At 34.6% G+C, this 72,089-nt stretch overlaps 5 protein-coding genes and 2 long non-coding RNA genes across 7 annotated transcripts in view; 4 read left to right on the forward strand and 3 right to left on the reverse strand.

The window, feature by feature from the left end:
• Positions 1-1,870, forward strand: part of LOC132030188 (transcription factor bHLH71-like) — a 2,903-nt gene extending 1,033 nt beyond the window's left edge. Inside the window, exons 2-3 of the mRNA XM_059419713.1 lie at positions 411-869; positions 1,547-1,870. Coding sequence (XP_059275696.1) covers positions 411-869; positions 1,547-1,654 — 567 coding nt within the window. The 3' untranslated portion in view covers positions 1,655-1,870. The remainder of the gene's footprint in view (positions 1-410; positions 870-1,546) is intronic.
• Positions 1,871-15,025: 13,155 nt separating this feature from the next.
• On the reverse strand, positions 15,026-17,816 carry LOC132030189 (RING-H2 finger protein ATL52-like). The gene has a single exon (XM_059419715.1). It carries the CDS (start codon positions 16,329-16,331, stop codon positions 15,321-15,323), a length of 1,011 nt encoding a protein of 336 aa, XP_059275698.1. The 5' UTR covers positions 16,332-17,816; the 3' UTR covers positions 15,026-15,320.
• A 127-nt stretch (positions 17,817-17,943) lies between these two features.
• Positions 17,944-25,545, reverse strand: LOC132030190 (28 kDa ribonucleoprotein, chloroplastic). The gene is made up of 4 exons (XM_059419716.1): positions 25,172-25,545; positions 24,529-24,627; positions 23,101-23,394; positions 17,944-18,259 (listed from the first exon to the last, which is right to left on the reverse strand). Exons 1-4 carry the CDS (start codon positions 25,517-25,519, stop codon positions 18,155-18,157), a joined length of 846 nt encoding a protein of 281 aa, XP_059275699.1. The 5' UTR covers positions 25,520-25,545; the 3' UTR covers positions 17,944-18,154.
• A 3,166-nt stretch (positions 25,546-28,711) lies between these two features.
• On the reverse strand, positions 28,712-36,852 carry LOC132030191 (uncharacterized). The gene is made up of 2 exons (XR_009408001.1): positions 36,542-36,852; positions 28,712-29,329 (listed from the first exon to the last, which is right to left on the reverse strand). It is a non-coding gene; the product is annotated as an uncharacterized LOC132030191 (long non-coding RNA).
• Positions 36,853-45,825: 8,973 nt separating this feature from the next.
• On the forward strand, positions 45,826-47,917 carry LOC132030192 (protein TORNADO 2). The gene is made up of 2 exons (XM_059419717.1): positions 45,826-46,516; positions 47,369-47,917. The coding sequence occupies exons 1-2, from the start codon at positions 46,019-46,021 to the stop codon at positions 47,687-47,689; spliced, it is 819 nt and encodes a 272-aa protein (XP_059275700.1). The 5' UTR covers positions 45,826-46,018; the 3' UTR covers positions 47,690-47,917.
• Positions 47,918-53,168: 5,251 nt separating this feature from the next.
• Positions 53,169-58,913, forward strand: LOC132030193 (protein ABCI7, chloroplastic-like). The gene is made up of 3 exons (XM_059419718.1): positions 53,169-54,196; positions 55,901-56,160; positions 58,411-58,913. Exons 1-3 carry the CDS (start codon positions 53,288-53,290, stop codon positions 58,718-58,720), a joined length of 1,479 nt encoding a protein of 492 aa, XP_059275701.1. The 5' UTR covers positions 53,169-53,287; the 3' UTR covers positions 58,721-58,913.
• A 6,983-nt stretch (positions 58,914-65,896) lies between these two features.
• Positions 65,897-66,717, forward strand: LOC132069371 (uncharacterized). Its single transcript, XR_009417764.1, has 3 exons — positions 65,897-66,170; positions 66,274-66,372; positions 66,499-66,717. It is a non-coding gene; the product is annotated as an uncharacterized LOC132069371 (long non-coding RNA).
• Positions 66,718-72,089: the final 5,372 nt, after the last annotated feature.

Raw genomic sequence — 72,089 nt, forward strand, 5'->3', positions numbered from 1 at the left:
AGTTTTGTCGAGGATTCGACGAAAAAGAGGTTGAAAATAATTGAATAACAGAAAATAACGCTTTGCATTCAATTTTTCTAAACACCCTACGTGCATTTGTCAATTAATAACTTGAAATTCAATCATTTTGTGTATTTATTAAAGTAGCAGAAGCAACATTTCCATCACCTTTAATTATTAAGAATATTCAATGTAAGAATGTCCTATAGACATAAATTAGTTTTGGAAAATGACTCTTTAATTTATCTTTCTTACCTCAATCCTGACATCATGATTTAATTTTTCTGTTAAAAAAGAATTATTTTGCAAATTTAAATAAAGCGATATGAACAGTAAAAATGCACAATTTACTTAAAATTGAGACATAATTACTATTGTGGTATGTATGTAACGAATATTTTGTGGTTCAGGGTGACCAGGCCTCAATAGTAGGTGGTGCTATTGAATTCGTAAAGGAGTTAGAGCACGTTTTACAGTCCTTTGAAGCTCAAAAGTTCGTATTATTACAGCAAGGTGATGGTGGCGGTGGTGGTGGCAATGGTGAAGTACCAAACACAAGCACGGGCGATATTTCAGCCTCCCCAGCCGCCGCCACGGAGTATTTTCCGACCCCATTTGCTCAATTTTTCTCGTACCCACAGTACACATGTTGTCAATTACCAAACAAATACACATCAAAGAGCAAGGCAGCAATAGCAGATATTGAAGTGACTCTCATCGAAACTCATGCAAACGTTAGAATCCTATCAAGAAGAAGATTTCGTCAGCTATCAAAATTGGTAGCTTCGTTTCAGTCATTGTACCTTAATGTACTTCACCTCAATGTCACCACCTTAGATCCATTGGTTCTCTATTCTATAAGTGCTAAGGTACGTTCTACATGTACAACTCATTAAACTATTTTTTTTTTTTTTTACTTTTCTTTCATATGAATTTTTTCTGAAAGAAAATGACTAGAGATTGCAAGAATCTATATACTTTACACTATAGCACAGGTACTTTTCATCACATGAAAATATGAGCCATTGTTTTGTTGCTATAACCTATGTACATATCAACTCCTCTTTTTTTCTTTTCTTTAAAGCACAAAAAACAGTTGTTAGGGTATTTTGGGAATTTAAAAAGGTCTACTACTTTTTACTAATTTCAGAAGGCAATGATGAGTCAGAAAGGGTGTTTCTTTACAATTCTTGTATGGCGTTTCTTAGTAAAGTCATACTTGTCTTTTATAGATACTTTTGATTAGGAAATATTTTGCAAATGAAGATTTTTTTTTTTTGGAGTGGTTGTGTTAAATTGTGCAATAGATCACATTTTCTTGTTTATGGACCCAAACACGTAAAAAAGAAAATTGATGGTAATAGATGGCGGTGAAGACTCGAACCAAGAATTTCTGCCCCTTCTGATATCATGTTAAATTATATGATGATCTCATTTATATAGTATATTTTTATTTTCTTAATTTTATCTTTAACATATTGTAATTTATACAAACGAAAGAAGCTCCCATTTTTTTTAAAATCTTTTTTACCCAAAAAAATGGCAGGTGGAAGAAGGTTGCCAACTAAACTCAGCAGATGACATAGCAGGTGCAGTCCACCACATGCTAAGAATAATTGAGGAGGAAGCAACTACCCTTTCTTGCCAAGCCTAGGGAACAGACCCTATTATCTTTATCATGTTTTTTTTTCTAGTTTGAATCCGCTGGACAAAACGAGAAAACAAGGAAAAAATGAAAAAGAAAGAAAGAGCTTGTTTAATGTTCATATTAGTAGTAGGTCTTTCTTGTCCTTGCATTGTAAGTACAACAAGAGCTGTGGTTCTGTTTATAATGTGTGGCTAGAGTACAATTATTAGGGCTTTACCACTATTTTCTCTTGTTGCTGATATATAATTGTCCGATTTTTTATGACATTAAGAATTTTTATTCATGAATTTAACTAAAATATAGATACATGTAATTGTCCATAGTACATGGAGTTAATAATCTGAAAAATACTATATAAATAACTTGATATAACAAATTAATTGAACTAATTATAATGTTAACATTTTTTGCATTGTCAATTAAGTTAAATCCATAATATTCTAACTCAATGTATAACGAACAAATTAGGTGGGATGACCAGTTTTTGAGCGGACAATCAAAGTTTAGCCACTTTATGGCTGCATGCTTTTAAGGTGAAAGTAACAATTGGATAAAAACAACCCTTGTTAAAACACAAAAAGTTCCAACACCATGCTTTGACAAGGGAAACTCAAAAACTTCTAGAGTTACCAATGCAGTTCAAACTCCAACATTTCTTCCTAGAGTTTAAATTGACATTTCTCAATTACATTTCGAACTCCTATAGGAATTTTTGGTGAAGTTTGAGATTATATAAAGATTCAAACTCAAGGGAATATTTATGGAGTGAAATAGGTATTATGAGTGATTATTTAACTCATGGTACGTACCTCTTGATAAAGTTTTAAAATAGGTATCATATCTGAAATAATGATAAAATATAGTGTACCTTTTAAAATAGATATTGTGAGTGAACTAGGTATGTGAAAATGATTTTTCATTCATGTTACCTCTTTTAAAAGCCACGACAATGTCCTGAAATTTCATCTTTCATAAGTTAAGACCCCATGATTATTTCCTAATGTTTGAACAAGCCTTGTTATGAAACTGCATGATTATGTTCTAGAGCTTGAATTACATATTTCAATGAACTATGTTAGTTGTAACTGTAGGAGCATTTCTTTGAGTATCTGTATATATATTAAGATGTGCTAAAATTTTAAAAGTTTATGATCATTAATTCAATTGATATGTCTCTATAAAAAAGTGGTTAAAGTTTAATTAAATTAGAGATATTGGCACACTATTTGCCCATTTGTCCCATGTATAACATGTCACCTAAATGGACTCCTCGATCTCGGCCCTTTAGTTTCAAAGAAACCAATAAAAATCATAGCTTAATAAAATCAAATTAGTCCTGATAGTCTTTGTTAATAGAAGGGATACAGGGAACCAATTGCCAGACCAATAAAGATTTCCTTTTATCACTATTGTCATTCTGATGAAGACATGTCCAACTTTCTCATCGTGTATACCATGGTCCATGGATTCCCTCCAATTTAGGGCAAGTCTAAGTTTGTCTTGTAATGAACGTACATTTTTATTCTTTTGTTCTGAATCCGACCTTCTCACATGCAATTTACATCACTGAATCTTAATCGAAGCTTCATACACTATACCTTACTCCACATGCAAAATATTTGTCAACGAGAAGATATATTATATGCTCTCTCTCTTTCTTTCTCTCTTTTTGTTGGTAAGTTAGTTTTAAAAATAAATTGTTAAATTTAGTTCATGATGTTTAGATTAATTGTAGTTTGATTGTTTCACGGAGCAACCAATATATTAATTGGAAGCCAAAGTAGGAATCAAAGTCGAGCACCTTACGAGGAAATGAGTTCATTCTCATGAGTGAAGTTGCATGTCTACCACAACAATATTCAATATATATGATTAACTAATCTTTGCTTTGTTTGAGCTTAATAATTAATTAGCCTTTTAATATCGGTATCTCTTTTATCTTAGGTTGACATTTGGATGAATGACATATATGGAGGGAGCTAATAACAAAACGAATTTGAAGCTATACCTAATTACATATTGTATTTTTGTTAGTGCTGTTTCTTTTTATCTTTTCATTTGCAAATGACCTTACAGCTCCTCTTCAACCTTCGAAAACAACGAGAAATGCATCTTGTTTTTAGGATTTAATTTAAATACACCAATAACAGTATAAAGAAAGTTTACTCTTGTGGCGTATTTGTATAGCTAACTTGTTTTATTTATTATGCTACCAATCTCATTTTTAATAGATGTTTAGAGATGGATCTCGAATGTTAAGTTTATAAGTTATTGATCACAATCCTTTTTGTTTACTAGGTTCTAACTATATAAGTGATTTTTCTTAATATAAATATCACGCCTTGGACAAAGTTACTCAGGTTTGCCGAAACGTTAACTTCAATTGTACATCCGACCTCTGAACAACTAACGATAGTTATCTTTTAAGTTACCTGATAGTAAAAATTCTTTTACATTGTTACCGCAAAGAAGTTAAATTTGTTAAAGGACAATGACAAGGTAATACCGCCCATACAAACTAGAGGTAAAATTCTAAAGAAGGGTATGTGGTCCATCTTTACAATTATCCAGGACAAAATTCATTAAACATTCTGGACTCTTTTCCCTGATCATATCTATAAAGTGAGAAAGAGAGGATATATGAAGGTCGAAAAATACAGCAGTATTTGCTTATGGGTTGCTGAAATTACCGACATTTGTAGGAAAAATGAACATTTTAAGAAAATTGATGTATGTATATATTACTAGTATTAGCTTTTGCTTTCTTCTATTTCCCAAGAAAAGAAGCAAATAAAATCAAAAGGTACAGGGTTTTCGTGTGTTCGATGCAATGGAAAATTACCATATAAAGTTCATTCCTAGCCTTCAGATTTGTTTTTCTTTTTTGTGTGGGGATCACTCTGCAACTCTCATTAAAACTCATGGCTTCTAGCGCTACCATTTGATAGAGACATTTAAACGTTACAAAAACAATAATACACCCTTTTAATAAACGTACATTGTTTTTATAAAAAATAAATAAAATGTACACAATTCAAGAACATTGTAATCATCTAATTCCCAAAAATCCAAGAACGATTTTCAGATTCTGTATAATGTACAAAAGTTCTATCAGTTGATAATGGCTAAAAAACATGTGGCTACACATGCAAGTGCATGCTCATATTTGAAACTCTTATAACATTTCAGAATAAAGTGATTTTCCTTCCGTATAGAAACAAAGCCAGTCTTTGGTTTTCACACAGTTCAAGATATATGAGAGTCTTATGTATATGTGTCCAAAACTGTAACTTTGTTAGTAATAGTAACTAAAATGATTTTGTTTGCAATTTTTCCAATACTTCTGTGGGTATAATGTATGGTTAATGTCACTATACAGTACTTCATAAAAAATATCTCTAAGGCCGGTACGTTTTCCAAAAACAAAAATGTAAATTAAAAGAAGATGGTTATTTTCATTTTTCCTTTAGTGGATAAATATAGAGGATACCTAAGTCAAACAAATAATTCACTCAACTAAAGAGACGTTTATGGTCTTCTTTCGTATCCTCCTTACTCTTACTAATTCCATGAATTTGTATATCGTATATGACTTTAAGTTATATACGTTTAGAGTACTGTAATTTTTTTATAGGATTTAAATGTACAGACAATGTAAGAATTTTTTACACTATAAAGAAATTAACCTGAAATAACAAGTTAGATACCAATTTTAGCAGGATCTAATTAATGTCAGTTAAGAAATTGCACTACTTTACTAAATAAATTACTTTCAAAAGTAAATTTGAAATTGTACGAATGTTTAGTCAAGTTGAACCTTTACTAAATAAATTACTTTCAAAAGTGAATGATATTTTCATTGAGAGTTTTACGTCTATGTCCATTCGGGTATTAATAGATCAAGAATTAGCCTATTTCTTCCTTCCTTACCCAATATAACCCTATTCATATACACTTTGTTAAGTCAGGTTGCCACAATTGTTGAAAATTTTATTTCATATCCTTAAAAATGAATCTGAAAATTGTGAGTCTTCTATTGATTGTGAGTTGACAAACTCGATTTGTTATTGTGTTTGGTGCTCAAATCGTGGTTAGAGTGCTGATTTTATAAGATTTATTAGATGGTGAAACCATATTAAAAAGCTAATTCACTATCGTTGAACAAGCTTGAAAAACAAGCTTGAAAAGTGGTTGAATTTCGAATCATTTTTAGTGAGAAATTGGGAGCGGCCGTTGTTTAAAGTTGTTGGAAATAATCTGCGGAGGTGTTCTACAAACTTGAAATCATCACTTGGTGAGATTTGTACTTGTTTTGAACAAGAATGCAACTGAAAATCATAGAAAAATTCACGATGTAGTAAGCGACGTATTATATACTTTTTACCCTATTATAAAGTTTTATACACGGAAGATACATTGTATATACATGTATATAAATAATATATAAGGGTGCACATTAACACTGTTGCAAAAAAAAAAAAAAAAAAAAAACTACTTAGCTATACGGATGTAGACTAAAAATATGGCTACGTGAATGCAAGTGTTGTGTTGGGCTGTATAATTTTTTATTAAAAAATCTGCTTTTAATTTCCTCTTCCAAAGAAAAAAAATAGAATGTTACATTACATCAAAGCAAGCGAGGTTGATCTTTCCCTTACATGTTCATCCAACGCTTTACTTGATTGAGTGTACAATTGTACATTTATATTTGAGAGTGTGAGAGGTCATGGGAAAGAAAATTATTAGTTGTGTAATAGTTCTACTTTAGTATTAAAAAAGAAATTACGTTACGTTTCAAAGGAGCTTGATTTGGTGATTGAACAGGCTTGTCTCTAGCCATGTCTAATTGTTCAAGGACGGTCCTTAATAAGGACCAAAAATCTTTTCCCTTTTATGAAAAATATCCAAAACTATAATCTATTGAAAACGATTTAAAGCAGGTTATTATTAAAGTGTTTGTACTACCATTAGCTTAAATGAATAATAGTGACTGCACATGCTTGGTTTCAGCTTTCTTTAACTAATTTTTCTTTTGGGATTGGAGGATTTAGTGAGTTTAATTATTGTATCCCTACAGGTCTATCTAATTCTAGCACATACATGTGCTACAATGTTGCCACTAATATATGTTAAACGCAACCACAGTCTCGAGCTTTTCCTGGGAGTATGGCATGGGTTACTTCACACAGTAGCGCCCCCAGATTCGAACATTGGCTCGAGGATTTTCTCTACCCCTTCTTACCCCGAAAAGTGTGACACCTACGTTCTTGAACCGATAACCATCTTTCGGCTAACCTAGCCTCCTCCGTCCCTCGGGACCAACAAGGGGCAGTACAGGAATATTCACCTGTTGTCCATCGACTACGCCTTTCGGCCTGATCTTAGGAACATTGTAGCACATATATGTTGCCACTAATATGAAAATCGTTACGGGTGAAAATCATTTATACCCCTAACTATGCTTTAAAAATCAAACTCCCCCCTTAACTTTGAACAATAGACATCTCCCCCTTTTATCCTAATTGACTTTTTAAAATGCCTATTTTACCCTTACATTATCAACTTTTGTCTTCATTTTTTAAATTTATGTACCAAATTTCTTATAAAAAAATAAATATTAAAAATATTAGAAATATTATTTTTTCTAGGCAAAGAAAAAAGTGAGAAATACTCTAAGTTAATGATGTTCTATAATAAAATAAATTAGCAGAATAAACAAAAAGTTAATTTTATTAAAAATAATTAAAACTTTAATATTTATTTATACAATTGAAAAAAAACAGGTCATAATAACTTTATAAATATATTTATATGCAGGTAATGCAAAAACAATTATAAAATAGAGGAAATTTTTTTTAAATGATTTATTTATACTGTAAATGAATTTTATTATAATTTAAGAAATACTCCATTAGTGACAACCAAAACTTGTTTATTTATATAAACAAGAGAGAATAAAAGAGAAGTGAAACTTAAATATACACAGATGCATGTATATACATATATACATACTTACTACATAGAATATTAAAATAACAATCATAAAAAATAGCATTAGATTTTGTTACAAATTCATAAAAGTATTATTCTACTTATAATGTTAATGAACTTAAATAAAAATCTATAAATACCTATAATTAAAAAATAATTATTATAATATAAAAATGTATTACATAAATTGAGGATTGAAAAAAAAGGGTGAAATAGTCATTGCATAGAATAAAGGAGGGAAAATGTCTATTGTTAAAAGTTAAGGGGGGAGTTTGATTTTTAAAGCAGAGTTGGAAGGTGAAAATGATTTTCACCTAATCGTTATCCTTTGTTTAGTTGATAAATGAGCGGGAAATATAATTTATATTAATTTTCAAATTCTGTAACTCTACAAAATTGAAAGATTTGTGGGGTCGTGTATTTATTAAAATTAGAAGGTCGACAACTTTGAAATTCTTTGACACTATAGCACTACTAGATTGTACGACATTTCCATTATGTGTCAATAATAGTTAATAACATAGGTCTGTGTCATGTCATTTTCAAAGTTGAGTAATTTATTGACAACTTAATAATAGTTGATCGGGTAAAAATAGTGTTGTCGTTTTTTTTTTTTTTGTTTTTTAATCTTTAACACTCAAATAAAAGTATTGTTATTAACCAACCTTTAATACATATATGTTTTCTAGAAAGTATTTCAATAACGAACCAAACTCCGAGACATATTTTCACAAGGAAAATATTTTTTCTAGGAAAATTATAAATTTTATAAAAAAATAAAAAGAAGGAAGGAAGAAAGATCAATGGGTAATGTTGTTGATGCTGCTTTCAAACTTTAAATTTTTGCCTACATCTTATCATTCTTGACATTCATGTTGTTAAATTAATGGATCGTCGATTGCTTCCTCTTACGCTTGAGAGTGGGCCTCCAAAAATATAAAGTATCCAAACATATCGAATTGCCCTTCTTTTGGGGTGGTCGTTAGCTTTCTTTTTCATATTTGAAATCTTTAAATTTTGTAGCCTAAATTTCCATGAGTTCGGGTTGATCTATCGCACAGTAAAATTTTAAAAAATTCACAAGGCGTATTTAAGTTTTATGCTGCGTATACTTGTGAAGGAATTCTCAAAGTTATGCCTAATCTTATCTTATGTGTGAACTTGGCATAAGTATGCCTAGTCCGCATAAACAGTAATTCCTTCACAAGTTTATCGGTCCGGCATAAAAGTTTGCCCATTAAAAGTATGCCCCAACCGCATAAACTTGTTAAGAATTCACCAAAGTTATCTGCAGGACTCGCATACTTATGCCAGAAATCGCCCATAAGGCATGAGTATGCCTGGGTCCAAAGATAAATTTGGTAATTCCTTAACAAGAGTATGTCAATCCCGTGATACATGCGACCCAAACCTTGCCTTGCAATTTTTTTAATTTATCTTGGCTGGGGTTCGAACCGAACCTCATGATTTCTCAACGCGTCGAGCATTTCAATTGCAATTTTAAGGCAAAAAATAAAAAGACAGAAATATGAGGCATAATTTAAAGACCACAAATGAAAAAAGGCAAAATTTTAAGACCACCCCAAGAGAAGGGCAATCCGCGCAAAAAAATGAACATATTGAAACTACTAAAAAATAAACTTGGGCCTCACCTAATCATGTAACGAATTGTTGCCGTTTAGGATAATAGAAGGAAAGTCCATTTTCATACCCTTGAAGGAGAAGTTCACCATAATGCAAGAGCTTGTTAGCTTGTAAAAACTTCCTGCAAATAGTTGGCAAGTTGCAAAGGTTCATTAATCATTCCCAACTGTCTTGTTTCATAATCCATACGTGCATGCAATTCTTTACTTATGATTTTCCCTCCATATAAACTAAGGCAACCTTCCAAGTTAGTCGAACCAAAGAACTCATCGTCACCTACAAAATCTAAATTTGGTGTTGGAAGGTTTTTCACTTCATCTAAAGTCACGTCAATGTATAAGATTGTAGAAGTTGTACGTATGAATCCGTTGATTGTTTCATTCAGAGACCAAAATAAACAGTCTTGAGTGCTAATTCCCTGTGAATACCAATACTTACATGGTAGGACTGGATAAGCGTAACTTGTTTTATCGGTTCAAGAATTGTTAGACAAAGAGTATACAACATAAAATAAGTTATACATCAATATAGCCTTGTAATCATCGACCCTAGAATCATAGCACAAACCACAACTTGGAAGTTCGTCTCTGTATTTGTATTTCACATAAGGACATTCAAGAATTCGACATTCTCTGGTGGATGGATTCCACAATACATAAGTTTTATAGGCCATACGGTTCTTTAAAAGCACCAAGCCATCACAGGAGCCAACAACTATAACAACTAAAGGAATCTTTTTATAGGAAACAATTGCTTCTCATCCATCATAACTAACTGGGGGACTTTCCAGGTCTCTAAACACGAAATCACAAGGTAATCTTTGTCGCAGCAGCAGCTTTCCACGGCCCAATGCTCTGGATTGATCACGGTGGGCCTTTTTAAATTCTTTGTTGGATATTATAGCTTTCCATGACTTAGAAACTAACTGAAAACGAAACAAAGATTTAACTGCAAGCCTAATAAAAATGGAAGATAGAATATCAGATGGAAGAATATAATAGACGTATCATATTCAATGTCCTTTTGTAATTTCCTCTTTGGCATTTTCTTTGCTGATATGTTGTTTGCTGCCGTTTGGAGAAAAGTGGCAGCTTTTTGTTAGGGTTTATAGTATAGATGATTTTGTATGTAAAATTAGTGTTTACATTCAATCAGGTCACTTTAAATTAAAGGTAATTGCAGGTTAATTTATATAACATGTGTTGATTATAACCTAGAATAAATAGTAAGTAACCCAACTTACTATAAGAGATTATATTACATTGATGATGTAAAATTCTTTTTTACACTATCAAACATGTATAAAACTTAAAGTCCGGACTAAATATCATATACATATATAAAAGCAAGCAAAGGGCCCGCTTACGTGGCATTTTCCTGGGCCAGGATTCCTATTTATCTAATTTCCTAGATTTTTGCTAATATTTCCCTTAATTTTCACCTAATATGACTATTAGTATTGTTCTACTTCCTCATTAATAGGTACCACTTATAACTGAAACGCCTTCATTCTATCTCCGAAACGCTCCGTTTCCTTTTTCTTTTTAATTTCGTACCGTTTCTCTTCTTCTCACGTTCGCTTCATTCCAACATATGCATCACCCGAAATTGAAGTAGGCTCTCTTTCTTTCTTTCTGTTAAAAGGGCCATTGGTTTGTTAAAAATGGAGAATCATAGGCAAAAGTGCATTTTTAGTTTTTGATCGATTTTTAGAAAAAAAGTGACAAAGTTAGGAGGCCTTTTTAAATCTTGTGCTGCAATTTTGACACTGGGCTTGATGGTTCAAAAGAAAAGGGTCCGAAGGTAGGAACACATGAAAGGAAAGAGAAGCAAGTTTTATTTTACATAGAAGAGAGAGAACAGAGTTCAGTGTTCAATGAAGAAAGAAGAAACCGTTTGGTACAAACTGATGGGTTACGAATTATGATTATAAAGACTCAAATAAATAAGCCAGGGATTCTTTTCTGTATGTTTATACAGTTAACCTCAAAAATTGGAGAAGCAGAGAACAAGAGTACAATAACTGTTAATGGCACGAGGAGCAACTACATTTCGGTAAACTTTTAGAGAGACAGTAGAATTTTATAGTAAATGGGACACCTTTTTTTTTTTTTTTTTTTTTTAACAATCAGGCAAAGGAGACAAGAAACCGCCATGGCTGCGGACACATATTGATCTTTTGTGAGTCTCAAGTCGAGTGATGTAATTCATATATAATCCGCTATATTTGGGCTTCACCCTATATTTGGCTTACTCTTTACGTACTCTCTGGCTCTCAAAAACGATTTCCTCCTTACCTAAAACCTTCTTCTCATCGAATTATTGGGAATTTTCAAGTTCCACTATACCTGCAAATCGTAGAGCCAAAGTTGTGTACTAGAGTTTGGCTCTGGGTGCAAGAAGGTAAATCGTTTCTATGCATATTATAGCTTTATTATGTTGTAATGGTGTTCAAATTAAAAAAAAAATTGGTACTTTTTTGTTTTATTTTCGTAAGACTGCAGTGAATCAAAGTCCGATGACAATGAAATTACCGTAGACCTTCAGCCATATCTTAATAGAATTGGTTCGTATTGATCGCATGGATAGGTAAACTTGTGTAGTAACAATTGTGACTAGCTTATCCAATGCATTGGTGCACTCTGTCTATTTTTAAAATTCTAGGGGGTGTTTAGTAACTGAATTGGTTCTTGTTTTTTTTATTTATAGTGGTGGAAAAGATGTGTGTGTTTGGACTTGTGTTGTTTTGTGTATAAGTATTGCTAAACATTTCAATTCGTAACAGACGAGAGCCAAAAGTTGATGTGCTTCAAGGATCTGAAAATCAAGTTCCAGGGCGTAACCATTTTAGAGATAGTTATTTGCCAAATACAACATTTGGATTTGATACAAGACTAATGATAATTTTGTTCCCTTTACGCACCTAAGTGTGTACATTGTCTATGAGAACGCAATATTACAAGGTCTTGGAATACTTTGGGTATAAGAACTCTGCTAGGATTAGGCATATTCCTAACAAATTGTTATTATTGATATGGCAATTCTCATTCAGGGATATGACTCCATCTGCAATATTATTGGATGGTCCATTATCAATCTCATTTTGCTTCAGTGGATATTTCATGCAAGTTGAAATGTTATTTATTTTTATTTTTTTGCAACTAGGTTCCGTTGTCTGTTGCATTGATACTTTAGAAAAAACTGCAAGCAAAAGTCATAAAAACATTCTACCTTTAATGCTAATGCTTAATACTCCAAGTAACACACTACAAGAAATAAAGCTCCTCTCTTGTGGCCATATAAAATGGATAAAATGGGTCAAACACGTATTTGACCCAAGCAAATCGCCCATTTACCACAACTACAAGAAGCATTTGTATACTATCACGAACGTTTGGTTGATGAACAAATTATACCAGAATTATAATGACAAGATTGTAACACAAAAGGTAGTAACATTTTCTTTTTGCTTTTAGTAATGCAGAAGTAACAGAATAATTTTGTTGAACAAAGTATTGATGATGCTTCAATGAAGAAGTACAATAACACACAGTGGATATCCAAATTTATATGGTGATTTATAGATTAGTTAATCTACAGAAGGAAAAAAGCTTCATAAGTGGTTGTATATATAAAAGTTTTATTTATATATTGTGTTAGTCTTAAATTGCTATTTTTAGTAACAAATATATGTTCACTTCATGCACAAATATCCTTTCTATTTTTACTCTTAAAGTCTTATATTGGGTCTTTGGTAGTATATAATTAATATTATGTAGAAGTATATACTCAAACTAAATTTTAATTTATAAACTAACAGATGATTAATCCAAATGTGCATGGTTTATAAACATCATTTTATAATAAAAAAGAGGAATTGAATCTAAATTCCTTATCGTTTTGTTAGTTGTCTTTATAAATTTGCCATGAATTTTATGATCGCGCGAAGAGCGAGTAACTTTACTAGTAGTAGACTACGACCGACTCAAACTTATACATTCCTCTATTATAATCATTAATTCTATAGAAAAGGAAAAACATATACAGTATAAGTTTTGCTTTTGTATATGTGCTCTTTATCATGAAACAATTGTTAGAGATTAGTAGAAATCAGAGACCAAAAGAACAAATAAATAAAATGGTAAAACTTTGCTATATTACGAAATTATTAAAGTCCATTGCTGCTTGGAAACCATCATTAGTATTATCTCTCTATTGGCACGACTTCTTTGTTATTGTTCCCTGATCATTAATTAACTATTGCACTTTTTTAAGTATAAGAAATAATTATTAAAGAATATGAGAAATAGTCTATACCACCAGTTTTCTAAACCAGTAACAAATTAAAATATAGGACACTCTTATATTTCAGAGAGTTCATAGGAGATGAAGTAAAATGAATTCTTATAATTCTTAGAACCCAAAAAAAAAAAAAGAACTCTTATAATTCAAATTGTGACATCCTTGACATTTGTTTCCCTCGCATGAATACTCTTGACCTATTATTTTGGACAGAGATAGTAGACCTCTTTCAGGACACTGCATAACTAAAGAAATTGACAAATAGTAAATTTTTAATATTGCTAATTAAACTTCGGTCAACGTTTCAAATCTATCAACCTTTAGTCACTTTTAATAAGGAAATAAAATTTGGATGCTAAATAAAGCACGGAAACACTCTTAACAATATGTGCTGGAGTTCGGAACTTCTACAAGTGAGACTCTAGCACATTGTATTGGAGTTCGAAAATCCCTACATGTGAAACTCCAGCATATTGTGTTGGAGTTCAAAGATTGAGTTTCGACCTTATACGTGTGATATTTCAATCATGGCTAAACGTTAATAACATTGCCCAAAAATTGGACGGACCACGCCATTTCTATCAAAAACTATTTCAGGCCATATTTTGGAATTGGTAGCCTGTAAGGCCTGAAGAATTTTGTGAGCTATGGGCCCAAGTCAGATACGGTGACGACGATAAGAAGAAATTGCACGAATTTCTTTTAAGTGCAAAAATCATGCGGGGGCATAACTTGTGGTACATTATAATGCCAAAATATAAACTTATGCCCCACGAAAAAGTTGTTTGTTATGACTCATGAAAGGCAAAAGTTAAAAACCAACACAAAACAGGGCCAAAAGTTCAAATGACCCCGACTATAATCATCACTTATTTTTACTGTAATAGATAGAAATCTCGAGGATTTGGATGAACATATTTATAAAAGGTACTCTCCAAGAGGGTATGCACGATCCCCCTTTATGCCGCATTTTATGAATGTTTGATTATACACGAAATTGAAGAAAGAAGAAAAAAACTTGCGAGTTTAAACATGTCATGAGATTTCTGTAGCTATAAAGTATGTTATTAAGAATAAAATAAGAATTTAAAATTTATTTGTTCCTAAATATAAAAAAGGTATTATTTTGATTTAGAAAAGACTAATAATGAAATAATGCAACATAAAATGGAACGAACGGGAACGTAATGAAATATATGTAACGTTCCTAACCAACTCGGCTTTCCTTCAAGTTTAATAGAATCTAATGACTCTCGAGAGACACCCTCTTCTTCTGTAGATGTTACACGTGCTTTAATAGGATGAACAACTTTTTTTAAAGTATTAATCATTTGGAATAATAGAATATTTTACAATAATTTATATTTTCCCCAGTAAAATGACGAAACAAATGTAAAGTAGAAGAAATATGAACTAGCTTAGGAGGGAGAATCACTTGGATTTACGTAATCCAATCCAACAGTTAAATCTTATCATAGTAAAGTGATACATAATATTTGAACTTGTTTTTGCTTTAACATGGTGAGCACAAAATGATACTCCATCAAACAAAGAAAAAATATAGGTAGTGAAGACAAGAAGAAAAAGGAAGAACAAAATTAGAAGATTGAGCTTACAACACGCACAAAACCTCAACTACTTAAAGCAAAAACCTATTCAAACTCTCTTTCTTTATATGAACTCTTTACCTAAGTGCATAAATGCACAAAATCCTCCTAATCTTGGCATAATTTTTTCAAGAATCTCTCAATGGGATGATCATGTTTTGTCCTCTTCCACGTTTAGGGAACATGAATCTCCCACTGGAAAAAGATCTCTTCATCCCCATAGGACTTGAGACACAATGTGGTAATGTGCTTCCTTCTGCTTCCCCTACTTCTTGTTTTGATGTTCCAATATCTTCGTCGGGATCAATCTTTAGTATATCAGCTATAGATAAAACGCCTCGTGATACTTGGTCCATCGATACTGATCTTCTAATTTGTAGATTCATATTTTCTGTTACTAGCCTCTTGGGGGGGACTCTACTTTCTGCAACTTCTTCTTCATGTTCCTCTCTGACCCCCATTTCTATATCGTTTTCAGGTTGGTTTTCGGAGGTTCTTTCGTTCATCAGAGGAGCTTCGATAACTTCAATAACTTGATGAGGCAATGGAGGTGGTGAGGCATTTACAAACACTATATTAGCGCGACATAAAGGGCAATTGGAGTGAGATTTAAGCCACGTATCGATGCACATAACATGAAAAGCATGGCTGCATTTTGGTAAAAGTCTCAGGCTTTCATCTTCTTGAAATTCACTCAGACAAACAGAACAATCCGTTCCCTCGGCTAATCCACTTCCTTTCTTGTACTTAAACACCCTAATCGACTTGATAAGAGACTCGTCTAAACCTGTAGTGTGCACATGCCATGCCTCATGATTTGAAGGGTCATTATCTTCTAGTTCCAAATTATTAAGATGATTATCCCTTCTTCTCAAAGCAATCCTGTGGCCACAACACTTCGACATTATGACATAGTAGCTAACTAGAAGGAAAGCACTGACAAGAATTCCTATGATGCCGATAACTAGAGGAGATAAATTTGGACCAGAATCATCATCATCAGCTGGGAAGTCGAATGGAGGTGGAGGTGGGAAAATTATATAACACCATTGTGGGCAGTATAAACTGCAGAAACCTTGAGAACAATCCCTTGTGCTCATATGTGGTGCCCAAGTTATTGAACTATTTACAGGCACCATTTATTAAACTCAAGAAAAATAGACGAGAAAAAGGAACTTACCATCACACTTTCAAGGACAGTAATCTTGACAGACTAATCAAACCAAATTAGAGAAATGAGAAGGAAGTGAAGAGCAATGGAAGAATGAAACAGAGAGAAAATATGAGTGTTGCTTTGAGGTGAAGGTGAAAGAGGGTGGCACAGATAAAGTAGTTAAGTGGAAAGCAAAGAGAATAATAAGCCAGGGAGGAAGAATGCTTTGTGATAGGTATTTACCTTTAGTTTTCTTTTCTTCCTTTTTTCCTCCTCCTTATTTGGTTTTGTTTCTCTTTCCTTTGTTCTTCTTTTTTCTCAATCCCTTCTTTAACTTGCTTTGTTGTTGATAGTGGTTTATTTACTAATATGGTCATGTTTGTAGGGAACTCATCAAAGTAATCAGTGCTTTAATTATGGTTTAAGCCACTTGAATTAACACAAAACACTATAAAGTAATATATATTGCCTGAGATTCTGTGATTTTTATATTAAGTAAACTAGTTCACAAAGTTGACCTTCCCAGTATCTTCATCCTTAAGCAGATCTACTCAATCACTTCCACCAAGAAAGTAAAGAAACCTTGTTATACTAACCACTATGTAAGATTTGTTAGTTTTTAATTATTTCATTAACTTGTTGAGTACCCAAAGTAAGAACCATTAGAGTAGACCATACTTATAAAATCAACCAAAAGTATTCTTCATTATCTTTCTGACTTTGACATGGGAAATGGGAATCTTGGCTATATAGCCACTTGAGAGAAGAAGTATATATTCTCATTTTGGTTCTTGATAATATTTTGTCCAACAAACACTACTTTTTAAAAGTTTGATGTTTTTTTGGCGTTTTCAGTGTCTGGCTCTAAATATTGATCTAAATTCTAGGAATGGACAGGGAAAATGTAATGGAGTAAATGAAATGAGAAACTAAAGGAGTGAAGAGAATGTAATTGAACTGAACTTTACCAGTCATGAGGTATCTTTCCTGGATTATGTGGGTGAAAGATATGGTCAATTATGTAACATTTCCAAATTGTAATATCCAAGAAATACCTTCCTCTCACACTCCTCTTTTTGTTCCTTGTTAGATCCATTTAGGTATATCTAAATCTCTACTTAAGATGTTGTATCAATAATTGCTTTTCTTTTTCCTTTTATTCTCCCAAATAGCTTCCTCAGCAGGAGGATCAATAATTAGTATTCCTTTCGTTTCTCATTTTTCTTTTAGCTTTTTCTTTCCAAGCACCATTGAAGTTTGCAAAAGAAGGAGATGATACTAGTTTAACAAACTCAACCAATGCCTTTGAAGAATCTCTTTGACCCTAAGAAAAGTCAGATTTCCACTGAAATTTATGCTTCAGAAAATGTGATGATTAATGTAATTCTTTACTACTCACTTTTTCCGGGTTCGATGGTGGACCTCTCATTGGTAACATGATTTATATAAATATTTGGTAAAGATCTATCAATAAGGGGTGTATTTTGTATGTGAAAATCATATAATGTTGCTAATGCAACTTGACTAGTGATACCTATCTTTTCTTTTTTCTTTTTCTTTTTCTTTTTTTCATGAAGATTAACCAATGATAACATAAATATCAGAGACATTTCAGAAACCAATAAACTAGGAAACAGGATGAAAGGTCACCAAAGTATGACCAAACAGCCACGTCAAACAAAAAAATTGGAGTCTACAAAAAATATGGTTATCACGTGACGATCGTATCAACTATGTGCATAAGTAGAAGGGTAGTCTGGTTTAAACAGGACCTCGATGATCCATAGAAGTGTAATCAAGGGAGTCCATCTATGGCTCTTCGGGATTTTCCTGAGTTGGTGTTTCTTCCTTATTTTCAGATCCATCAGCATCCCTTTCACTGAATTTCAAGCGAATTGGCCGGCCCATCAGTTCCTGCATTTTTAAATTGAGATGTCAAACATACATCATAGTCATCACGAATTTTTCCCCAAATAATAATACTTCTTCCATTTCAACTTGTTTGTCTTAATTTCATTTTTAGTCCGTTTCAAAAAGAATGCTTCTTCCTTTTTTTGTCAACTCCTTAATTCCAACTTTCCGCATGACACGTTTAAGACCCACAAGAATAAAGGACATTTTGATACAATCAACATATCTTTTTTTCTTTTTTTTTTTTTTTGTTTGAACAGGTAACAAAGTACAATCAACATACCTTTAGTTTAAGATCACAAGATTCAAATGTCTTCTTTACTTTCTTAAATTCCGTGTCAAGTCAAAACCAGACAAACAAATTGAAACAGAGGGAGTATATATGTTCCGCAACTCTCTCTACATATACACTAACAACACTTCCTACAAATATAAATTCTTTCTTACGATCCAGTATGTAAACATCTAATGGAAAGGAATTCCCGAGGAGCCATCAGATAAAATCAGTGGAAAATCTAGATTTAAAGCCATTGGCAATTCAAATATTTTCAAGACTACTGGTTGAACATCTGAAACATTCATATACACTAAAAAAAAAAATTGTTTTAAACGGGGAGGGGGGGGGGGGGCGCGGAGGGAGGAGGGATCTTTAATAATTGACTAAACAATATTTCCACCAAATATCTCAAGAGATAATTTATGTTAATACAACTCCAAAAGAAACTGTATCTTCATCTTTGCTACTTGTATTGTTGCATTACTGGGATCCACTTTCACCTCAACACAATGAAACATCAAGATTCTCCTTTATTTTTTTTTTGAGACAGGTAACAATTTTTGTTTTATAGGTCATCAAGTTTCACATTAATAATCATTGGTCAAGAAAAATGAGACAGCTAAACAAAAGGAGCACTCTTTAAGAAGTACTTGGAATCATCATACATCAGAATAACAAAATTAGATATCACATTTTGCATATAAATAATCACAAAAATGTAGCACAGATTATACAAAAATTGAGTTCTAACTCAAAGAAGAGTGTGTGTGTGTGTGTGTGTGTTGATTATAAAAAAAAATGTAAGATTTAACATTTAGTTCAGGATCCAATATTTTTAACTCAAGTATTTAATTTGGAGGAGTCCGATTTCCACCTTTAGGCTCAAGCGTTCAGCTTCCAATTTCCACCTTCAGGCTCAAGCATTCAGCTTTTTCTTTCTTTATTTTTTTAAGATTGCCTTATATCAATATTCTGAACGTTTAGCTTTGGGTTGTTTCATAGTAATACCACGTTTGCGTCTAATCCAAACAAAACTCAAGTATTATATAAGCATTCATACAACAACAACATACTGGGGAAGGTAAAGTGTACGCAGACCTTACCCCTATCTCGGAAGATAGGGAGGCTGTTTCTGGAAGACCCTCGGCTCAAGAGAAAACATGATAAGAAAAGGTCAGATAAGCACAAGCAGTTCAAAGCAAAATGAAAATGAAACTAAAGAAAGCGAGCAAGTCATCATAGAGCAGTCTGAGAAAAGGAAGCGGTAGCTACCATAGATAAATAAGATAATCGAAGTACAAAGAACAACATATAGTAGCAAGAATCAAACGACAATAGACTAAATATCAAAACTGCGACTACCTACTAGCCTTCTACCCTAATCTGAGTCCTCCATAACCTCCTTATCTAAGGTCATGTCCTCGGTAAAAAGGCGGAATCGCGCCACATCCTCGTCTAAGCACCTCTCTCAATACTTCTTTGGCCTACCTCTGCCTCTTTCCGAACCCATCATAGCTAACTCTCACACTGCCTCCGCACCGGGGCATCTCGTGTCTCTCTCCTCACATGCCCAAACCATCTCGATCACGCTTCGCATCTTGTCCTCCACCGATGCCACTCCCACCTTATCTCGGATATGTTCATTCCTAATCTTTTATCTCGCCCGACGTGCCCACACACATCCATCGCAACATTCTCATTTCGCAACTTTCATCTTTTGGACATGAGAGTTCTTGGATCGCCAATACTGTTCGTACAACAAAGTCGGTCTCACAACCACTTTGTAGAACACCTTGCCTTTAAGTTTTGGTGGCACCTTCTTACGCGGCGACTCTGAAGCCGAGCCTTCATTTCATCCGCACCAATACGATGTAAGACATCACCGTCAATATCCCCGTTTCACTGTATAATAGACCAAGATATTTGAAACTTCCTTTCTTTTGGACGGCCTCGGGTACCAAGCCTCACTTCCACGCCATTTCCTGGCTGGTCCGTCCCGAACTTACACTCCAAGTACTCTGTCTTGGTCTACTAACCCGAACCCTTTAGACTCCGCAGTTTGTCTCCAAACCTCGACTAGCGTTCGCTCCGCCGCGTGTCTGCGTCAATCGAGAATATGCCATCCGCGAATAACATACACCATGGCACCTCACCTTGAACTTGCCGCGTCAAACAATCCATCACTAAGGCAACAGAAACAAAAGCAAGAGTCGATCCCTCGCGCAACCTTATCTCCACCTAAGTTGCCCGAGTCTCTTCCTACCGTCCTTACCCCGGTCTTAGCTCCATCATACATGTCCTTTATCGCTTCTAACGTACACCATAGGTACACCTCTTAGCCTCCAAGCATCTCCATGAAACCTCTTCGGCACTTTGTCGTAGGCCTTTTCAGTCAATGAATACCATGTGCAAGTCCTTCTTCCTCTCCCCATATCGCCGCCGCCAATCTCTCACAAGTAACGGCTCGTAGTCTGAGCGCCCCGCATGAATCCGAACCGTTTCTCCGAAATAGACACACCTTCTCACCCTCATCTCCACCACCCTTTCCCACACTTTCATAGCGTGGCTAGCAAATTTCGATCCCTCTATACTGGCGCAACTTTGAATATCACCCTTGTTGTACGTAAGGAACCGTCATACTCACTCCGTTCCTCGAGGGCATCTTCGCCGTCTTAAAAATAACATTAAACAACCGCCAACCATTCCCGAACATGCCTCGCCCGCACTCTTCCAAAACTGCTAGGGATCTCGTCGAGCCGTAGCTCTTCCCTGCGTATCCCTACGACAAGACCCATAACCTCCTCCACCTTTATGCTCTCTGATACCCTAAAATCGTGGCGCTCTCGTAGTACTCCAAATCTCCCAACACAATGTCTCTGTCACCTTCCCCGTTCAAGAGTTTATGGAAGTAAGGTCGCCACCTCGATGAGAGCTTCTCACCAATACTTTGCCGTCCTCGTCCTCGACGCACTTTACTTGATCCGGTCTCGTGCCTTTCTCTCCCTCGCCTTGGCTAGCACGAACAACTTCTTCCTGCCTTTGTCCTCTGAGTTCCGCGTATATGTGCGTTCGAAAAGCTAAGCCGTTTTGCCCCGAAATTGCCAACTTCGCTTCGCTCGCATGCGCCCTTCACCTGATGGCCGGCCTCCGCGTCGTCGCTACCGGACTTGGCGTGACGGCGCTCTTGCTTCCGCCCGCCGGACCTCGTTCCCACCCTGATCCTCGGTTGCCCGCCGCGGCGACCCTCGAGACCGGAACATCTCTGGCCCACTGTGGGTTTGCGGTCTGTCCGCATCTGCTCGTGTCCCCCAGCTCCCGACCCAGCAGCCGTGACTTCTCTCCCATCCCCAGCACTCGGCGAAGTCAAACTTCCCTCGATCTTTTACTCTTCTCTAATCTCGTCCGTACAAGCTTTGCGGGTCGTAAGATTCTCGTCGAAATGACATGTCTTTCTAAAGACCTTTATCCTTTTTTAAAGGGAAACGAAGATGCACTAGCGTCGCGGCCGTCGAGCTACGGAAGGTTACGAGTGCTTCTCCTCTCGGAAACTCGAGTTGGCTACCCCGATCAAAAGCTTTAGCGAAATCCAGTGAGACTCGCCTCTTCCCGACTCCGGCCGAAATCTCCATGTTCATCATCATAACCCTTCGAGGTTGACCCCTAACGTGTCCGTTGAAATCTCCCCATGAATAACTCGGTGGGCGGTATACCTCCCACCACTCGTCCAAATCCTCCCAAAGCGCCTCTTCTCCTCCTCGTCCAAGCTCGTTTTCGTGGCGCGTAAGCAATAATGTTCAAGGTAAACCCTCCCACGACTAACTTAATCGCCATCATCCGGTCATTGACCCTCCTAACCTCTACGACCTGGTCCCTAAGCTCACTATCTACTAAAATGCCTACCCCATTCCTATACATCGACTCACCCGAGAATCATAACTTATACCCGTCCACATCCTTAGCTTTAGATCCTACCCATTTTGGACGCAAGCTATATTAATCCTCACTGTTAATCTTGAATTCAGCTCATGGACTTCCCCGACAAAGTCCTAATGTTCCAGGACCCTACTCTCAACCTAGACGCTCCCTGAACCCACTTACCACCCAGCCCTAGCCCCCGTCCCCGACCGAGAACATGACCCTAGTCTACCATCGCTCACTAAACAGACATTCATAATGAACACAATTTGGTGATATGTCTATAAAGAAACTACGCTACTAAAATTACTTAGAGAACCAATATTAAGCTATTCAACCCATGCACCTCAAAGATACTCCGTGCTCACTTTATACCTTGAATCCTAACAACACAACCCAAGGCATTTTCTTTTCAAAATTTCTTGCAAGTATTCGACTATAGCTTCGATATTACCATGTGCCTTGGGGCTAATGCCCTGCTCCGTGACAAATAATTAATATTTGAAACATAAAAATGAGATCGTGTAGCTTATTTCAAGAATTTGACTAGTTGAAAAGATACTCTTTTATAATACTGAAAGCAGAGTAATAGAATAGAGAATCCTCAATCAATAAGATCAAAGGATTATATTGGGGAAAAAAATATGTATACCTTTCCATCTAAAGCAGATAGTGCAGCCTCTGCTTCTTCTTTTGTGTCAAATGATACGAAACCATAACCAGCAGCTCTTCCTGAAGCATTGTCAAAAATAACCCTAGTTGAAACTGGATTGTGGTTTGCAGAGAAGAATTCTCTCAGTTGGGTAGACCTCACTTTCCATGCAAGATTAGAAACATAAAGTTTATGTCGTGTTTCCCCTCGAGGAGGGGTTGTAGTAGGAGGAGCTCCTGGAGGTTTCTTAAATCGCTTCGCAAATTCTACCCTTATGATCCTTCCTGATAATTCCTGTACCACCAAAATGTGGACAAAGAAGGGTGAAGAAACAAACAGGAATGGGGTAAAACGAAAACAATAACGCAAAGAAGCATAGAAAAAACTAATTTGAAAGCAGGAGGTTGCATATGAAAAGAGTAATCCCTTAAGATACTCATTCACACTAAGATACTTCCACATTTTGAAACAGTTCTTACGCTAACACCCCTTATTTGAGGTGAGACAGAATATGAATGTAATGGTTGTATTCTAGAAATCTAGCTGGTATAGAACTTATATAATGATTTAGGAAGATGTTATGATGGAGCTCTCTTTTTAGAGATTAGTAATGATCATTTGTGCATCATAAGGAATTTTTATCCTTCAGTGAGCATTTTCATGAAACACCAAAGTGAACTTGTGTGCTAAATTTTCTAACAAGGAAACAATTTCAGTTATGAAAACCCAAAAGATGGAAGGTAAGGCAGGTCAAAGAAAAACGTGTTCTAACATTCTTTTTTTTTTTTTTTTTTTTTTTTTTTTCCTTTCTCAGATCCACAACTGAAGTACTACAGTAGATTTTTAATGCTTCTAAGAATCATTAGCAAGAAATTTTATATCATGTCCGAAAATAATAATCCCCTCTTTCTTTAGGTAAAATACATTCTTTAACTATCCAAGATTGTTTGCCCAGTTACAAATTCACCAGTCTACAGTCCAAACAAATTGCACAAAGAAAAGTAACAGATTGCATAAATCTTTATAATTACTTAAAAGTCCAAAGAAGTACTTTTATATCATCAATCAACCCCTGAATTATTGTGTATTTGTGTATGCTCTATTCAGTATTTCCTAACTCTTACCAGAAACCATTTCTTAATGTTTTAGCACAATGTACCCCATCTTTCTATGTTGTCCTTTGCTAGACATTTTTTCTTTCTCTCACCCTCAATTTTAATCTTGAGACAATTTGAACAATATCTTCTAGCACAGATAATCTCAACGGAGTATTGCTGTTATATAAAGAATGCTTTAATCAATTACAAACGAACATCCATTATTTTATGACACTATTTTCCAGAAGTAAATAATCTACACAACAACTATTTCATTATGGAACGACATTTCATAACAGGGATTACAGTCAGAATCCAAGAAACAACTTACATAAGAATCCAATTTGTCAATAGCAGCCTGAGCTTCTTCTCCAGTAGACATTGTCACAAAGGCAAAGCCTCTACTCTTTCCATCTTTGGTCTTTATAATCTACTAATTCAACAACCCCAAAGGGTAAAAAAGTTAACACCTTCTGTTCAACAACCAGATAAACATACACATACTCAAAAGAAGAAAAATACTCGCTCTATTTCAATTTGTTTGTCTTAGTTTCCTTTTTAGTCCGTTCCAAAAAGAATATTTTTTTCTTTTTTAATAAATCTTTAATTCCAACTTTCCATGCGACGTACCTAAGATCACAAAATTAAAGGACATTTTGATACATTTTACATATCCTTAATTTAATAACAAGACTCAAAACTCTTTTTTACTCCCTCCATCCCATAGTAGTTGTCAACATTACTATAAATATTCATATCAAAATACTTATCTATTTACAAAATCAAGGTATAATTAATTAAGTTTTTTCCTACTTTGCCCTTAATATTAATTGTTTTTTAAAATAACTAATATTAATTAGAGCACAATTAATTGGAGAGATAAGGATAATATAGTAATATGGGATGGAGGTAGAACTTTCTTGAATTACGCATCAAGTCAAAACTAAACAAACAAATTGAAATGGAGAGAGTACCTCAACATCATCAACAATTCCATATTCACCAAAGAGCGTCTTGATATCAGGAACAGTTAAAGACCATGGTAAGTTTAGAACAAAAAGCTTTCTTCTTTCATTACTTTTTTGGGTTTTTTCTTCTTGTACTGTTACTTCCTCAGTGACTTCAACTGTTGAGCAGTGAAGTTGGGACCATTGTTGTTTTCTTGAAGGAATAGGATGGGGACATAGAATGGATTTGAGAGAAAGAGTAGGAGTATGTGTGGAATTTTGAAGTCTAACTGAAGAATTGGGAAGCAATGGGAATTTGTAGGAAGTTGGGGGAGAAGAGAAAATAGAGGATGCTACTGCTTCAATTGTAGCCATTGTTTGTGTAATGTAACACCAGTTTCCAGCCAAGGAAGGTCTGAATAGATATTGCAAGGTTATGCTGGTCATTTCAGCCTTTACAACCCCACCCCCCACGCCCCACGCCCCACCCCTTTTTTTTTTTTTTCAATACTAGTTTTTTACTTTGTCACTTAAATTTTACAATTTTTGGTATTTGTTTTTGGTGAAAATTTAATAAAAAATTTATGTGCTAGCCACTTTTCACTTCCTTCTTTTTTTTTCTTCAGATAATCAATATTTGAAAATTTGTTAAAAAGTGGCCTTTTAGTGTGAAAAGTTCAAGATAGTGTCGTTTGATTTTGAACTTAGACAAGTGAAAAATTCGTAATATGTCATGGATCGTAGATTTTAAAAATAAAAATGGCTAAAAATATGTAAAAATTTCATGAAGCGCCCTATTTTGATCACCTTGTTTAACTTATACACGTTTTGCTTTTTGTTTTGCATGAATACTCATTATTGGGTAACTTCAGACTCAATTTATTTAGGGTCATTATCTATGTTCTTACCAATGTTTTTTTGCCAGCTTCAATAATTTTATAAAGACTTAAAATTGAACATATTTTGCTGACACAATTTTGTGCTTCATTCTCTTTTTTGTGCTGCACATTGTCCTTATTTGTAGCAAAGAGCATTATTATTAGAAAAGGTATATATTGATTAGTTGAAATTCTATACTGCAAAGAAACTAAATTAATTGAGTTTTGTTTGATGCTCACTTCTTTCAAAAAGGATTATTATCAAGGAAGCGAATAGAGCAATAATATATGCTATTGCTTAGGGAGCAGAATATGGGCAAGGAATAAACGCTGCTTGCAAATGTTTGACCAAGAAGCATAATAGTGTTAACAACAATAAGTTGTATAGTAGCATCAATTTTACTAAAGGGTTGCACGATTCATAATCCGACATACAATTAATAAATTACAGCTTTCCAAATAAGAATTGACCAATCTATGGGTATACTATAAAGTTACAAAGATTGTAAATTAAGATAACCATCACAAATATGTTAAAATAGAATAGGGGCGCTAAATTAATAAGAAAAGAAAAATTGATAATGCGGGGAGCACCTACGGCGAAGCATTAAATAATCGAAACAACTATCTGGTTATTGTTGTTGTTAATAATAATAATAATAACTATGTGGTTATTATTATTATTACTATTATTATTATTATTATTATTATTATTATTATTGTTGTTGTTGTTGTTGTTGTTATAACATTTTTTTGCGCGGAGTGCCCTTCTTTTCGGGGTGCTTTACCCCGCCCCTCATATTTGAAATGTTTAAATTTTGCCCTTTGCTAACACCCATAGGTCCCGTGTTCGAACCCGCGCGATCGAAATTTTAAAAAAAATTCGCAAGGCTTTTTAAACTTATTTATCGCTAACAAGATACACTTGTTAAGGAATTACACATTTTATGCCGGACCGGATACCATGCCTTATGGGCGGACTTGGCATAAGTATGCCGGTCCCGATAACTTTGATAATTCCTTCACAAAGTTATGCGGTGGGGCATACTTTTAATGGGCAAACTTTTATGCCGGACCGGCGCATAACTTTGTGAAGGAATTATCAAAGTTATCTTGGACCCGGCATACTTATGCAAGTCCGCCCATAAGGCATAAGTATCGGTCCGCATAACTTTGTAATTCCTTCACAAAGTTATCGGGTGGGGGCATACTTTTAATGGGCAAACTTTTATGCCGGATCCTAAGATAAACTTTTGAATGAATTATCAAGTTATGCGACCGGCATACTTATGCCAAGTCTGCCCATAAGGCATAAGTATGCCGGGTCCGGCATAACTTTGGTAATTCCTTCACAAGTGTATGCCGTTGGGGGCATAGCGAAATTTAAACTTGCCTTGCGAATTTTTTTTTAAAATTTTGACTGCGCGTGGGTTCGAACCTGGAACCTATGGGTTTATGCGAAGGGCAAAATTTAAAGATTTCAAATATGAGGGGCAAAATTTAAAGACCACCCCAAACGAAGGGCAATTCTGCCCTTGTTATAAAAACATGAACCTACAAGGCATTTTATTGATTGCCTATATATGTACGTGTAGTTATTAATCTACTGAACATTAGCATGCAATTATTAACGTACAACATACGTTCGTTGAAACTAGTTTATTTTAATTTTTATCGGAACTATTCTGGAACTTTGAATTAAACAATTCAAATCTTCATATTAATAAATAAAGTCTTTACAACAACATCCAAGTTAATGTATTACAAACAAATGGCTAACATCTTATTAACTAGAATTAATCCTTACTATTATAAATATCGTCTAAGAATATTACACCAAGCCGCAACACCAAATTCAAACAAAACAAAACCATAACTCAATGTCTTTCTTCCTCCTATCACTTCGTCAAAGCCTGTTGTTAGAGATTCGGATTAAGGAATTATGTTGATCGAGGGGAAGGTGTGAGGCATCTCTCAAGTTCCGTGGTTTTAGCACGGTCGCTTTAGTTGACTCATATTGGCTTAGGAATAAACTCAATTAGGTAAACACATCAATAAGCAAGCACGCCTAGAAAGTGTGTCCAAAAATATTGTCCAAATTATTACAACCCGGATAAAAAGAAAATAAGAAAAATGTAAACCTACACTATCCTAGCTATCATAAACTAAGCTTCACCCGACATCCCGAGTCTTGTCCACGAACGGCCTCCTTGTTTACATTGTACTTCGGGGCATTCCCAGGCTAAATACATAATATTGAAAGCAAATAAAGAACACGCAAGCAATTAAATGAACCTAATATTTGCCTACCAATCCCAAAATTATCCTAAAATTGCCTATTTTCATTCACGAGCCTAACACGACCCAAATGAAACAAAAATAAAGTAACAAAGTCATTTGTAGCTCAAATCCCCTCTCATATTTTAACCCGCAACCCAATAGTGTTCACAAACTAGTTAAAGGAAAATCTGTTTCAAATTGACTTCCTTCAGTTCAATTATTCAACTCCAATATTTACGACCCACTAATTTCTCTTTCTTGTTTTGCTCAAGTAAACGTTATCTAATCTATTTGGACAAACTAAACTCAAAATGGTTAAGAGAATAAAGTTTATCCAGTAAGCAAAAAACAAAAGAACAACCACTTCAACAACAATCACGTATGAAATCAAACAAGTTAAAGAGACAGGGAAAGAATTGGACCTCAAATTAAATCCAAACGTTGATTGATTGAATCTCAAAACAACTCAGAACAGAAATCAAATGAACCTCGACCGGAGAACTGGCAACTCGAACAAGCCCTCAACCTCCCTTTTTGACCTCAGCTACTTCCCATTTATTTTCTGCTGATTTTTCGTGATTTATGGGTGTTCACGGTGATTGTTGGAGCTGTTTTTGTCACTGGTTTTAAACTGAAACAGGGGCGGTTCTCGGTGGTTTCAAGGGGTGGATTAGAGGTGATTTCTGGGGTGGTAGTCCAATGGAACGTTAGAGGTGTTTCCCGATAGAAGCAGGGGTGGAAGAAAGGATATGTGCGCATCACTTCCTCGTCTCTCTCTATTGTATATCCATCCTCTCCTCTCACTGCTGTCTCTATACGTAGCTCAATATTGCCCTCTATTTTTGCTATTTGGGAATCTTTTTCATCCATCTATGGTGTTTATCCTCTGTTTTTGTCAATTGTGTGTGTACATCGTCGTCAAAATCTCTATCCTTTTTCTCCTCTCTGTTTTTTCTTAATCTATTCTTCTTCCCCTATGTGTTTGTATATCTCCCGTTCTCTCAAACTCCCCAAAGAAAATATGCCCCTCTGTATATTCCCTTTCTTTCTATATATCTCTCGTGCTATATCTGCTATGGCGTGATTTTTTTGTGAGAATCCCCATGAAAAATGCCTAACTCTCTCCTCAAATATTGGTCGCCCCAAAAATGTGACGTGCACTGTGTGTATTGGTGTTTGTAGATATCTTGATGGAAAAGAAACCATCGGGGTGAGGTGTCGTGGGGTGTGTAGGTGGTGTGTGAGTTAGTTATGGATGGAAAAGGGAGAATCTTGGCTAAGTGGCACCATACTATTGGTTCTATTTTCCTTTTTTTTTTTCTTTTGATTAAATAAAATACCAATATAAGTATATGAATCAACAACTTTAAACCAAAAATAAGAAAAAAGAAAACAAAAGCTTAAATAACTAGACTAAGAAATAATTCAAAAGTAATTAGCTAAAAAGACTACATTAAAAGAAACCTATTTTTTTGTACTTTTTCTTCATTTGGAACACAAAACTTGTACTCTAAAAATAGTTAATATTTTTTGTTGTTTTAGATTTCCCACGAATAAAACGTACTAAAAATAAGAATAAAAGTCAAAATGACAAAACAAGATGTAGAAAAATGTTTAAACAGTAAAACGGTGCAAAAACTCCATGAGGGTCAAAAATCACGTGTCTACCCCCGTTGACTCCGGCCTACCGCCATTATTTTCCGTCTGATATATACAGTCTTCGTTTTCTCCATCTGATATGTACGAACTCCATTTATCTCCACCCAATCTGTACAGGCTCCGTTCTTCTCCGTTTGATGTTTACAGGCTCCGTTCTTTCGAGCACTCTTCGGCTGGAGATGGGAAGAAAGGTTCTGGAGATGAAGAACTAGAAGAAGATGGAAAGAAAAGTTCTGGAGATGAAGAATCAGAAGAAGATGGGAAGAAAGGGAAAAAAAAAAGTTCTGGAGATGAAGAAAAGAAGGAGGAGGGAAAAAAAGTTCTGGATATGAAACCCGAATAACGGAGTTTTGAAAAGAAGTTTATTGGTGGCTTAACAAAATATATCAATATTTGTTGGCCTTCAATCTGGGGTATTCATTCGACATGTTTTTATTAGAAACTGCATCAGATATTCCTTCGATTATCATTTTTGGTAAAGAGATGAAAGAAGATTCAAAGAAATTGGAAAAAAATTGATGCAATTAAACAATGGCGACTGTAGAAGTAGACGTTAAATGTGTTCAGAAGCATTTATCGAAAAGCTATTTTTTAGGAAAACCCTTAGGAGTTGGAACGATTCCTGCCCCTGAACCTGAACTTAAGATTGAGACTGACGTTCCTGTCAAAGAAGAAACGTTCAAGGCCTTCTACACCAAGGTGTGGGAGGTTGTTCTGAGTTTTTTCGTTGGAAGTGAAACAAGACTTGAGGAACCTCCCAAAGAGTGTCCAATTGTTGATACCGAAGAAAAGGTGAGTTAGAAAGATGATGATGATCACAAAAATCACAAATGATGGAAGTTGCGCCCTTAATTATGTAGAAGACAGGGGATGCAAGGTGCAATGACTTTTAATGTCCCAAGATGCTGGGTATGCATTTTGAGATGTCTTGTTCTAGGCATGTCTTATAATTTCTACTTTTGCTGATTTTCTATTTAGTATTCAAATGGAAAATTCATTGTCAATGAATGAGCAGCACTTTTTTCTAAATTGTAATCAAACAAATAATAATCACGATCCACAAAGTCGATCAAAACATAAAATCATTTATTTATGTGTGTTCTATTTGTGCAATAACATTTTTGGAGGTAAACCGGAGAAGTATACTTTTGGATATACTAGTTTTTGGACACGTGCGTTGCACGTGTGTCCCAATTCAATTAAACGATATAGATAAATAACACTAAAACACAAAAAATGAGTAATTGAAAATTTGAAAGAGAAATTATGAAGCTGAATTTAATAAATAATTAGCCTACTTAACTGATTTGATTGTTCAATGTAAAACAGTATAGATCGTCTATACCTACAAAGTTAAACAATTAAATTTATTTAGGTAGGTGTGACGTGTAATGAGATAAATTTTGATGTAATTAAGTGCCGACATATGATATGATTGTACCTAACCTAATACTTCCCGATAGATGACATTCTTGATGTATGTTTCACCTCGACGTTTTATTTGCTCAATCATGACTATGACTCTTATCGGTTAACATTATATTTATATTTGGCCAAACCCATCGACAGACACCTGTGGTCGTCCACTTCTTTCACTTGAGCACCTAAAGTGACCCTTGTTCCATTTAGACACTTCAGGTGGGTCATTCCTATTCCACTTAGACATTTTTTGCATCGTTATCGAAGCAAAACCAGCACCAAAGGGGGCGCCGCCTCATTGCACATCCAAAGAGCCCAAAAGCCCCAATTTTTAATGGTCAAAACTCCACGAATTTATAATTAAAATGAGTTGGCACAATTTAATTGAGTTGACACAATTTAAATGAGCTGGTACAATTTAATTGGCCACTTAATCCACGTAGGAGACGACCAGTGTTGGTTTTGCTTCGATAACAGTGCAAAAAGTGTCTAAGTGGAATAGGAATGACCCACCTGAAGTGTCTAAATGGAACAAGGGCCACTTTAGGTGCTTCTAAATGGAACAAGGGCCACTTTAGGTGCTCAAGTAAAAGAAGTGGACGACCACCGATGTTTGTCGATGGGTTTGGCCTTTATATTTTAGTTATGACTGCATGTCACATCTTGTTGATTCATCATGCATGGCTTAAAACGCTATTTAAATTTAGGTGATTAATATAACAAGTAATTTAACAATTAAAAAACAATTTTGGATAGGCGAGGGGGCAGTGTAGCACGTTCTATTAAAATTATTCCTTACAATTATACTCAAACCAAAGTACATGTTTTTAGTTCAAATATAACAAACTCATCATCATAATCTGGGATATGATGTTGCATAATCAGCACTGCCTTGTAAACATTCTTGGAGGAGTCGAAACAAAGTGTGCCACGTGTATCATAGCCATAATCGTTCAAACAGTCAAGCTCAAGCACTTTGGTGAAAAATCGGGAGTAAGTTAATAAATGACAAAGTTGGAGTAATAATCTTATATTAAAAATAAAATATAAATTTGTATAAAATAACGCTAAGGGTAGATTAATAGTATGTTTAATCTTTATATACTATTATAACTTCCATACTTTATATAAGTGTTGAAAAGGAATACAGAATGAAAAATGTGAAAATGATGGAAAAAGAGGTAGCGAACATGGAAACAACAATGCGCAGAATTGAAACTAAAAGAAAAGGAATTATCTATCACCAATAAATTTAAAAGAAAACTATATAATGTGTTCAATATACCTCCCATACACACTATGCAAAAATTGAAAGTCCAAAAAGTGATATAACTGCAAAGTAGAAAGTCATGTCATTGTTTCATAGACAATATTCGTTGTTGCAAAGCTCTTTCTATGTAGTTACTAGATGGCTTATGCCCGTGCGCAGCAGCACGGGCCCAACACTTTGGATTATAGTGTATCTATATGTATGTAGTTATGTTTGGATAGTGATTATATATATATATATATATATATACTATGTTCAAAACACGATTAATATAACATTGTAGTTTGTGCTCCGTATCTAAAACTTTATTATATTTGGGTTTGCTATGAATATAAAGTCGGCAAAAATTTATTAATACTTTTTAAAAGAGAAGACTTGTTTAAAAAGAAACTATTTTCCTCTCTTTGAGATAAGACAGTAGCAATATTTAAGCATCAGTTGATACTTTCAATTTGAATTCGATTAATTTAAAAGTGTAAAATACTTATTATTTTTTATCAAATTTTGATTTGGATAATTCTAATTCAAATTGTTAAATTAATTTTACATGTTTAAAACAAAACAAAGTAGAAATTGATTTTCTATTTAAACGAAGAAATACTATTTAGTTTAGCTCATTTTACTTGTCATGTTGTCTTTTGCATGGTTTTTTAAGGAAACGTAAATTAGAATTAGAATTTGACTAATTTACCTTATTCATTATTTGATCTCCATTTGATATTAATCTCTTTTCACATTTATTAGAGTAAGAATAAAAATGAAAAAGTAATTAAATTCTATCTTATTTTAAAATATAAATATTTTAAGTATATTTATTTTAGTAAACATAACAAATAAATGACATGACGGAATAGCAAATACAGCAATTAAATAGCTAGATTAGATCTCAGGCTAATATAAGAAAAGAAAGAAAATTGTATGTATTTGCCTACTTATCCTTTTGAAGAAAAGCAATAATATGGAGTCCATATTTTTTGCTGTGTAATAATTTTATTTGCTCCCACTAATGGGTTGATACGCATGTGGCAATGAATTCACTATTATTGACTTGATGGGGATACTTTGGGAATTACATGAATATTGTTTGATTTTTTAATATATGGGTTTTTTTTTTTTTTTTGACATTGCTTGTTTTTTTAATATGGGGTCTACTTTTTTTTTTCATGAGTTTGGAGAGGGTGGGGTCCACTTTTTTTTTTTTAATATTGCTTGGCGTTTTTAGTATGGGGTCCACCTTATTTTTTTTATTTTTTTTAAGAGTGATCGACGAAGCATGGGTAAAACCGATGTTTATATATAGTACAAAAATAGAAATATAATAAAGTATTTCTATCTTCTTTTTAGAAGAGTTGGTAATATAAAGTATAAAATGTCATTTTTTTGCCCTCAAAATAAAAAAGTGGGTGGGACCACAAAGGATTTTTTTGCCCTTAAATAAAAAAGTGAGACCAAAGGACGGACGATGATCTTGCTTATAAACCGGCTCTTCTATATAGTAGAAAAGTAATATATATATGTGTGTGTGTGTGTGTGTGTGTGTGTGTATGTGTGTGTGTGTGTGTCTATATATATATATATATATATATATATATATATATATATTATGTTCAAAACACGATTAATATAACATTGTAGTTTGTGTTCCGTATCCAAGACTTTATTATATTAGTGTTTGCTACGATTACGAATATAAAGTTGGCAAAAATTTATTAATACTTTTTAAAAGAGAAGACTTATTTAAAAGGAGAAATTACATGAATATTGTTTGATTTTTTAATATGGGATGTACTTTTTTTTGATATTATTTATTTTTTTAATATGGGATTCACTTTTTTTTTTTTTTGGATATTGCTTGATTTTATTAATATGGGATCCACTTTTTTTTTTTTTTTTTTTTTTTTTATTGATTGGTGTTTACTATGGGGCCCACACTTATTTTTTTTTTTTTTTTTTTTTTTAAATTGACTGACGACTTAAACCCAAGCAAACCTCTTCTATATAGTTAGAAAACTTATTTTCTATAGGCCTTATTTGTTTGCACTTAATGGAGGTCTGAATCTGAATGGTTCAGTCCTCAAGCTATTAAGTGCATTTGTTTACATTAAGATCTAAACACTTATTTGATCTGAATAGGTCTTAATCATTAAGATCTTGAATAAAGTCTTATTATCATTAAGAGGTATTTTGTATGGATAATGTTTACCACCGGCTCCACCCCACTCCCTCACTCCCACCACCCACCCCAACCCTCCACTACCCACCACCTATCACCACAACCACCACCTACCCCCAACCCTACCCCCTACTCACCACCAAAGACCACTAACCCCCCACTCCTACCTACCCACCAGTACCTACTCCACCCCAACCCCCACCCTACCTACCCACCACCACCCATCTACCTTATCCCCAACTACCCCCATCCTACCCCCGGACCCATTGCAACCCCCCCACCCCCCTCCAAAAAAAAAAAGTACCCCCGCCCACCACCACTACTAGCAAAATATATATTTCATTTTTTTATCAAATAATATTTTTTTGTTAAATTTGTATTTATTTTCTGACATTTAGTTTGTTTATTATTTGAATTGTATATACATTATGTACATTCAGATGTTAAAAAACAAACAGTCTTAATCATTCAGTGTCCAGATCTAGAGACAACATCTTAATCATTCAGATGTGCATTCAGATTTAGACGTCTTAATCTTAATGAAAACAAATGAGCCCTTAGTCTTTAAAGTTTACTCTTCTTCTTTCCGTCATTATTCTTAACACAAATTTTCATTTCCATTGTCTTTTTACTAACCATTCATGCTAATCATTTTTTACTACATTTTTAAGAGGTTTTTGAAATTTTAAAAAATGGCAACTAATAAATGAGAAAAATAAAAAGAATTTTCTGATTCGAAAAATTGCAGCCTAAATGTTTCCATCAGAATAGAATAGAGAGGAAAAAGAAGAAAGGTAATTCTAAATGAAAATAGCAATTACTGAACGATTCAAACTGGAAAAAAAAATTATCTATCAATATTAAATAAAAAAATAAAGACCAAATGTGTTCATCACATCTTCCATACACAAAATGCAAAACGTAAAGTCCAAAATTTAACATAACTCAAAATAAGAAAATTATCTGAAGAAATAAAATATGATAGAAATTTAAATGCAATCAACCATGAATTTTTCATTATGCTATTGAAGTGAAACATAGGGAAATAGCTAATCATTTTTGTACTGTTCAAAAAATGTGGCACCTAAACATTCTAGCCACATGACAAGGAAAAATGGAGAATAAAGAAGAACAATAATTCTAAAGTACAAACAAACATACCAAAAAAGGCAAAACCTACCTATCCTCGAAATTCAAGAATGCATCTATAAAGGGTGTAGTTTTTCGCCCATATATAATTGGTACACATATTTCAATCTGCATCTCCAGCTTTGCACTGTCATAAAAAATAACATTATTCAGTTTGAATATCGAAAAACTAAACAATGTAATAAAGCTATTCAGATTTCAGAGTACTCTAAAATACAATTGCAAAGGAAAAAGAGAACCATAATAATTTTCTCAAAATAGACTAACTTTTCCCAAATATACCTCCTAATGACTAACAACAACGTTACTAATCTATATTATTTTAAAAGCATGAATGTAAATGTTGGTTGACCAAAATATCCTTCAAATATTGAACGACTTTTATGCCCTTTAAAAGCTAAACTATGTATTGAGGAAATAATTTTATGTTGGATAAAATTGTAATATTTAAAAATTGCAGGTAATTTGAATTGCATGGACTCCTAATCTTAATCTAGTATAAATTTCTCAGATATTATGTTCAGCCTATGCTTCCAGACCATACTAATTCTATATGGACAAGCTAACACTTTCAATGTTTTTTTTAAAAGTAATTCCTTTCCTCATTAAATTGTTAAGGATAGCCTCTATCTTTATACCTTGGATTGCACGAAATATTAGTTATACATGATGTATTTCATCATTAGCAGGCGGCAGCCATTATAGTCACCTTAAATTTTGCGGTTTCCTCTTTCTTATAGCCATTAGGAAGCCAAAAATACTTTTCTTATTAAAAAAAATATTTATTTTAAAGAGTTAAGGTATTTGACCAAGCTGTTATAAATAAAGTAAGTGTGTTGAGTAGTAGAAAAAAAATATTTTTCATAAGCTGAAAAAAGTAGCTTTCTCTATAATCAGTTTTGGTGTTTAAATTGCTGCTTAATATTAGCAAAGGTATTTTCCAAAATTGATTAGTCAAACACAAACTGCTACATTTCAAAAGTATTTGATTGAAAACAGTTTTCAAAAAAAAAAATTCCTAAATAAGCAGATTTTAAAAGTTTGGACAGACTATTATTTTGGCAGTATACTACTTAATTAACCAGAATTATAGTTCTTAATAAACACCGCTTGTGATGATGATTTCGAGCCAAAAAGTAGCCTACAACTATTAAGTGCTTCTTTAGTTTCAATCTTATCAATTACAAGTTCTAGGTTTCTATTATTAGCACTTATGTAAATGTTTATATTCCTAAGGATATATCAAAAACAACATTTTAATGATAAGTATTAAGCGGATATGATCATATATTATTTTGTATCTCGCAAAATAAATAATAAGTATGTCATTTCACATAACATATCTCAACTGAATAGGATAGCTTCCGGCCAATTTTGATTTAAAGAAAAAAGATAAAGAGCACAACATTGGGATGAAGAAGCAAAATAGAGAATTGAGTCCCATACTAAGAGCCTGTTTGGCCGAGAGTCTAAACACGGTCATTATAAAGTTGGTTAATTATCATTTACAAGTCGATGGATGTTAACTTTTATGTCGAAAGAAAATAAAATAGTAGAGAATATTTCTAATGCGTATATAAATATTACTATGTAAAACTATCATATAGGGCAGTCCAATGCACAAGGGTCCCGCATTTACGTAGGGTTCGGGAAGGGACCGCACCTTGAGTAGTGTAATGTAGACTGCCTACCCTAACGTAAGTATTAGTGGCTGCTTACACAGCTCAAAACTATCCTTAATTTAATTTTTCTCAGTTACGAACACGTTTATATTTGTAAGTGGCAATAATAAATATAATGTCACTTTAGCCCTAATCTTTTATTTAGCAATAAGAAATATATGGATATACAATCTTATACATAACATTTTTGTACCTCAGAAAAAATGTAATGTAATTAAAATAATATTACCTAACATTTTTTAGCATGATTGGGATTGACAAAGAATAACGTGCAAGGTACGTTCGTAGAAATTAGTATACATTAAAATGTGGCTATTAAGTTCTCTTAGCCGATAAATGATTGTCAATTTAATAGCAATGATTAATGTGGTCACCGAATTGTTTTGGGCCAAAAACGGATGAGTAATGCCTGTTGACTTTTCTGTTACATTTAACAGTAATGACTCTTTGCCTCTCTTTTACCGGATGTTCCCAAACGGACATGACTTTTGGACTTCTATAATAAATTGAAATGAAAATAATTAGTGGAAAAGAAAGTTTTTAAAGAATAATTTTGTTGGCTTTTAATAGACGAGTGTCACTCAGCTATATAAGGGCATTTTGGTATTTTAACTTTTCACTTAGGATGTTCCCACTTTTAGTATAATACGATTGATTGTTTGCATTTGACATATGTGTTGCATACGTGACTACATAAGGTCATTTTTTCTTCACCCACTCAAAAAAGAAAAGGCTTGTTGCTTGGTTTATGAGTTCAACTCTCATCGATTTGGGTTGTATTTTAGGAGATGCCTATTTTATACACAGAACAGGATACCCATGCAAGGATGAAAACTACAGATTGAAGTGCAAGGGTAGCTACCTATTTTACTTCACCTCCGAAAAAAAATTCTTGAATGGAAATTTAGCAAATTAAGAAATCTTTTAAAAACTGTGAAACATTGCCCATGGGAGAGGATAAGGCTAGGAATGAGACAAATATCCTACAATTTCTATTACATCTGACCAAATTATTGTTGAACTTTTCGTTGGATGCATATTTGCACGGTACTCCAGAATAAATTATCGGCAAGTTTTATACTCTTGAATTTGTTTGGTTTCTCTAAAGAATCTTGCCAAAATGTGATAATAAAATAACTTCACTTAGTTTTGTGTTTGTGGTGCGTCCTTGACGAATAGTAAGAGGTGCAACTCCGGATTCATCTTGTGCTTTATGGACATAGATATGTGATTGCGATGCATGGCATAATTTTGGATAGGTGGCATTTTGTTTGAGAGACTATGGGTTGAATTCATTTGTGATGGAGTGAATTCGTTTGTAACTATGTGATGGAATAAAATGGAAGACTATGGAAATTTATATAGGTGATAATACAACCATCCAACTACTCTGTTTAATTCATTCAACTCATCTCTTTAATTCATTCAACCATTCAACTCATCTCTTTAATTCATTCAATCATTCAACCCCTCTACTTAATTCATACAAGCATTCAACCCCTCTACTTAATTCATTCAACCATTCTCCTTCCCCATCCAACTACCATAAATATACAACCATGTACCATTCAAGTAGAAGGCATTAAAACTGCCCAAAATGGATATTAAAACTAACAGAAACGACTACTTTAACTAATCAAAATAACATTCAGTAGATAGACCAAAAGCATTAAGTACTTCCCATAATGGAATTGCAATTGAACTGAACAGTTTACATTCAATAGATAGACCAAAAGCATTAAGCATCCAAACATGTCAACAGTTAGACATGGATACACAACTGCCAAGTTGTTGCAAAAGACCTAAAAAAACCAACTGCCAAGTTGTTGCAAAAGATATAAAACACATAAAAGTACTTGGCTATAACTGCCAAATTGTTCCAAAAGACATAAAACACATAAAAGTGCTTGGCTACATCTGCCAAATCAGCTTCTTCCTTGCTTCTTGTTTCTTGCTAAAAAATGCATGGGCTGGACCTATAGTGGAACTGCTGCCTGCTGTTGATGGAGTTGGTTGGGTGGAAGGCTTGTTGGTGATTATATTTCTCCTGTTTCTAGCACCGCTCGTAGCCGTGTAGTTGTGACAAAGATTTTTACCTTTGAATTTCGCACGTGAGGTTTAAATCCAAGATCAATGTTTACTGCAGTGATGTCCCTCATAGTCCCATGCCTCACAACTCTCTCAGTTGAACTACCAGGCTGCAATTGACATAAAAATATATTAGATTAAATTAACAAAGTGTTAAATGCTAAATTGTAAACCTTGAATCCTTACATTAATGACAGTTCTTCCAGTTGTTGGGTTTATGTAACATCCAAGGCCTAAATTTTTAGGCTTTTTCTGTGCAGAACTTGATCCACCACTTCCTCTATCCCTTTTCGACCCAACTGATCCTTTTCTAACGGTCCTTCCACCCTAGAAGTAAAATCAAATGTTAGGAAAAACTCTCAATAATAATGTATTAAAACTGAAAGGATCAATAAAATCATACCCTTGTTACTAGATAAGACTTTTTGTTATGGCCTAGTTGGTGACATGTTGAACGTGTCACCTTCATATCTTTTCTGGACAGCTTGCCATACTTCTTTCTTGGTTCATCTTTATCCTGTCTTCTTTTTTTCTTCTTTGGTCTGCCAGGCATTACTTTTGGTACTGGAGGTTCAATCTTCATGTTATTAGTCTCAGGCCACATTTTCATGTTGGGCAGTGGGTTAAGAAAGTATGAATATGCCTTCATAAATGTCTCCTTTCTATATCAATATTCCACATGATTATACGGTTCATCCCCTAGATGGTAGAATGGGCATATTGCATGTTGGGAGGGGATTCCTCTTAACTGCCACAGTCTACAAGTGCATGTTTTGTTCTATAAGTGTACAATGAATCTATATTCATATTCCTTAATCTCAAACCCTTCTAGCCTGTTACACAACACTTCACATTTGTTAGCAGCTTCTTGTTTTCTTCCAACATCACCCTTGCTATAGGTGAAATATCAGTAATCCATGTCTCAACAAATCTTCTCATTTCAACATGCCTAGTCATTACTTTATGCCTAATCTCTTCTAGCATGGTAATGATAGACTTATGCCTAGTCGCTAATATCCGTGAATTAAAGGTCTCACACATATTGTTTTCAACTATATCACACTTAAAGTGTTCCCTAAAGTAGGCTCTTCGCGGCTCTTTGTTATATTGCAATAAATCTTCACAGATGTCTTTTCCAAGTCTATCTAATTTTATAAGTTCTTCTCTCAACTTTACCTCAAATGATGCTTTAGAGACCCTCCAGAACTGTTTTCTTCTTTCTTCACCTCTTCAATCTTTCTGCCAATTAGCGCATATGTGTCTAGCACACTTCCTATGCTCAGCATTTGGTAAAAGATGTAGAAAGGTGCTCAACAATCTCTACAATACAACACAACACAACAAGTACAGTTAGTATATATGGAAAAAAACAAGGTAAACAATGCAAAAACAGTTAGTAATATTACTTTTTGCATGTCTGACATTACTATAATTCCATCTCCAATTCCCAGCCCCAAATCATTGATTAAATTCTGAATAAACCATGTCCATGACTCTTTTTACTCATTGTCAATGACAACCCAAGCAATAGGAAACATCTGCTGATTCCCATTTTTTCCAACAGCCACCAGAAGTTCATCCTTACATGCACCTTTTAGGAAGCAAACATCAAACCTAATAATTTTCCTGCATCCCTCTAACCAGCCCTGTTTCATTGCATTAAATCAAACATAAAAATACTTAAACAAATTCAGTCCAGGCTGACTTTCTCTGTCTGTTTTCACCATACAAGTGTTGCCAGGATTATTCAAAATGATTTGTTCTGCATAATCACAAAGTCTGCAAACTCCTCCCTCCAATCCCCCATAAGCTTATCAAGCACTATTTGTTTTGCCCTATAACATAGAGTTCTACCAACATACAACCCTAACTTCTCTCTAACCAAGTCCTGAATTTCCCAAATTCTAATATTTGGTTGAGAAGTGATCCTATCCCTAAATCTGTTGGATATGAACTTAGCATTGCACATCTTATTCTTGTTAAGTGGAGTGCACTTGTGAATTGGAAGGTAAGTTTTCACCATAAAGTCCTTTGATTTTTTATCAGGACTAGCATACAACCTTCAATTACAAATCTTCGACTTACACCTACACCTCACCTTCTTCTGCTCATTTATTTTAAGTTTCAACTAAACATGGTATTCAACAGCATAATTAGCTACTGTCTCTCTAAATACTTCAACATTCTCAAATACCATGCCTAGCTCAAAAATACTAACCACACAATCTGGATCATACCTTAATTTGTTGCTATTCGTTCTACTTGAAAAGTCAACACCAGGTTCGACATCCACATCCAGCTCATCATCTGAATCTTCACTATACTCTTCAACAGGACTATCAACATACTGCTCATCCCCTGCTAAGCATCCATTGTATTTGGAGGCCTTGTTCTTTCCAATATCTTTAAAATCCCTGTCTATTTCTCCCTCACCTAGGGGTACCTCAACAACGACAGTTGGTTCCTTTCTCCTTGGTATTTGCTTCTTCAATTTACTTCTCCTTTCATTCCTCAAAGAAATTAACTCTTCATCAGCTTCACTATCATCTTCATCTAGTATTTTATCTAGATCTGACTCACTACTAGCCAAAAATGATTCTCCATTATCAGTTTGTTCACCATCATCAACATCTTCAACGTTCACTTCCTCTCTACTAGCCTCTTCAACTTCAACAGTTGACGCTATCTCTTCAACATTAGGAATATTTACAGACCCTCTCTCTTCATACAACAGCCCTTTTTTTTTTTAGGGTTTTCTATATTTTCTCCAACCTCAGTACTTATATCAATGTCAAAAGCCACGTTTGTTATCCTGGATGCATCATTTACCTCATTTCCACCTACCTCTAACCCAAAAATAAGACCAGTAGGGCCCACATCTTCCACCACCTCAGGGTTTTCACACACATGTGAAATATAAAAATGTAACACATCACCATATTTCAAACCACTCACAACATTTAACAGTTCTCCATCAGTCATCACTTGGACAAAAGTTTTACTTATCAAGTCTTGGTAAAAGAAACCAGCCACTGAATTATATCCAATTTTTTTTGTATAAAACAGTAGCCCGAATAAAGAGAAGTGGTCGTTATCAATATCAGCAATTTCAACATCCTTCTCATATACATATTTGGGGTTAGGGTCTATATAAAGTTACCACCGTGGTGAAAATGGACCTCGATAATATCTGACATATCTACTTTTTAAGATTCCCAATCAGTTAAGAAAAACCCTAATTTTGCCCGAAATAACAACAATACCATCCACTAAATATTTCGACAATAATAAAAGGCTAAAGCAAAAGTTACCTTTTTAAAGAAATGGAATGAACGGAATACACAAAATAACCTTCAAAACCCACAGAAAACTAAGATTCCAACACACAAAACCAAGCAATTGAAAAAAAAACGAACTTAGGGTTTATTTTGGGGGTAACTAACATCGTCCGAGTTAGAATTTGGTGGAAGTTTAAACACTATGTCGAATTCTACAACGGAAATAGATGAATTTAGGGTTTGATTATATTTGGGAAGAGAAATGGATTTTGTGAAGGGAATATGATCGGGTGTGATATATTCGGGTAAAAAATATAAACGGGTTCAATGGGTTTAAACCAGGTTGGCCCATGCGTATGTGGCATATTAAATGACGTGACAAAATGTAATTGCGAGGCTTATACACGTAGGCGGCGCGCGCGAACACGCATATGTCTTATTTTAACCAGTTGGCCCGACGTGTCCAAGTGGCACACTAAAAGATGTCTTAAAGGGTTCATATGGTGCGACCCTCAGTTGAGGGGTCCAAGTGAAATTTATGGACAAGTTTGAGAGTCTGTCTATAACTTAAGCCTTTAATAAATTATGTATTTATGCCTAATTATAATCGTTTTCATCAATATAATGTACTTTTAACTTGTTAACTCACCATACGGTCAAACCATTTGACATGTGGAGTAATTCTCTTCAATAAATATTGGGATAATAGTGTTTGTTACAATGATGGAAATGAAAACAAGCGTTACAAATGAAACTCGGTATATTCCCTTAGTTGATTTTGTTATTCTACATTTCTTATTAATTGATCAGATAGTTATATAACGCCATCCCAAATAGGGTAAGTAGTAATTTATTCTTTTGTTTTTTTCATCCTAATCTCTTTGGACACGTGTTGCACATTTTAAATATATATAATATTCTTCAAATTTACCTTCTAAAAAACATTTTTTTGTGCGGAATGCCCTTCAAAGGCACTGGTTTTTAATTTTGTCCCCTCAAATTTAAAATATTTAATTTTTGTCCTTTGCCTAAAATTTCATCCTCCCGCTTAAACCCCTCCCCCCTCCCCCCCACCCCCTCCCCCAAATAAATATTTTAAAAAAAAAAAAAAAAAAAAAAGCAAGACAGAGGTTTGTAGCAAAAATTAGGCCTATTCAAGCAACCTCTGCTTGATAGGCCTAACTTTGCCGTAAAGCCTAATTTTGGGTAAAAGTTTGCCTTAAGGCAAACCTTTGCCTGAATAGGCCTAATTTTGTTACAAACATCTATCTTGCGAAATTTTTTTTTTTTTTTTTAAAATGAGTTGAGATTTGAACCCAAAATCTCGAGATATTAGGAGAAAGATAAAAATTAAAGACCAACAATTTGAGGGACTAAAATTAAAGACCGGTGCCTTTGAAGGCCAATCGTGCAAATGGCCCTCTAAAAAACATTGAGATCAAGAGTGGGAAAAAGTGCTCTTTTATCACGTGTCCAACCCCATCTGGCCCAATTAAAATCTGGACAGGGCTCAGGCATTTATTTGCGCGGATTGGCCTTCTTTTGGGGTGGTCTTTAATTTTTGGCCCTCAAATTGGTGGTCTTTAATATTTGGCCTTCGCTTAACACTCAGTCCTGGGTTCGAACTCAGGCTCAGTGAAAAAAAAGAAATCGCAAGCCATAAATTGGAATTTGCAGGGTAAAAGTTGGGATTCGCAAGTTGGACCCAACTTATAGCTTAAGGCAAATTTTTACCAAAAATTAGGCCTCAAGGCAGTGAAAGTTAGGCTTTAAGGCAGAGGTTTGCAAAATTCCAGTAAAATAATTTTTTTTGGCCTTAAGGCAGAGTTTGAAACCCGACTCATGCCCTGTGAATCCCAACTTATGCCTTGCAATTTTTTATTTTTTTTATTTTTAACCAAGCGGGAGTTCGAATCTAGAACAAAGAGGCTTGTAGCTAAAGGCAAAAATTAAAGACCACTGATTTGAGGGACAAAATTAAAGACCACCCACAGCGAAGGCCAATCCTGCAAATTGCCGGGCTCAGGGGCTTGGTTGAGGGGTCCAATAGGTCACTGTTAAAATTATAAAAAGAAATAATTTCAACAGCTTTTATATATAAAATCTTATGGAGTAAATTAAAACATCATCTAAAAATTACCATTATTGTAAACTTGAAGAAGTGAGCCTTGAATTTTAAATATGAAAAGTGAGTTTAAATCAAGCGAGTGTTATAGAAAAAACTTGGGAATATTGGCACGGATGAAAATTAGTAGTTCAAACGTCAAAAAAGCTACTCTTAGTATTGAACATATATATTTCCTAAACTTCAGATATTATAATTAGTTCAAACTTTATATACACATATATATTTGAGTTTGGTCTTTGGCAAGATAAACTCCACATGCATACGTTGGAAGTTTATGAAACTGTCAAGTTAAAACTTCACACCTCTTTGGACTAAGGAGTAGTAAGATCGTCTATGGGGAAGACTACCAAACTGCGTAGTTCAGGAAAATAATTAGGACAAAAATAATTAAAATATGCATCCAATAAACCAATGTCAAGGAGGCATTGGGTGAAAGAAAATAAATGAAAAAAGAAGTAAAAGCAAGTTAAAGGATCTCAGTGTAGATGCAACCTTGGAATATTTAGAAATTTGAGACACCCTATGCCCTACATTGCTCTATGGCCGGACATGGGACATGAGTTTTGATTCTGCTCTATGTAGCAACGAATTTCTTCTTTCCCTTGCACTTTTGTTTTCTTTACAACCTGTTCCCCTTTTGAAAAAGCAGCACTTAAAGTGATTAGACATTTCCACCCAAAAAAAAAAAAAAAAAAAAAAAAAAAAAAAAAAAACCCTATCTATATAAAAAACCATTCTTGTCCTTTAGTAATTTCATGGATCCAAAGTAAGGAACAAAAAGTGTTGGTTACCCTAGATATCAAGAACTCTTATCTTCTCTCAAATCTCCATCTCTCGAAATCTTTAGAAGAAGAAGAAAAAAAGTCAAGAATGGCACTAAGTAATAATGTCATAGGGTGCATTAACTTTGTAGCCATGCTTCTTTCAATTCCAGTAATCGGTGCTGGAATTTGGCTAGCAATGGAAACTGACAACTCTTGTGTCAAGATTCTACAGTGGCCAGTTATTATATTAGGAGTTCTCATTTTGGTTGTAGCACTTGCTGGTTTTATTGGAGGGTTTTGGAGAATTCCAGCACTTTTAATTTTCTACCTCATTGCTATGCTTATTCTCATAGTTTTGCTAGCCTGTTTGGTAGTTTTTATTTACATGGTCACTATTAGAGGTTCTGGCCATATGGAACCAAGCAGGACATATTTGGAATATCATCTTGAGGACTATTCTGGCTGGCTTAGAAGGAGAGTTCAAAGTTCTTACAAGTGGGATAGAATTAGAAGTTGCCTTAGCTCCACAACAATGTGCGCTCAATTGAATCAGAGCTATAAAATGGCTCAAGATTTCTTTAATGCCCCTCTTAGCCCTATGCAGGTAATTTTTTCTTTCTTTTAGTATTTATGTTTTAAACATCCTTAATTGCATGAGTTCATGGTTTTATAATTTTTCAACTCATATTAAGTAGACGTTTGGACATGATTCGGTTGAGATCTAAAAGAAAAGGTTTTGGGATTGAAAAGATACTTCTAAAACTTATTTTTGAAACAAGAAGCTTGATTGCTTGAAGTTGGAACAATGGGCCAGTTTTATGAACAAGCACTTATTTTTTTTGAAATGTTATTTCAAACCTTATTCGTGGCTAAATGGGTTTTTTGCTCGATTTGGGAGAGCTTGAAAAATAAGGTAGGTAGTTGCTCGTAATTTTCTGCACGTATTAGGGAGAGAATTTAATTATTCGTGTTAGTACGTTCACTTTAATATCTATTGATGGGGATTCGTATGCTTGTAGAAAATGCGGAGAATTTCTAATGCTAGTAAAATTAATTTTTTAAATAATATTTTGATGAGAATTTGAGAAGGACTTAAAATAGAACGACATGAAAAGTGAGGATTCGTAAAGTCTAGCCGAATTTGTTTGTGATGGAAGCTTAGTTGAAGTTGTTTTCGCCTCTGTATCAAGGAAAGCATTAGAAATGCTGATAAAGGGGAACTTTCTTTCCTCAGAGAAAAACCTTTTTAAACATGTTATTATACCTGGAGTGATTCCCCCATCAAACAAGTACTAGTACTATATACCTAAAGCATAACAAGAATTAACATTAGCAAACAGGCTTTAGTTAAAAAGACACAAGATTCTAATTCCTTTTTTCATGTGGTAATATGCCTTGGATTAACTTCTTTTTAGATAGTCTTCAAATTTTACTCTTTTTTTTTTTTTTTCTGCAGTCAGGGTGTTGTAAGCCACCAACGCAATGTGGGTACACATTTGTGAACCCAACATATTGGATTAGCCCAATAAACAATGCAGCAGACATGGATTGCTTGAATTGGAACAATGACCAAACACAACTTTGCTACTCTTGTGATTCTTGCAAAGCTGGATTGTTGGCTAATTTGAAGAAAGAATGGAGGAGGGCAGATATTATTCTTCTCATTACTCTTGTTGGATTAATTTGGGTTTATTTGATTGGGTGTTGTGCTTTTAGAAATGCTAAAACTGAAGACATATTCCGTAAGTACAAGCAAGGTTATGCTGATACTAATTAGCTTGTACGTACTTATGACAAGAGGCAGATCCGGAATCTTGAGTCTGTGTGATCATTTTATATGTATACATATTTTGAACTGAAAACAATTGGTTCAATTGAACTCGCCCGAGATGTCTCTACTTATGAGTTATGTTAATTTGATGTATTAGAAGAACAGCTAGCTGTAAAATGTGGGATTTATGGAGGGTGATTTTGATTTCTATTGAATTTGTAAAACAGAAGATTTGATTTCATATTTGGATTAATATTTTTCATGTTTACAGAAGTAACCCCCCAAAAAACAGAAAAAGAAAAAAGGAAAACACTTGTACCATGATGTTAAATATAGGAGTATTTTACCACTCCTTTCGTTTCAATGTATGTGAATTCATTTGACTGAGTATGATATTTAAAAAACGTGAAGATTTTTGAAATTTATGGATCAAAATAAGTCTTAAATATTTGTGAGGCTTAAATCACTTCATAAAGTGAATTTATTTTCAAATTAAGAAAGAGGTCATTTATTTTGACATAAATTAAAAAATAGGTTCACACAAATTGAAACAGGATCAGTATGATGATTTATCATAGAACATTGGGATTGATGCCTTGACTATTTGGTCTGAGAAATCTGACTTTAGTGGCCTTGGAGAGTGATGCATCACGAATTACGAATAAGAACAGTTTAGCATCATTTGCGGAAGGCGCCGAAAGTTCATCTTTTTACTGCTTCAAAAAACCATTGTCGTGTGTGGGTTGTTCTTTTTTGAACTTCAATAATCATAGGATGTTGATTTTTGTTTACCTGCGGATAGTAAGCAATTAAATTTATAAGTGGTGAATAAGATATGTGGATGGACTTAATCTTTTATGATATGAGATACTATCGAATATATATATATATGATTTATATTAGTAAGTAATAGCAAATATTATTAAGTAATAAGAATAGAAACTAGAGAGGAAGTGTTAGCGAATGCAGCTATTTGGTCCGGCTCGGAGAAGCTTCTTATATCCGAGTCAAAATACTTGAGGAAATATTTGTATCACTTTTTTTATTACAATGTTGTTGAATGATAAAAGCTAACCTAAAAAAGGAAGGGATAGCCCTCTATTTATAGGTAACAATGAATGAGCCTTAGTACAATGTAAAAAAACCTTTTTAGAAAAACTCTAAAATGGATAAGGGGTACAATAAAATCCGATCGAATCAGATCTTGTTGTCGGCTCAAATACCGAACGGTTTGATGACGCGTGGCCTGCTCCATAACTGATTATCCGGACCTACATCGAGTATGCTCTTTAGGTTCGGGTCTATCGTATCCGGTAAAATACCTCCGATGTTGAGGTAGAGTTGAACGCATTTGTGCCCACTCGGACCTATCTTTTACTCCGGTCCCATCAGATACAAGTTGATCCGATTTTTACCGTATACAATTTTGCCAAGATTAAGCTATAGTGAGTCTGCATTATTAAACAGTGACGAATTTAAAATTTGAAGTATATATGTTAAATGCATAACTAAACAGTGAATGGAGTTAGGATTTTAAATTTATAAGTCAAAAGAAAATGAATTATCTTGTGTGGGTTTTCGTGTTTGAACCTCAATAATCAAAGAAAGTTGCTTAAATTTGGCCAAGATTAAGCTACGGTAAGTCTGCTATATGCACAAAAAATGGCTGTAAATTTTGCAACCCCCATGAATCTTGTGTTTTGGGACTCTATTATGTACTCTATCCGTCCATTTTTAGTTGTTCATGTTTGACTTGACACACCTCTTAAGAAATACATAATTAATAAAATGATAAATTTATTCATTACCCTTTAAATATTATAAATTCAATGTTTTGGGAGATACATTGAGAAATGATTATGGTTAATAATAAGGGTATTGTAGAAATTAAGTTATAAATTCTATCTTGGTGTTTGTCCAAACCGGACAAGTTAAGTGGATAAGTAAGGCTGCATTTATTTTCATTTAGATTAAGACGTCTGAATCTGAATGCACATCTGAATGATTAAGATGTTATCACTACATCTAAATATTACATAATTAAGATCGTTTGTTTTTAACATCCGAATGAACTTAATGTTATTTTATTTTCAAATTATTACTCCCTTTGTCCCAATTTATATGGTACAGTTCAAATTTTGAGAGCACGATTTCTGAATTTTGATCATAAATTCGAGCACAGAATCTCTAGCTTTCCTTAAAAAAAAATTACATCTTTGTTTAGAAACTACGTAAAAAGTACTATGTATCACAATAATTCACAATTCAAAAGATTTAATACGCATATTGAAAAAATTGCAGTAAAAAAAACTTGTTTAACCCTTGAAATTCGAAATGTAACATATAAATTGGGATTGATGGAGTAATAAACTTAATTTAAAAAGAAAAAAAAAGAGCTCTGAACTATCTTCAACACCAATAATTGTCGTAACCCTCGAGTAATCCACCATCAAATGTGAACCTTCAGATTCCACTAAAATCCTTTTCTAAACTCAAATTTCAAAAACGAAAGAGAAGAAATTGATACAATTTCAATTGTTTATTTTCTCAATTTCCAAAATGCATTCAACAGACCCTCCATTAACAGACCCATCATTTTTTTCGTCCACTGTCAAGGCGGTGGTGTGTGGGTTTTCTAAATCTTATTTATGATTGTTTTCCATGTACCGATATTTGGTTATATGTTATTGGTAATTTTTCTGGCAATGAATCTCAATTATATTTTCTTAGGCCAGTGGAGGAGTGATGAGTGGGAAGAAGCAATTTTAACAATGGAGATTATTTCTTGCTTCATTTGTTTTGGAGGTTGAATGGTAGTTTAGTTTATTGTTTCCACTGCTCCGATAACAGAGGAGAGAAATGAGATGAAGAGGCAGGTCCAGAAATCCTTATCCATGGTTTCTACGGGGAGATAAAATTGGAGAAGGAAAAGTTTAATAGTATAATTTAATAATATAAAATTACACGAGCAAGAGAAGTGTCTGAATAATTTTCAGACATAAGAGCCCGTTTGGATTGACTTATAAAGTTCGCTTATACTGTTTTGTTTTTTTTGAGTGTTTGTTGGCCCAAAATTAAAATCGTTTTGTCTTAAAATAGCTCAAAAAAATAATTGGCCCATTTGACTTAAATTGTTTAAAAGCGAACTTTATAGTTCGAAAAAACGTTTTATAAGCAAAAAAAATAAGTTAGACTACCCCAACTTATTTTTAATTATAATGAAAATTTATAGGCATAAGCCCATCCAAACAGGCTCTTAGTTGAGGGTCTGACCGAATAAGATGTGTCCAGATGGATTAAGTGGCTAGATTTCAATTAAAACAAATGCACTTAATGGATTGAGATCTGAACCATTTAGATTCAGACCTTTATTAAGTGCAAACAAATGAGGCCTAAAAATGGAAGGGGCACAATTTGGCACTAAATTATTTTGGGAAAACCCCGCTAACCACCGATTAAAGACAAACTATTTACCATTTTTTGGCCCCAGCCATTTTAATTACTTGGAATACCCAATGGGCAGAAATAAACTACCCGAAGCACCCATTAGCCAAGGCTCCAAGCATGCATTCACTTCGCCATTTTGTCCGTGCTTTGACTACGTGTGCAGATTAGCTTTCTTTTTACTACTAGTTTCAATTATTCCTTTTTCTTCTGGTTCTTTCTTAACCGTTTTTTCAGCTTTTTTTTTTCATTATTTCTTTTTGGTCCCTTTCTTGTTGTCTTTTCCCTTTTTTTTTTGTCCTTTCATTTTCTTTTTAAAGATATAGATAAAAGTATTAGTTAATTATATTCAGCTTTATAAAAATACATTAAAAAATAATTAGATAAAACATAATTTAAAATAATTACTAAAGTCATTAGCTTATTTATTAAAACCTAAACTAATGAAAAATATATTTCTATTAAAAAAAAAAAACTTTCGCAGATGATAATAAAATTTATATCTTAAATGTGACTCTATTTCTTATATTTTTTTTACACATAAAATTTGCTTAAACGAAAATAAAATATCAAAATAAGCTTAAACTCTATTTTTTTGTACTTTTTAATTAACTTTTTTTTTTCTTTTGAAGGAATGAACCTGTCCTATATGATATCCTGTCAGTATATGATATATACCACGTGAGTATCATATAGGATTGAGGAGTTCTTTTTTGTTTAAGAAATGAATCAGTTCTTTACGATATCCTGTCAGTATATGATATATACCATGTGGGTATCACGGAGGATTGAGTTGTATTTTTCTTAAAGGATTGAACCGATTTCTGTGATGCCCTATCAGTATATGATATATACCATATGGGTATCATAGAGAATTGAGTTGTGTTTTTCTTGAACAAATGAACCGATCCCTGTAATACCATAGCAGTATATGATATATACCATGTGAGTATCATAGACGATTAAGCTCTTTGTTTGAAGAATGAGTCGGTCCTCTATGATATCTTGTTAGCATATGATATGTCATATAGGTTATTCATCCATGATACCCTGTTAGTATATGATACATACCATGTGGATATCATAGATGATTCAGTGGTGTTTTTCTTGAAGGAATGAACCAGTCCTCCATGATACCCTGTTAGTATATGATATACCGTGTGTATATCATAAAGGACTGAGTGGTATCTTCTAAAGGAATGAATCTATCTTCTATGATACCCTGTCAGTATATGAGATATACCATATGGGTATCATAGAGGATTGAGTTGTGTTTTTCTTGAACGAGTGAACTGTCATTCCAGTATGATACCATGTGGGTATCATAATATACTGCAACAGTATACTTTAACTGCTACTGATTTAATCTACTATATGCTAAAATAAATTATTTTTTGAGATATAGAAAAAAATATATTAGTTATCCTTTTATTGATATAAAAAATAAAAATAAGGAGCCAAAAGGTGTGAAGAATTAGATTATGAAAATAAAGAAAATAAGGAAAAAATAATTTGAAAAAAATGAATTTAGAAAAGGAGAAAAAAGTAAATGAAAATCACCAGAAATTAAAAAAGAAGAATAAATAAAAATAGCAAAAAAGGTGAATGAAATTAGATTATGGTGATAAAAAAGAAAGAAATAAATGAAATTAAAAAAGAAACATGAAATACATAAATAAAAAAATAGAAAAAAAATGAGCTAGAATTAAATATGGAATCAGATTATGATGAAAAAAATATATAGAAGTATATGATTTGGGAAAAAAAATAAATGAGCAAAAAAGGGGGAAAATGAAAATAAAACCAGAAAAAAGAAAAGAAGAAAATAATAAAAAAGAAATAAGTAGAGAAATAGAAAAAAGAAAAGAAGAAAAAATAGGCAATTACCTATAAAAGCTACAATGATAAAAAAGGGTAAATAATTTTAGGAATATGAAAGTAATTAGTGCATGAAAGATAATTATTTTATGTGTAGTGGGCATTGATGTCATTTCCCTAAAATTAAATACCGGTCCATTAGAAGAACAAACCGTGCAAAAATTTGGAAGATTCTGTTGTAATTTGGTATAGGCCCAATAACTATTCTTCTTCACCGAGCGCCACAAACTTGTCCTCCATTAACGAAAAAACTCTTCCAAAATCTAACACAGACCAATTTCAATGCCACTTTCTGCTCTTTCACCAACCTTCTCTACAAATCCATCTGTATCATTAACTTCTATATCACCATATCTCTCAAAATTCACTACAACAACAAAAACAAGAAGAATCAGCAAAAAAATTGGAGTCTTTACACCTAAATTCAGTCCAATTTCAGCTCTGTCTGATCCATATGTACTCCAAATAGCTGAAACCTTAGAAGATTCAGTACCTTCTACTTCTTCTCCACCACTTCAAAAATTAAGAGATAATTCCTCAAATACCCTTCTCTCAACTCCTTGGCCTTCAAGAAAAGATGAACCTTTTCGATTCACAGACACTTCTTTTCTCAAGAATTCAACAATTCAACCCACCCCACCACCAAAAAAGGAATCTTTAAGTCCAAAAAATGAAACTTTAGATACCCTTTTGCCCACTCTTTCAATTATTGATGGTTATATAACAAGTTCTTTAAACCAATTAACTGATTTTCCAAATGGGGTTTATGTTGGGAGTCTTTTAAGTGTTGATTCTGAGGCTATATTAAAAAGGGTGTCTGAATATGAGTTTAGTTTTAAAGGGGATTTATTTTATTCACTTAATGGTGTAGGTACACCTGATGTAGTATTAGTTTATGTGCCAGAAGGCTGTAAAGTTGAGAATCCATTGCTATTGAGGTACATTTCGGTTGAAGGTAGTGAAAAAGAGTCGAAAAGTTTGCCTTTTTCGAATCCAAGGGTGTTGGTGTTGGTGGAGAAAGGAGGTGAGATTAGTATAGTTGAAGAGTATGTAGGTGGAGATAAGGATAAATGTTATTGGACGAATTCGGTTATGGAAGTTGTTGTTGGGGAAGGAGCAAAAGTGAATCATTCTTATATACAAAATCAATCATTCAATGCTGCACATATCAAGTGGACTTGGGTTCAACAGGTATAACACGCTCTTTTTCGACTAAAAAATGACCTTGATATATTATGCATAATTCAAGAAAAATATGCTCTTTTTCGACTTGTTTGGATGGTTTTTACATATGGTTTCTTAACGTATCGTATTATATTATTGTATTGTACTGTATTGAATTGATGAATACAATGTTTGGATAGATTGTATCGTTTCCCCTCGTTACATAATACCACACATCAGCAATTTGAAGGATAAACCTACAATATTATAAAGAAAAGTAGGGTACGGGGTAGAGTTATTATAAAAAGGATAAGGAAAGGATAAAATAGGACTATTAGATAATAAGAAAATGTAAAATGAGAAAATGATCTACTTGCTCCTCGAGACACAAAGAAACGTTTTGTCAATTTGAGTTCTGTTTTTCTCAAAAAAGAATAGGTTCTGTCTTCTGTGTTTGTCGCTACTGTTGAAGGAATCACGAGGCAGTTTTTGTTTTCTGGAATGATGCAGATATGTATGAAGAGATTATCACTAGGAAGGAGGGAGTGTTGCGGATTTGATTTTGATCCTTAACTTGACAAGCCTGAAGTTATTTTGCTGTCTAGATTTTTGGTTGACGGGTTCTTTACTATTGTTGACTGAATAAGATTTTCTGTGTATATTCGGAGATTATTTTATTCATAAAGAAAAGGAATCTTACACAAGGAAGTAGTAATGTTAATGTAAGTAATTTTTATATATGTTTGCTATATTTTGGTTGGAAAGAACGAAATTTCTATGCCTTTTTGGTGGGACAGAAAGAAAACTTTAGTGGATCAGCCTTTTACACGAAATTTACAAGTATTAGTTGGAGACTAGCACTTTACAGTGGTCAAATTACCTTAGGGAGGCCTACGCCTCAAAGTTACCCAAAAATTAATGGTCAATTGAATTTTAGGGAAGAGTTATTTTATGGATAGTGGGATCAGGGATGATGATATTCAGCAAGTTGCGGGTGCTAAACGATAGTATGTAGTAAGAGCTTATCTTCGTTTTGTTTTAGATTTTTCACATCTTTTGAGAACGACGACAACTCTAGCTCTTTGCTTCATGATTTGTTTCCTAATGCCATAGGAGATGTTGTGATTATGAAAAGAAAAAACTATTAAGAAATTAATGTCAAATGGCTCCAATTCCTTTTTTCCTCATTGATTCAACTCCTTTTTTTCTCCTTGGTTCAAACAAAAAAAAAAATAAAAAAAAATAGTACTTTCTTCCTCTCTCCTGTTGTTGCTTCATTGTTTTCTTTTCCGTTCTCTTCTTTTCTCTGTATACAGAACATCCATGAGAGATGTGTTCATAATATTTTAGATGATGTTGTTTTGGACCTTGATAATTAACTCATCTTGTATCAGTGATACCGACTCCTGTTCTTTCTATGAGCAAATGTTTGATACTATGTGAATAATGAATACCAGTTCGTGTTTAGTACAACTTGTCGGTCCTGATATCTACACTGTTTCCCAACTTGTTGTTTAACTAAGAAAAATAGAACTTAATAGAGTGAGTTGAAAATGAATGCTTTTATCTCTTCCATTTGATGCTAACTATAAGCACTTATCGTTACCTTTTCCTCCATGAGCAAAAAAAATTATTTATTTATCTTCGAGGGAGATTAAAGTTGCTTCATTTTTATCCCGGTTACGACCAGCATCCAAAAAATTTCTTCATTATTGAGTTGATTATTTTCAGGAATCAAATAGCACATACGAGCATATAGAAGTAAGCACTGGTGGAAAGTTGAGCAGACACAATATTCACATCCAGCAAGTTGGTCCAGACACGGTTACTGAGTTATCGACATTTCATATGTGTGTCTCTGATCAAACACAAGACCTACACAGTAGATTAGTCCTTGATCACCCGCGAGGTGTCTCTCAGCAGATCCATAAGTGCATTGTGGCTCATTCGTCTGGTCAGGCTGTTTTTGATGGAAATGTTCAAGTCAACAGGTATTATATTCTGTCTCACCTTTGGTGTTTATTTTAATGACTTGTTCCACTGTTAAACATTTAAAAGTACTCATATTCTTTCATTAGCATTGTTATAGATCTCGTCATACTGTTCCAGTTCATGTTTTTTCTTTTTAAACTATTTACAAATCTTAAGAGTAAGTGTCCTATACATGTACGTGGCAAACCCTTTTTTCTTGGAAGGGTCCGAATGTTATACGTGGCAAACCCTTTTTTCTTGGAAGTGTCCGAATGTTACTTTGATTAAAAATACTTTTGCTATTATTTCACTCTGGTATAATCTTAGTGGTTTATGTTCTGCAATCCAGAAAACTGTACCGACATATTAAGATATACAAGGCTGAATGGAATTGGCCTATTCCATCCTTGACAGAGGTGCAAGTAGCAATCTCCATAAGTTCGAGAACATACACCAAATTTGCCAAAACAAAATTGCAGTGCAGTAGTAAATGAGTCACTGTCTCTCCATTATTTATACAGAATTAGCACCAGTTGCATAAATGAAAAGTCCTTTGCAAATTGTCCTGCTTCAAACAAGCCTTATGGGTTGCAATCCAAAGCAAAGCAAAGTAACTTTTGGCGCCTTGGACTTACCAAATGATTTTCCATGGCCAGTCGATTTGAGCTTGCTCATTTTCTTCATCAACATATTATAACAGGATTTAACAGAAAATACTCCATCCTCCTTCGCATCCAACAAAATGAATCTTTCTGCGAATTATCTATTATAATGTCTTTTGCAGCTGATAATTGTAAACTGACTCTTTCAATTTCCCAATCGTAAAAGTTCCTCCTGAACTGAAAATTCCAGCATTCTATGAATTCTCCATTTTGGAGTCTATTCATTTCCATAAATTCATCCTGTAAGCTATTGATATATTTCCAGTAAGATGTACCAAGAAGAAAAAAATTCGGGTAGTACAACCAAAGTCGCGCAGCCGATATTTATGTTTTACCATCTCCTTCTAAAGCTCGTTTTGCCCACAATTCCGACTCCAAAGCCATTTACACGATAAGCCTTTTTTTTTTTTGGACTTTTAAATTCCTAACCCCTAGTCCAACAACCTTTTTGCGTTGAAGCACCTTCTCCCACTTAATCAAATGCATTTTTCTTGCCTTCATGATTCCCTTCCCAGATAAAGTTGTGCCTAATTCTCTTAAGTTGTTTTTCCACCTTTGCTGGAATTGGAATTAAAGACATTAGATATGTCGGTATGACCATCAAGTGCTCCGTTCACTAGCGTAATTCCACCTCCAAAAGATAGATAAGAGTGTAAGCTGCTCTTATTCAGATTGATATGAAGCCCTGAAACAGCCTCGAGAGCAATCAGAACACCTTTCAGATGTTCCATTTGTTCATTATCTGCATCACACAAGATCAAACTACCTCTATGTTTGTATCCAGTGGTCCATATCGCATACTGTACCTGAGTCAGTTGAATTTAATGACTTTTCAATTCTTATTTTTTAAGAAGGTAATGATTATAAGAGAAAAGCCGGTGTCTCAGCTATTGGAAATTGTGGGTGTGCTCAGTATGAAGGAAAATGTTTTCTTATTTTCTTGTGTTCGGTACATAAGCAAAATATATTATTCTAAAAGCATTTGTATATAATCTAGACAAATACTATGGCAGGTGAGAGTGGGGGTAGGGGTGCGGGGTGGTGGGGCTGGGGGCTACGAGGGTGGGGTGAAGATGAGGTGTGTTAGAGGGTGAGGAGGAAACAATCAATGTGAACTCCCACTTGTGGAACTTGTTTTCCCTACTTTCACTAGGAAAGTCATTTTCCTCTTTTTTTAAGAACTTGATTTCCTAGAGAAAATGTTCTCCTCCGCACCCAAGGGTGTAGCCTGGTGGTTAATGAAGTGGGTTGAGAATCATGAGGGCTCAGGTTCAAATCCCAACAGAGACAAAAATACTAGATTATTTCTTTCCATCTGTCCTAGCTTTGGTGGCAGGTATCCCGTGAAATTAGTCGAGCTGCACGCAAGCTGGGTCGGAAACGTTATCCAAAAAACATTTTCCTCCCTATCAGACACACCCGGCATCTTATCGATAAGAAATGTAGTGCAAACTTAGGAGAAAGTTCGCCTTCTTTCCTCTATTGAGTCGCAAAAGCTGATTTTATTTTTAAGTCTTTTATAAAGATGCTGCACACGATTGTTGATAGTTTTATTATTCTTAATGTATGAAATTTAAATGTGTTGTGTAATTTTAAATGATGTTGCAGATATGCGCAGCAGACAGATGCAGGACAACTTACACGGAGCCTGCTTTTAGAGCCTCGAGCAACTGTGAATGTCAAACCTAATCTCCAAATCATTGCTGACGATGTGAAGTGCTCCCACGGTGCTGCAATCAGTGACCTCGAGGAAGACCAACTGTTTTACTTCAGGGCACGGGGTATTGATGCTGAAACTGCCAGAAAAGCTTTGATCTTTTCGTTTGCAGCTGAAGTAGTAGACCGTTTCCCAAATGCCTCGATTAGGAAGAGAGTTGAAACTCATATTAGGGAACTGCTGGATCCCTCATGCCTTTAATGGTGAGCCCTTTTTGAAATGTGGCACATTTTTTTTCTTCTTAGTTTCGTTCTGCCTTAATGATAATGAACGAGAGCCCGTCTTTTACTAGACGAAGATAAGCAGTTGTTCTATGTATCCTCTTAATGTAATTCTTTATTGTATTGAAGAATAAATATGGTGATGTTTATTTGAAATTCCATCGGTTACGCTATTTGAAGCATTTCTCGCTAAATCTTCTAATTAGGGACCTCAAAGTGCTTTGCCAAGAACCTTAATGCTTTGGGACTATCCTGATGATGTTTTCTTGTGTGTTCTGGAGGAACCCCCACAGCAACACCCAGTAGATATTGACATTTCTGTGCTCAATAGCTTTGGATCATTGCAAAACGCTTCTTTTCTTCAACTGGATCAAGATCCAGAACTAATGTCACCATGAATACATTTAGAGCCTGTTTGGAAAGCCACCTGGTAATTGGAATTGGTGTAATTACTACTCTAGTAATTACACAGCCTAGTAACTACACAGTATTATAATTACAACGATATGTTTGTTTGTCATAATTTAATTACAGTGTAATTACAAGCGTGTTGTTTGGTTGCACAAGTGTAATTACACAATTAATTTAATTTAAAAATATTTCAAATTAATATTTTAAAAATATTGCCTTTATAAATGATATTAAATTAGTATTTAATGATACATTGTTTCTTGAAAATGTGTTAATTAATAATCATATATTTGTAACTAATATTGTAAAAAATAATTGATATGTAATTTTAAATTAATAATATTTTTATTTTAATTGATTATAAAACTTAAAAGTATACCTTTTTTGTGAGAATATCATGGGATTGGATGTTTGACAAAAAAAGAATATTTATAAATATAATGTCATACTATTCAAATGTTTTGACAATAATTCTATCAACTGTAAGTGAAAAATAAACAACATGCAATGTGAAATAACAAGTTAATAGTACTAAAGCAAATATTTTTAAAATCGAAAATATAACCTAAATTCAAAATCCAAAAGATTTTTTTTAAACATAACACTTTTATATCAAATTCCAACATTACATAAGTAAGTTTCAACGTAACATAAGTAAATACTCTTATAATTCAAAAGAAAGGGAAAATATAAGTCTATAACCTCATTCACAACGAAATTCTACTTTAATAACGTCACTTATTATATGTCAAGTTTGTTAATGACTCATTCTTTCTAATATTAAGAGATGTAGTTTCAAAAATTAGAATATTAACACGGTTATGCTAAATGAATAAAATATAAAACTAAAAAAATACGAGCAATTACATGGAACCACAAGAAAGTAAAGGTTGAGAATGAGAATAAAGGAAATGAAATATAAATTCTATAAAAAGAAAAATATATTTTAAAAAGTACAAATAATTACAAAGTAAATATAAAAAAGAAATTAAGTAATAGAAATAAAAAATAAATTAGAAAAGAAAATAAATTAAAAAAGAAATGAAATAATAGAAATAAAAAATAAATTAAAAAGGAAAAGAAATTAAAATAAAATTAAAAAGAAATAAACTAAACAGTAACCCTGTAATTACACCCAATTTTCGGCGCCCCCCCCCCCCCACCCCACCCCACCACCCACACACACCTTGAGAATTGGAGAGTGTAATTACACCCTCCCAATTACACCCACCCCACCTAATCTGTGTAATTACCTCAAACAAACAAACAGCTAAACCGCGTAATTACACCCAATTCCAATTACCGGGGTGGCTTTCCAAACAGGCCCTTAGTTTTGGCAGGTACTTATAACAGATGAACTTGCCCAAGAGATAATACAAAATGGGATCAGCTTGACGACACAACTTATTCTTCTAACGCACGTCACAGGTTTAAGGCATGAAAACAATATCTCTTAGAGCCTGTTTGGATGGGCTTAAAAAAATAGCTTATAAGCTGGAAAAAAAAAAATAAGTTGGGGTAGGCCAACTTATTTTTTATGGCTTATAAAGTTTGTTTTCAATTTTTATAAATGTTCTTTAGATAAGCTAAGCCAAACGGGCCCAATTATTTTCTTAGGCTTATTTTAAGACAAAATGACTTTGTAATTTGGCCAAAAAAACACTCAAAAAGCTGAAAATAGCTTAAGCAACTTATAAGCCAATCCAAACGGGCTCTTATTCTACTATCATCAGATGTGCGAAAATGTGCATTCTTATGAGACTAATGGTGACTAGAATGACATAATTATAATCTATCGGTATAATGTACGTATAACAAATTTAGATATTAGCGTATTAGAGGAATGATTAGAGTTTTTTCCTCCCTTTTGGTCAATCTGGTTTCTAAGAGGATTCCAAGGAAAAATGACTAAATATTGTAGGGTTCCTCAAATTAATATTTGCAAGAGTTCAATTTTTTCAGTTTCATGGTTTTTTTTTTTTTTTTTTTTTTTTTTGTGGGGGGGGGGGGGGAATAGAAGAAATATTTTATAATTTCGTGCGTGATAATTTACTATCAGAATAATAGTGACGTTTAAGTTTTGTCATAAAACTGATATATAATGGAGACAAAATTTTGGAAATTCTTCCAACAAACAAGTACTAAAAAGTTCTAAGAAAAAATGAGGTGACAAGTGGCTATATATTAAAGAAAATGAGTAGACACTTTGTAGTTTGTACAAATCATGGTAATCCGCATGATTTTAGATTCAAACGTGACTAAAAAAGGATTTAGTCAAGATTTACATAATCACGATTTTACGAGTTAATAAGGACAGATATATATATTTTTAAGATAATCATCTGATCTTATCAAATTTCTATGAAGACATCCTCAAATAGGCTAATGACTAAACACATCAATTTGTTCTAACTAAGGTCTGACTTTGATTAATGCTAAGGTGGAACAGATTAACACTCTAATCAAGGTTGTGGTGGAATAGTAAATACTCGTCCATTGTTAATTAGAGGTCTCGGGTTCAAATACTAATAATGGAGTTGGCTTTGATAGGGAGTTCTTACCCTCCAAAGTAAGACTTCTAGACATGAATTCTTATTAATTGGGCACCAAAACAGATACTGAATGAGAAATAAAAAAATATTTATGGTAAAGAAGAAGTTACAATTATATATCTTCTAAAAACAAAAAAATTTACTCTAGTAGCTAGTCAGTCACAGCTAATAATCTTTTTTTGTTTGCCGTTGATTTCCAGTAGTCACTGGCTGTGTCGCTTGGATACGAGTGCACATGCTTGACGCAGGTAAGAGTAAAGGTCGAATTCGTCATCACATAATTTTAAGATTCCAGGATATGGTTTGTGTAAGTATACTTGATTTTTAAATTAATTAAATATTTATGATTTACTAGTTACGATTCAATTTCATCGATGGATTGATATACAACTTATACTTTTGTCAACTTAAGTATAATGCTATATATTTTTGAAGGAACCAAATCACATATCGATCTGAAAGTGCAAAGGGACAAGTAAAATCCCACAGTGGCAATGAGAAAAAAGGGACTAAAGACCCAAAAGGCTTGAAGGGACCTTACTGTTCCAAGCAACAAGGTTATAGGGTGCAAATGGCCTTACACCGTGCACTATAATTGAGTCCGGAACCAAAATGCCCCAAAAAAAAATTATTTTGAACCAAAATACCCCAACAAAAAAAATTGTTACAAAAGTACCTTTAGTGCAGTAAAATACTGCGCTAAAGCACTTAACGGATTTAATGCGGCATAGCACTTATTTCTCTAACCTATAGCGCAGTATTTTACTGCGCTATAGCATTTATCTCTCTCACCTATAGCGCAGTAAAATACTGCGCTATAGCATTCCACATAAAACCTATCGGGTTCCACCACTGGTCCCTCCAGTGGTTAAAAATAAAATAAATTGAAAGCGCCATTGAAGGCAAAACAGAGGTGGTCCCCACATCCAAAAACGTCATTTTCTATTAAATTTCGTCTGGAAAGTTTAGATTCTCGGTATATTCAAGTCGAGGAGCAAGATTCTAAGTTCGAATTTTGGGAAAAAGCGACGTACAACTCGATTAAAATAACTCTACAAAAAATCTTCGATTAGGGTTTTTTACTATGAACTTTTATTATTATTTTGTTATATACATTATATTCTAAGCATGCTTAACATTTAGTCCTTGTTATTTTCCAAAAAAAAAAAATCAATATTTTTTTTTTTGTTCTTGTTCGGACTGGGCAGTGGTTTTTGCCACTGTTCTGATTTTTTTTTTTTTGGTTTAATTCATTATTTGTTAAATGTTTATGAATTGTTAATTTGTTAAATGTTTATGAATTGTTAATTTGTTATATGTTTATGAGTTGTTAATTTGTTAATTATTTATGAATTGTTAATGAATTATTATTTTGTTAATTGATTATTTGTTAAATATTGATTATGAATTTATTAGTTGTTAAATATTGTTTATGAATTGAAAGAAGTTGATTGGTAATGAATTATTATGTTGTTAACACTTTGTTTGGATGATTGTTATGTATTGTTTTGACATTTATCGTATTGTGTTGTATTGTATAGGACCAAATCAGTGGTTACATAAAATAGGACCTTTCGTCATTACATAAAAATAAAATTAAAGTAACAATCAAAGCAAACATTGTATTTAAACTAACAACATAATATAATACAATAGGTAACAACCATCTAGACAAGTTGTAAATGATTATGAATTGTTAATCTATATAATTTTAAAAGCGTGAATATATATGTTAAATAAAAAAAGATTATCTTAAAAAGAATAGTTAAAGTTCTTCTTTTCATAAATACATAAGCTAACAAAAAAAATGTAAAGTTTGTAGGAAAATATGTGGTCGACGAATATACTCTTTTAGTTTAATTTTATCGTAGTTGTGTTGGCTATTTGGTCAACTAAAAATATATCACATATTCAAAATAGAGTTCTAAATAATTATTACTGCTGAATTTCGATTCTCAAACTAACTAACTTAACAAGTCTTTGCCATCACATAATTCAAAAGTAATTAACTTAAAAGTCTTTACCATCACATATGTGTCCTTACTATCACATATTAAATTTATCGCATATCCCATGTTAATTATTCACAAGATATAATACTACATAATTCACATATTCCCTACAAATTATTAATTAGTTAATATAATTTATCTTTCATTTCAAGAATAATGACTAATTTAGTTTGTACAGACCAGACTCTTTCATGGATCCGAATGTTCCCCCTGGGCCAGATGTTTCCCCCGGTGCTCGATGCTCACCCGGGGCCCGATGATCACCCGGGGCCCGCTGTTCACCCGGGACCCGCTGATAGATCAGTATTGTCTTTGCAAGACAATCATAGGTCAGACTTATTATGGGCCGGTACTATAGGGATATCTACTAGGCTCCGTCCCCGTAGGCTGCAGAGAGCTTGGACTCTTTTACGCGAGCACCCCCCACACCCTCGCGTCTTGGAGATATTGTTTGGGGCGGCATCTACCGTTGCGTGTCCGTTGGTCGGATACAAGCATGATTGGCGCTCATCACGACCATGGTTGAGCGGTGGAGGTGGAGACACATACCTTCTATCTTCGCCTTTGGTGAGGCCACGATTACACTTCGGGATGTGGAGCTCCTCTTTGGATTGCGGGTAGATGGAGAGACACTATACACTAGGTACGAGCCTCCCACGGTCGGACGTGGGCGACGAGTTGACTAGGCTCACCCACCGTGCCCGATGCCCGGGGCCGATTTCGAGACGAGTCGGGTTCAGATTAGTGCACTCTGCACTTATTTGGAGGGTCTAGATCCGGTTGAGGACGGCACCCGCGGGACGATGTTGATCGTCATGCCCGTTTGTACCTACTTATAATATTCGGGGGCATCTTGTTCCCGAACTCATCGGGTGGCTTTGTCACGTTATTTGATTTTCTTGGAGCATCTGGACCGCCTGGGAGACTACAGCTTGGGCGGTGCTATTTTGGCGTATCTTTACAGATGCCTGTGCCGAGCGTCTATTGGTGTTGTCAGAGATGTGTGTGGATTTTTTGCTCTTCTCCAGATAATATTTTAAGTGTGCCTTCCTTTAATGTAGACAAACCTCTTGAAATGACGACTTAAAAATCGTATTTTGTAATATCGCTTACAGTTATGGGCATGGGAGAGAATGCTGCCTTTTCAGCCCGTACCTAGGCATCACCTCGAGATTGACATGCCTTATGCGAGGAGGTGGATAGCGGGTTTTGACCGGGATGTGGATACGCGCACGGCATTCTTCCATTCGGGACCGCCTTGATCACGTGACGGACGATGCGGTAAAACTATTTAAATTTACATTAATAATTAAATTAAACGTCTTTTCGACTTGGTGATCACGATTTGTATTTATATGTTATGCGGCTATTTATATGGACGCCGTACTGTTTGCTATATTAGATGGTTTCCGGCCTTCCGTAGGGCGTAGGTTAGGGCGTTTGGAGGTCGCGGTGTCCATTGATACACACGGACATCGTAGAGGAGCACATGCCGAAGTGTGTCTTACGACGGTTTGGGCATACACGAGTATACCCCCGACGTCCGTCATGAGCTCCGACACTACCGGCGGGACGATCGGGCTACCGTTGATGATGATTTTACGCTTTTATGGATGTCGGCTCCACCGTTGGGAGAACGGGTTGGGCACTTTAGCGGTGGTCGGCCATTTGACTCCTATTGAGCATTACATGCGCTGGTATCATCAGATCACACGCCGATTGATCGGCAACCCAGCTTTGCGTCCCCCGGATGTAGGATACTCAGCACTCGCGGGGCAGTACGAGGCATTGGTAAGTTTATCGTATTTAGATTTATTTAATTGCATTAATTGTTACGTTTTAAAAAATAACTTTTTTTTTTTCTGTTGAACACAAATGCAGCTGGTGGCCGTACACACCGTTTACGCATCTTGGGGTTAGAGAATATGCCTTACCACGGGCTTGCGGGGCTTGCGGCGGAGATGGTACGGATATCGGAGGATGGTATCCCGAGCGGGCGGGCGAAATTGGGCGCAGGGAGGAACCTGTTCCGGAGGCTGAGTATCAGGCAGCGCCAGGAGGAGGATCGGGTGCTCCCAGAGGAGGACGCCGTGCTGCCGGGGGACACCGTGCGAGTAGACGCCGCCGTGCTGCTGCTAGAGGACCTGGTGGTGGAGGACACCATCTGGTAGAGGAGGCGGATGAGGCTGATCCCATTCCAGAGGGCGTTCACGGTCTAGTCCATCCGCAGCTGTTCCAGGCCGATGGCAGCTCACCTGGGGACTCACCTATGTTTACGCCGGCGCTCTTACTTGCTGAGATACCGGGGTCGTCATCACAGCCGAGCCAGAATGCATACATGGAGGAGCGTGATAACGTTGATTGAGCGGCGTTACGCGCTTTATTAGCTGATGAGTGGCCTGTGTGGAATTTAGAGGGAGCCAGGATTCTTGACTTCGATGAGTTTTTGATCCCGGTTAGTATTTAAAATACTTATTTGTTCATTTAAATTATTTATTTTAAATATATATATATATATATATATGTTACTCATTATTTAGTTATATTTTATATTTTAGGATTCGGCGCCAGCGGGTCCACCAGAGCCACCCACTCAGGCATTTTCTCATGGGTCTGTCGAGCCAGCGGTGTCTTCCCATATGACTACCGAGCCACAGGTAAGCTTTTTATTAAAATTTCTTTTATTCAATATAAGGTCAATATTTAATATATATATTTGATTATTTAAAGTACTTATTTTAAATACTTATGTTACTTATGATTTTATTTTTTTGATATTTTAGGATTCGGCGCCAGTGGGTCCACAGGAGCAACCCATTCAGGAGCATTCTCATCAGCTTGCCGAGGCAGATGTGTCTTCTCATGAGACTACCGAGGCGCATGTAAGTTTTTTACTTAAAACTAATTTTATTCAATATAAGGTAAATATTTATTTAATTTTTATAACCTTTACTTGGACTTCAAACAACATCTCGTCTAGGAAACTACCTCATATTCACCACCACACCCATCTCGAGCCTAAGTATGCCTTGCGCCCGTTGACACACAAAGTTTGATTAAATAAATAACGTTAATGTATTCAATATAAATAAGAAATGATACTAATTATTATATACTTTTCAGGTTCATCCTTCGGCGCCTGAGGTGGCGACTCCCGACGAGAAAGAGGTCGAGTTTCCAGACCTAACTCGACCGAGGTTCGAGCGTGCCGGCGGGACTAGATCCCGAAGAAGCACGTTCTAGTTAAGGGTGCAGGGCTGAGGGGAAGAGGAGATGATCATGACTTGGAGCGCCCGGTTATTAAGAGGAAAAAGGGCGATGGAGACGATGGCGAGGGCGGTGGGGATGGTATGGGCCTTAGGCCTAGGGATAGTCTCCGGCATACTACATGTGGGACCCATCCTCGATAGTGTATATACATTAGTGTTATACAATTTATCGTAAATATTATATATTTTTTGCATATTTATACATATTATCTTAGTCTTTATTATTGTTTATAGTTTCACATCCTAAATTGATAATAAAAAAAAAACGTGACACATTCGAAATAAATTTAAGCATTAATTTACAAATAAGACGAAACCCTAAAAGATAAATAAGGTAAAGCTAATGACTACAAGTCTTCAAACAAAAAAGGACTTCGAGTACTTTTCAACCACTAAAACGACAATTCAAAGTATTGCGTATTCTTGATGTATTGAGCCTATTTTATTAATTGTACAAATATAAGTAGGGTTCTATATAAAATATTGAAGTTCACGATTGAGTCTCAAAGCAAGATTAATATACGGCTAAACTACGTAAAAAGGAGTGAAAATGTAATAGAGGTGGTTTTGGAAAAAGGATTATTATAGTTTAAAATAATGCGCTATAGATGAGAGACAAGTGTCTATAAGCATGTAAAGTTCATCGCGCTAAAGGACCCGTTAGTTAAGTTCTATAGCGCGGTAAGAAAAATTTTGCGCTAAAAGCACTTAACGGAGTCGTTAGGTAAAATATGCGATTAAGTGCTTTAGCGCTAAAGGATTTTTGCTATCGCGCTAAAGGTACTTTTGTAATATTTTTTTTGTTGGGTATTTTGGTTCAAAATGATTTTTTTGGGCATTTTGGTTCCGGACTCCACTATAATTCTACTAAGACTTTTTGTCTTTTTATTCGACATTTGACGCTGGTTTTGAGGCCCAACAGATCTAAATTAATGTCGGGTAAGATCAATTAAAAGGGAACGTATTTCCTTTCAAAAGAAATTCAAATTTTTTCCATTTTCAACACTCAATCAACAAACTCAGTGTTGTCACACCCTAACAATGGTAGGGCATGACGGGCACCCGACTCTCATCAGAGTCGAGCGAACCCTTAGACATTCGCTCTGTCAAAACCTGTCATTTCAAAAACTTTTAAAAACATGAAACTTTTCTAAATAGAAATCATTATCTTTATAACGATTACGAAAACTTTCAATCAAATAAATACTTTAAACCAATTGAAATCATCCAAAATACATACTCTTTTAAAATCCACAAATGACTCAACTGACATCACTTTGTCGACATCTCGACAAATATACCACAGACACCTTGTCTGTGTCTCTAAGAAGTAACCGAATATTATGAGTCGCAGTGACGGGCCCCCGACATACCCATAATCATACATATCTATATATGACTACATGTACTCCGTAATGAGGTGGAACTTGCCAATCCAGTACCGACGTCCAAGCATCCTAGCTATACACTTAACCTCGCCAAATAATGCGGGGCCGGGCATACGAGCGCGTCCCCGTGCGAAAGGACGTCGTACGGACAATGTACCGAGTATGTAAGGTGGTAACAAATCATAATCATAATTTAATTTAGGAGAGAAGAAATCACAATCTAATTCAATACACTGTGACCTTCAAAAAAAAAAAAAAAACATAAATAGGCACACAAAGTCTCAAAACAATCTTTAAGTAACTAATGCAATCTAACACATATGCCGCTTCCAACATATTAACAGAATGGTCCCTTCGGACAGCCGCTTTCGGCTAGTATCACAATAGTCCCTTCGAACGGCCACTTCCTGATAATAATGATGGTTCTTCAACGCCGCTCGCTAATAACGATGGCCCCTTCAACGTACCGCTCCTTCACTCGCTTAATATCACCATCATATCAACACAAATTCAATTCACAAATATCAATTTCAACTCATATCATAAGTCACTAATCAAGTCATCACAATCGCTTATTAGCCTTAGTCTTTCATAGAAGTTATCAAATTTGTATCTCACTAGACTTAGGAGGACATACTTCCAGGTTTGAGTGTAGAATTGTTATGAAATTCTTACTACTTATATTCTACTCAATTTCATCTTATTGTCCTACCCAAAGAATAAATGATCATATCAATACAAAGGGATGATACTATGGAATGTAAATATAAATCGTAATTGAAATGAAGTAGTAAAATCTCGCACCTCCCTTAGGAGTGGTTTTGAAAATCAAAATTTATGTTTCCTTTAGTATAAAACTCATTTCCTTGAAATCATTAGTAAAACCACATACACAACTCAACTTGGCACCTTATGGGTGTTCCCTTCGGAACACAATAGGAGTACAATATCAATAAGCCATCACGAGAAACATATAGACCTTACTCGTCTAAGAATGGAATCATATGGAGTATATATAGAATGAATAACAAAAAGGATCATGCCAAAATGAAAGAAGGAATAGCCTTAACATACCTTGTCGCTTACGTGATTAGCGTAACTTATGCTTCCAAACACTGGCCAATATACAATCAAGGTAAAGGAAACCATAGACAACTTGAAAGAGGTTCATATACTTCTCTAAGCTCGTAATTAACTTCCGTAAATTCTAAAGATTTTCCCTGTAATCTTCATTTCCCTCTAATTCCAATTCAATTTAACAACACAATCAGCAACCAACAACAACAAGAACCATCTCATATAAGCTTCTTTAAACTCAAAGCATCAAGTCACAAAGATATACACTAAAACAATCCGGTATACGCTTTGTATACGATATCTTCATACACTTTATTCTCCCAAATTCAAGAACAACAACTTATCAACAACATCAACAACAATATCAACAATCATTTTATATCAATATCCAACTAATTCTATCCTTTTAATCATACCAAAACAGCCCCCAAGTCATTTGATATCCAAAAATTATAACCGAACTTTCAATGTCATTTTCTCTATCCTAACCCGTCAAATCTGGCAAGAACATCATTAAAATCTTAAACATACCTTATATGAGCATCCACCATGAAAACAACATTCCCCAAGTTCAATTTTTAGCTTAAAACGACGGCAACAACTTGTACTACATTTTACTCTTCACGAGCCTCGGAATTCAGAACCTCGAACTTGATCGAAACTTAGTTTCTCTCTCTAAGAGCTCTCTTCCCTCTCTCTAAAAGTTTCTGGATCTTTTGGTATGAAAATGAGGCAGATAAGGGTGAAAATGTTCCTTAAATAGCAAGGGAAGTGGGCCTGACCCGACTTGGAGTCGGGTTGGGCCGAGCCCACTGCCCAGCTTGACCTTTCTGCTTTAAAACATTCATAACTTTTTATCCCTATGTCTCATGAAGGCCCACGATATATGGTTGGAAAGATAAGTCAATTATCTACAACTTTCATATTTGGAGTTTTCCCCAATTCCCAAACAATGATGGGGTTATGGCCTCCCGAAGTCAGATCACCCGAAAACGTAACTTAAAAATATCTTTTTGGAGGGCTTACACTTGGATTTGGCCCAAGGGTCCTTCTTGAGTTGTGTTTAACTTCACATATATTGTCCATATAACTTGTCATATGTCCTTTATAAAAACCCAATCATGTGGGTCCCACCTCAGCTTACGGTCACGAAGGCTATATATCTTTTAACGTATCATTCCAAATCATATTGTACGAATTCCAAATATCAAACTCATGCTATACTCATGCTAATACAGTAGAATTTCATCTTTTATACTTGTAATATTTGCTCCTCCTTGAGTTCACATTAAGCCATCTGCAGCCTTAGTAACGCGAAATTTTCTGGGGTGTAACAAGTGTGATCCCACAAGCGAGGTCTGGGGAGGGTAGGATGTACGCAGACCTTATCTCTATCTTTGTGAGGTATAGAGGACGTTTCCAGCAAACCCTCGGCTCAAAAAAATTACCTGACATAATAATGTCAGAAAAGAGATAGCAAAATAGCAAGATACAGAACAAATATGGCAACAGATAGTAGTACACATCAAGGAACAAGAAACTACGCGATAACGGTATAATACTACTAAAAGGAAAGAGGAGAGAAGGAGACCCGCTCCTCCCTTCCGGCACAGAAGTCGACAACACTTAGCTACCTTATAACTTTCTATCCTAATCCTCGATCTCCATGCCTTCCTATCTTGGATCATGTCCTCAGTCAGCTGAAGTTGTGCCATGTCCTTTCTAATCACCTCCCGACAGTTCTTTTTCGACCTACCTCTACCTCTCCTAACTTCTGCTACTGCCAACCTTTCGTAGCTCCTTACTGGTACATCCTCGCACCTCCTTTTTACATGCCCGAACCACCCCAGTCTCGCTTCCCTCATCTTGTCTGCCACTGATGTCACTCCCACTTTGTCCGGTTTAACTTCATTCCTAATCAAATCTCATCTGAGCATCCTCATCTCAGCTACCTTTATCTTCTGAACCTGGGCATTCTTGACTGGCCAACACTCTACCCTATTCAACAATGTTGGTCTAACTTTCACTCTATAGAACTTTCCTTCAAGCCTAGCTTGGTGATACCTTCTTATCGCGTAATACCCCGGAGACAAGCCTTCATTTCATCTATCCCCTCCAATTAATGCGATGCGTGACATCATCGTCAATCTCCCCGTCTCCCTGAATTACGAACCCAAGATACTTGAAACTTCCTCTCTTAGGTATGACTCGTTCCTCTAGCTTCACTTCCACCTTCGTCTCATGCACTACACCACTAAACCTGCACTCTAGATACTCGAATATGAAATATATAATTAGGAATGAAAGGACTATATTCATCCTATCGCCGTCGATGATTGAGTGTCTTTTCGATTTTACTAGAGCTAATGCTTCGACAGTACTACACACTTCTATTTTTTGCATTTTAGTAATCCTACGTCTACCAAAGAACAGTTGTCTTTATATTATTAAGGGAAAATGGTTCAAAACACACTCAAACTATGACCAAAATTGCCATAGCACATCTCAACTTTGCGGAGGTCCTATGACCCCCCTGGACTTATTTTTTGTGTATTATTTACGCTTTCAAACTGTGACTCGGACAAGCAGGTGAAGCTACTCTCCTTCAGCGCTTAAGAGAAGATAAAAACTACATGGACC

Source organism: Lycium ferocissimum, chromosome 9 (assembly GCF_029784015.1).
Source record: "Lycium ferocissimum isolate CSIRO_LF1 chromosome 9, AGI_CSIRO_Lferr_CH_V1, whole genome shotgun sequence".
Lineage (NCBI taxonomy): Eukaryota > Viridiplantae > Streptophyta > Magnoliopsida > Solanales > Solanaceae > Lycium > Lycium ferocissimum.

Bases quoted from the DNA above. Each gene is read 5' to 3' on its own strand.
- LOC132030189 (XM_059419715.1), bottom strand. From the start codon at position 16,331: ATGGTGCCTGTAAATAGTTCAATAACTTGGGCACCACATATGAGCACA.
- LOC132030190 (XM_059419716.1), bottom strand. From the start codon at position 25,519: ATGGCTACAATTGAAGCAGTAGCATCCTCTATTTTCTCTTCTCCCCCA. The intron at 23,395-24,528 runs GTAAGTTGTTTC...TTGGTGGTACAG, and splicing joins TTGACAAATTGGATTCTTAT to GAATTATCAGGAAGGATCAT. The intron at 18,260-23,100 runs GTATACATATTT...TTAAAAATGCAG, and splicing joins TATCTGCTTTAGATGGAAAG to GAACTGATGGGCCGGCCAAT.
- LOC132030192 (XM_059419717.1), top strand. From the start codon at position 46,019: ATGGCACTAAGTAATAATGTCATAGGGTGCATTAACTTTGTAGCCATG. The intron at 46,517-47,368 runs GTAATTTTTTCT...TTTTTTCTGCAG, and splicing joins CCCCTCTTAGCCCTATGCAG to TCAGGGTGTTGTAAGCCACC.
- LOC132030193 (XM_059419718.1), top strand. From the start codon at position 53,288: ATGCCACTTTCTGCTCTTTCACCAACCTTCTCTACAAATCCATCTGTA. The intron at 54,197-55,900 runs GTATAACACGCT...GATTATTTTCAG, and splicing joins AGTGGACTTGGGTTCAACAG to GAATCAAATAGCACATACGA. The intron at 56,161-58,410 runs GTATTATATTCT...ATGATGTTGCAG, and splicing joins GGAAATGTTCAAGTCAACAG to ATATGCGCAGCAGACAGATG.